The sequence below is a fragment of the Triturus cristatus genome, chromosome 3_1 (genome assembly GCF_964204655.1).
Source record: "Triturus cristatus chromosome 3_1, aTriCri1.1, whole genome shotgun sequence".
NCBI lineage: Eukaryota > Metazoa > Chordata > Amphibia > Caudata > Salamandridae > Triturus > Triturus cristatus.
The window spans coordinates 883671532-883743620 of record NC_140583.1 but is presented as its reverse complement, the minus strand read 5'-3'; positions in this window follow the sequence as shown (position 1 = coordinate 883743620).

Sequence of the window (72089 nt, the reverse complement as noted above, 5' to 3'; positions counted from 1 at the left end):
ACCAAAACAATGAAGTGAGGGCCCAAGTATCCAAGGGTGCCGGGACAAGAACCTCCAGACCCTAATCCTGTGCCAACCCATCACCTTAGAGGATATCCTCATTTTAGCCAGGTTGCATGACCTGTCCGAAACTAGGCCGACGGCCATGGACATCGCCTTGACACAACAGGCGGAGAAACAAGTCGTGGTGAAGACTGAAAGGGCAGATGCCGTTGGCTCCCAAAGTAGAAACACCTGGGGAGAAGAATGCAAGGAGCATGCTGCAGATACTGTGGCAAGGAAGAGCACCCACAGGCGGAATGCTCGGCGCAAGGGCAAACATGTTCCAACTGCGGTACTCCCAACCACTTTGCAGCGGCATGCAGAGGAGGCCCGCGAAACAGAGTACCCCGGGGGCGACGTCCACCATCGAGTGCAATGACCCCTCTCCTTTGAAGAATCTGAAAACCCAAAAATGACCCATATGCCAACTAGACCAAGACAATATCTTGAAGACTTGTCAACAGATGGTGAGTGCAACCTCATATCATTCGCCAGTGACTTCAAGCGGAGGAGGCTCCCGCAACCCACTTGCACTATCAAAATCGCTGGATCCCAGGTCACCACGCTGATCAAAACAGCCGCATCCGTCAACGTGATGGAGTGTTAGCAGTATAAAGGACTCAACACGAAGCCAGTACTGTCCCCGTCGCATGTAAGAATTCTCAAGTACAGCAGCCAAACACCACTGCCACTCAAGGGGAAGATGACAGTCCAAGTGCAAGCGGAAGGCCACGAGGTTACCACCACGTTTCACGTGGTCGACAGAGAAGCAGACATATTGGTGGGGAGCCACACAGATGAGGATCTCGGTCTGGTCACATGCCCCAATGCAGTCAAAGACCAACAGACAGAAGACCTCTTAGGACTCTTCCCACAGCTATTCGAGGAACTTGGATGCATAAAGAAAGCCCCAATCAAACTACATATCGACAAGGCCGTGAAGCCAGTGGTTTTGAGACATGGTGTCCCGGGCATCGACATGGTGTCTCAATGGGCCTGTCCACAAGCACTCACGCTTGATGAAATTAGGAGAGAAACCAGCAACGACGCGGTACTCATTCGAGTAATGCAGTCGCTCCAGAAAGGATCGAGGTAATTCTTTCTACACGGAGCACACGGGTGGAACACAAGAGACGGAGACCGGCTAGGGAAATCCTGGCAAGTGAGGGACAAGTTGAGCACATCAGCAGATGGAGTAATACTGAGAGGCTCTCGACTGGTTATTCCGGCAAGTCTGCAAGAATGAGCCACATCCCTGGCCCAGGAACGACATCAAGGGACCACATGGATGAAATCTCGCATGAGGGAAAAAGTGTGGTTCCCAGGACTTGAAGCTGCCGTTGATGCATTAGTAAGTAATTGCAGGCCCTGCCAGCTCATCAGCAACCAAGAGTGCCCCGCTCCAATGATAGCGGAAGACCTGTCCATGTCTCCGTGGTCACCCATAAGTCTGGATTTCGGGAGCTTCCAAGATGGCAGAGTAACCGAAGTAGTGATCAACACCTTCACCAAGTATCCTGCGGTTGAGGTAATTGCATCAACTTCTTTTGCTGACTGGCAACCAGTACTAGAAAAGACATTTGCATTGTTCAGCTTACCTCAAGAAATCAAGACTGATAATTCGCCCCCATTCCAGGGGACAGAGTTCAAGAGCATGCTAGTGCCACTGGGGGTACATCACCATCACATCACCCCCCAGTGGCCACAAGCCAACGGGGAAGCAGAGAGCTTCATGAGGACCCTTAATAAGGTCCTGCGAATTTCAGTTTCCGAGCAGTCCGATCCAGAAGTGGCATTGCACAAGTTCCTGCATGAATATCACAGTACTCCACACTGCACTACACAGAGATCCCCCTTGTCCCTGATGCTAGCCGGGCCTCGACGGGACACCATACCAGGACCCGATGGATTGGCTCCCGAACCACATGACCCTGCCAACACTCAAGCATGAAGAGCAACGACAAACGAGCGGGCAAACAAGAAAAGGAGAGCCAAGACCAGAATCATCATGCCGGGATGCACTCTGCTGGTAAGAAACCTCCGAAGCAGAGGGAAGTTCCGCACAGCATACAAGACCAGAACGTGGGCTGTGCTGAAGATCAACGGAACTGCTGTCACAGCCCGAAAAGGCAATGAAGTCATCACCCGCAACATATCTTGGTTCAAACAAGTACAAGGTTCAGACTCATACCAGATGCACTCCAGCCTAAACCACTTTTGCAGGTCTCATTACAGGCCGCAGGGGTCATGATGGTTGCTGGACAGCAGGAGTTAGATGGGTGCAGGGGCCCGGCTGTGGGCTCCAGAGTGCCGGGGCTAAACTGTAGATTGTATGGGGTGCAGGCGCCAAGCTGCAGGCTGTACGGGCTGCAGGGGCCAAGCTGCAGGCTCTACAGGGTGCAGGGGCCAAGCTGCAGGCTCTGGGGGGCAAGTGCAAAGCTGCTTGCTCTAGAGTGCATGGGCCAGGCTGCGGGCTCCAGGGGGCAGGGGTATTTCTGCGGGCTCCAGGGGGCAGGCTGCGGGCACCAAAGTGCAGTGGCCAGGCTGCGGGCACCAGACTGTAGGGGCCAGGCTGCGGACTCCAGAGTGCCAGGCTGGGTGCGTTGAACTGCAGAAGTTAGAAGCCTGCAGGGGTCACGCTGAAGGGATACAGACTGCAGGAATTTGATGGTGCAGGGGTAAGGCTAGGCGATCCAAGCTGCAGACCTTACTTTGTCTTTCCTTTGAACTCTCTCTCCTCCCCCTTTGCTCCACCCACTTTCTCCTTTATGCTCCCTTTATCCCTCCTCTCTGCTCTCCTAGTGTTTTCTCTTTGAGACCTAGCTGCTTGACTGATGCCTGGTGGAACTACCTGATAACTATAGAGGAGATGGGATGTGGACTTCCCCCACAGCAGTCACCTACCCAGCTGGACTTTGGGCAGACTCTCCTTCGTCTCTCCACCCATCCTATCTCCATCATTTCTCTCTCCTATACCTTTACCCCACCCCTTACCCTTCTAAGCTCCATTTATTTTGTCTTCCGACACTCTCTAAATCTTTTCTTGTAACTGATGTAATATTGTAATCTTGTGGATCCTCATGTAAAGCACTCTGATACCTCCAGGTCTAGCCACCTACCTCTTCCCTCCTTCATTCTTTTCTTGCCTCCCCTATTCCTTTCCTCTCTCCCCTGAATCTCTTTCCCCCGACCTGCTTTGTTTATCCTTTTGCCTATCCTCCGCTCAATCTCCCTCCTCATCGCCCTTTTACACTATCCCCATACCCTTCTTCACGCCTTGAACAAATGGATATAACTCATAATTGCCATACCTTCTGCAATAATGTGTAATTTGTAACCTATGCAACCTTACCAGCCAGACTCCCTATTATGGACCCCTCTAGTATGCCCTTGTCCAAAGCACTCCTACTCCCCTTGTTGGGGATGGATCCAGCATTTTTGCCCTGGAGTCTCAGAGACCCTTCTGAGAAAGTTCACAGTGACAAGGGAGTCTCACATAGTGGAGGTCTGGCATTGATCCCCTTACCACTGGAAACCGTCTCCTACCCTGCCGGAAGTCTGACACTGTGTTCATGCTGGGTTTTCTACCCCCGCCCCCTCCTAATCCCTCCTTCATTCTTCTAAGTGTGCCCATGACCAAAGCACTCCTCTCCCCTTGTTGGGGAAGGGATCCAGCATCTATGCCCTGGAGTCTCAACGACCCCGCTGAGAGAGTCCACCGTGACAAGGGAATCACACTAAATGGAAGACTGGGAATGATCCCTTTACTGCGGGGAGCCATCTCCCACCCAGCCGGACATCAGACACATTTACTTCCTCGTCTCCTCGCTGTGTCTTCTACCCCCCACCCCACCCCTTCCTTCCTTCATTCTTTGCTTGCCTCCCCAATCCTTTACTCTCTCCCCTGAATCTCTCACCCCCCTACCTGCTCTGTTTTTAATCTCCCTCCCTGTCGCCCTTTTACATTACCCCCTTCCCCTCTACATGCCTTGAACCATGTTCATGTAACTTGTAATTGACATACCTTCTGTAACAATGTCTAACTCGTAACCTATGTAACTCTCCTCATGTAAAGCAGTCTGATACCTCCGGGTCTAGCTATATAAAACTCAAGTAAATAAGAAAATAAGAATAAAAAATAAATAACTTAAAGGAGTTAGTAGATTACATGGGTCAGGCGGAAGTGCCTCAGGAAGAAGGGTCAAGGAAGTTCGTAGTCCGGCTCGGTTCTTTGGACTGCAAGGCTGATCTAAAGCAAAAGTCCAGGTGGGGGCAGGGCTGGGAGCATGCAGATTTTGAAGGGTTTGCGTGTATCCCCAAGGAGCATCAGACATATGGCTTCGGTTCCAGGGGTCGAACCATTTGATTCTGACTGCTGAGCATAGACTGGTGCAACTTCGTGATGGTAGAGGTCAGGGTATAGGAGCCAGGATTGGTGTACCAGAAAGTCAGGCAGTGCTTTGAACTACTCAGTGCTCCAGAAGGACAGACAGACAAGGGATTGGAATGGATGGCACAGGGTCCAGGGGTCATGTGGGTGCTTCGGAAGGCAGCCAGACACAATCTGACTGGTCCAGAAAGACACGCAGGGCCCAAGGGTCAGACAGTGTGTGTCTGAGGATCAGAGAGTGGGGATGTGGGCATAGGTTGGATGATTCGAACGTTGATGGTGGATGTAGGGGTCATTCTGAGAGCACCAGATTTGCTGAGAGGAAGCGGTACTCAGCCGTGTGCTCTAGATGTCCAGAGTGGACATCCAGGACTCGGGTCGCGGGGGTGAGGCTGCTAAGGTATTGTGTACAGTCCGGTCTCTTTACCCTCACTATCTGTCTAAGATTGTTACTGTTTTCGTTTTTTTGGTTCTCGCTCCTATCTCGCTCTATTATTTCTGTCCTCCTCTCTCTATTCTATCTTCTGTCTCTTTCCTCACCTCTATGTCTCTCTTCTCTCTACTTTTTTCTGTTCTCTCTTTCTCTCACTCAACATTTCCCCTATTCATCTCTCTATCAGTTTCCTCTCTTACTATGTTCTCTCGCCTTCTCTATCTCTCACAGATAGTTTTCGGGATTTTCCTCTTTCTTCAAGCCAACACCTGCATTAGCATGTGTTGGCATCTCTCTCCTCCAAACCTCCCACCCCCTTTGTCGCATTTCTCCAGTCCTGTCATACGCCCTGAAAACTTGTTTCGATTTCGTCCATCCATGACATGAAAATATTTATATACCACTCTATACAGTCGTATGACTTATTTTTCCATACTAAGCAACTAGCTACCAATGGGCAGGACCAACCTTTCATCTTCCAGTGCTGGTTTGCTGGTTCTAACTCTTCTGGTCAAAAGTACGTTAAGTATTTGTATAGTGCTTACTAACCCCATGTAGGGCACCGAGGAGCTTGTTCAGGTGGTTAGCTCGACACAGTGTGGTTGTGTTTAGAGGTGTTGCCTTTGCACGGAAAAGCAAAGCCCTGAGGAGGTGCCTGTCCCCAGGGCAGTGTGGGGGGGGGGGAGTAGCGCCATCTGCTCAGAAAGACTACCCCCCTCCCCCTCCAACCCCATTGAGGCCAACCCAGTAGAGATCCCACCAGTGGGTGGTTCTATGGACAGACAAAGTCCCACTGCTTGTGTCCTAACTGGGAACACTCAAAGCAGTGGGGTTGGAAGTTGGGTGCCTTGGGACACACCCACCAGAACTTCTCCCCGGAGGCTCTGATAAAGCTGCCACTATTGCTGCTAGACTCTGATAACTGCTTGGCAATTAGGTGAAGCTCTTGTTTACTCATCTCATGAGCCAGCAGGATTTTCTTCTCCTCCAGGGCTAGTTTCTTTACCTCCATGGCCCTGTTGGCCTCAGCCATTCTCTCCTCTGCAGTCCCCTGGGGGGGCTGCTCTGTTTATTTTCTGTTTGGCCAGCTGATGCCTGAGCATTCATTCAGCCTTCTTGTCCTCCATTTCCTCAAGGTGCATGTTATGGGTGAACACACTGCTCCCTGACTCAGGGGATGTCAATCCTGCAGGCAAGTTGTCCTCTACCTCAGGGTGCTGCAGCTCAGGACCTGTGGGCAGGCCCTCTTTGTCCTTCTCTAAGTATACCTTCTCATCCCCAGGGTCATCTTCTCCCTGCTCCATATTTTATAAAAAGGCCCTAGAGATGGGGATCCCGGAGTCCTGGGATGGAGGGGGGTCGCATGCTCCCTCCCCTTAATGAAAACAAGTCTATAGGCTATTGGATCCCGGGGACCTATAGAGGCTCGGCGGGGGGGCAGTTCACGTCCCTCCCCATATAAATTAATACAGCCCAGGTAAATGGGGTACCAAGACCCCACAGATGCTAGTGGAAGGGGCCTGTGCACCTTCTCTCACCATAAAGAAACCGCCTGGCGATAGTTCCTCCATGGCCCTTGGAGGCTTGGGGAGGTGGGCTGCGAGCCCGGATCCCTTTATTCTCTTTGAAGGAGCTCCCCATAATGCCCTGCGAGAGCTCTTGAACTTTTTTTTATTACTTAACTTGGTTAAGAGGCCAAACATTTTTTCTAACATTGTCGGTGGCTACTAGGTCTGGGCTGAGCTTTCGGAGTTTCACTTCGTGGAATTCCGAGGAGTTAATGAAAAACTGTTAGTTCCACGAGCGGCAGAGTTAGCATTTCTTTTAATCTGCTTCACAATACCCCGTAAACTGCAATTCATTTAATTAAAAGTGATTAAATGACGCATGAATTAAAACAAACATGTGCAAGTACTGCAACGCAGTATGCCCACTTTATACTGCGCCATGATACCACCCCCTGAGCTGCCAGTCGCCAACTTGGCTCCGAGTCCTATGGATGCACGGCGTTTGTTGCCACTCGCTTCTCCTTTTTGTCAGCATCCACACATGCATTGCATATGCCACAGCCTCGAATCCCCATGGAGTGCTGAGAGAGAAGACGTAGTACAATCTCTTGCATACAAAGCTAGACCACACAGATAAAGAAGTAGCCACATGTTGGGTGTAGCTCCATGATTGACTACCTAAGTAAGTGATTTTATGGATGTGTCCCCACTCCCCTCATATGCAGCGTTCTGTCAGTGCAGAGCAGCAGATGCCCCCATGTGTTCTCACTGTAGCCATTCACACAGCTGTATGTAGTTAGTTTGTACGGGCTGTTGATCTTACGTAGGAGGTTGGCAGGCCACATTTCTCCGCTGTGTGCCCAGTAACGGGGCTGCTCCCATTGCCAGCAGCTGCATCCTCTGGGGGCCCATTGTGTGCACAACTCAAGATACATCTAAAAAAGGTTTTGTTACATGCCTTCGATGAATCGTTAACATTTAGCACAACATGTTAGCAGCATTTCCGACTGCTGTCGTCCTGGGGTGCTGGCCACTTGGGTAACAGCCAATACATCTCAGCTGTTACCCCACATGCCATTACAACGCAAGCGTTACCACGCATTGGTTGTAACTACGTGCAAGTCTTTACTACACATTTCTTTACAACGTACGTGCTTTTACCACAAATGCTTTTTTCAACAAATTTTGTTGTAAAGGTATGTATGGTAAAAGCATATAGGCGATCCCCGTCCTCACAATGACATGCACCGCCCCTCAGGCTACCCCAGGAACCAGGAGAAGTGGGAGGAACCTGGAGGAGAGAGAGGTAAGGAGGATTAGGTCTTGGATTACTATTTTAGGGTAAAAGGCGGTCGGGTCGTGCAGGGGTAGTGTTTTAGAATTTAGGGTAGGGTCAGGAGGGTCATGCAGTGTAGTGTAGTGTTTTAGGGTAGGGAGAGGACTGGGGGTTGAGGTAGGGTCGTGCAGTGGTAGTGTTTTAGGGTTTAGGGTGGGGTCGGGGGTTGTGCAGGGTAGTGTTTTAGGGTAAGGAGAGGACTGAGGTCAAGGGAGGGTCATGCAGGGGTAGTGTTTTAGGGTTTAGGGTAGGGTCAGGTGTTGTGCAGGGTAGTGTTTTAGGGTAGGGAGAGGGCTGGGTGTTGAGGGAGGGGCGTGCACTGTAGTGCTTTCGGGTTTAGGGTAGGGTCATGGGGGTTGTGCAGGGTAGTGTTTTAGGGTAGGGAGAGGACCGGGGGTCGGGGAGGGTCATGCAGGGGTAGTGATTTTAGGGTTTAGTGTAGGGTTTGGGGGTGTAACTTACCTTAGACACTATTACCAAGTGTATGCCTTTAGCAATCAAGCCTTTGCATATGCGTGGTGAAGGAATGCATTCTAATGGAAGATCGTTGTAAGGGTACTAGTTTAGTAATACCCACATTGTAATGGCACACATGGTAATAATATGCATAGTACTGTCATATATTCCAGTCACTTAGCCTGCATGAGGTGGGGGTGGAGGGCCTGGGCAGGGCTCTGAGGAGAAGAGGGTGCAGTGCACCCCTGGCTCACATACATACATTGCAGCCTGTTGTGTGCCAGGGCTGCATCTGTTCTTAGGTGACATTTCTTTCACGCAGCGTGCGGTGCAGTGGGGGGGACGGTGAGGTGTGCGGTGCTGGTGGTGGTAATGCTGCAGTAATTGCTAGCTCATTTACGGACTATTTAGATGAGGCAGGTAGCTGGAAAAGGGATGGTAATGAGCTTCTTGTCGTACAAACCCCGCTCCACCAACGGTTGGCGGAGTTCATTCACTGAATTCCACGTTCTGAGTGGAGCGCGGAGTGGCAAAACTCTGTTAACTTCGCTGGTGGAGTGGAGTTCACCACACACCTCTATGTGGCATAAGCCCTCAGGCAACAAAAACAAACAAAAAATGATTCTCCTTGGTTACTGAATCCATTGCCTGGAAGAACATACCATATTTTCAAAAACGATACAAGCTAGACCTCTATGGACTTCAGCTGGAGTGCTTGACCCTCTTGTGGTTGTATATACGATTGCATTTTGTGGGCTAATAAATGTTAAACGAAAGACTCAAACATGTTGGTTTTATTTCAGCCCACAAAATGCAATAATAAAATCTGTGTTAAAAGAAATACTCACAGACATGTTAATTTTATTTGCTTAGTTAAAATTGTATTAAACATTTTTTATAATAATCACTTATTAAACATCGCATTGTGTGAATAACCGAAATATATGTTTAATTGAAAATATTAGTGATTTTTGGAGACAGATGATCAATGTACTGTATATACTGATATGCACACTCTTTGATACAGCCAATAGACCCACTTTTTAAATATTTTGTTTTTGTGATTCTTTGACAAAGTTAGTAAGACTGTTTGAATGAGGCCAGGACCTGCAAGACGATTTGCATGCTGTGCATGCCAGAAGCCATATGCGAGGTGGTGTTGCTTGACTGAAAGAGGTTGGACCCAGGGGTTGGCTGCAGGCAAGGCTCTACTGCGAACCCTGTGTCTTACACTGCTGAATATTGTTCATTTGTCTGATTAATACATTCAAGCTGTCTATAAGACCAAGGATGGCCACTACTTGATTTGTGCCCTGAGATGCCATTGGTGGATAATTAAGATGATTACAAACGTACCAGAAACTGAAATTCTCAATCTGTGATAATCGTGTCATTAACTAGTAGACAGATAGATGCAATAAACCTAGAGGATTAGTGTCAGAGGATTTCTTTTGTAAACACACAACACATGAATTGACATAACTGTGAAAATCTTTTTTTAGCCCTGGCAACCAGAGGTTAAGGGTAATAACCTCCTCGGTATATCATTGTCCTGGATGTCCAGACACAGGTTTTCAAGGAGCATGTGTAGAAATTGCTGTTGTAATTTTTTAGGTTTTAAATATTGTTTTCTCTCCTGGAGCATCTGAGATTTATTAGGGTCTTCTCTAAGCTATTTGTCTTGAACAATATATATTTGTGCTTCCTCAGCCCGACTGAGAAAGTTGCCTTGTGAGAAAATGTTGATAGCAATATACCAAATATAAGAGGAGCTGACTTGATTACTTCACCCTCTTCTTGAATTCTAGACAGAGTGCCTGCCATCTTATGTCCTTAACCTGGTTAATAATGGAAATTAAAATGGAATTGAGAGAAGGACAAACTTCCAATTGACATGACAACAGTTCTCAAAACACATGGATTTAGGGAATCCTAAATTCTTGTGATTTGCCCAGATGAGAATTTTTAGGGGTGGGCGGAGCTCACGAACGTTTACTCCATGGAGTTCTGCAGACTTATATAAAAACGTATGCAAATTCAGCACGTTGCTCTGCTCGCAATGATTTTTAGTGCCAGGAGCTTGTTCTGCACTGTGAAATCAATGTGAACAGCACCACATGGCATGCCACTGGGTGCAGCTTCTTTATGCCCCTCAAGTAGATACTCGAGCAGCAGTTTTCTCAATGCAAATAGTCATGACCTGCCACGACCTCCTGCATTGAGAAAATCTCACCAGGAGGCGTTCTACTGCCTGAAAATAAACTAGAGCTTGCAAACTCTCACTCGACAACATGTGCCAGAAAAAAAACTGGCGTGGAAGTTGTGCCAAAACGCCGTGATATTCGCATAGCGCAGAGTGGGCAAAACCTCAGTGAAATCTGCTGGCAGAGCAAAATTTCCCACCTACCCCTGATAATATGAGTGTGTCCTTCAAGAGTGTGTCATGGGTGAGGAATGGCATCTTTGATAGTTAGATGTTCCCTATCATAGATGGTATAATGCTGCACAGCTTCTGAAAGCATTTCTGAAATAATAGAAGACTAGATGCAGAACTTTAGTACTTGGGTGAAACCGGGACAAAAAATCTTCTACAGCAGAAGGTGAAGCATCTATTTTGACTATAAAGGGCATGTAACACCAAGATGTGAGGATTGAAGCAGATGTAAATGCAGATTTAATCGTCTGAAAAGCATATTCTATTTATTGTTTCCAATGAAAAACAACTCTTTTTTGGGTTGATCAAGTGATGAGCGCAGTTACCGCAGAATGGAATAAATTGCCTATAAAAATTTGCAAAGCCAATGAATCTCTGGACATACTTAATAGTCCTTAGTGTGGAGCACTGAACAACTCCTACAAACTTGTCCTTATCCAGGCTCATGACAAAAAAAGAGATGCCATAACCTAAAAAGGAGACGTTGGTTATTTCAAAAGTGCATTTCTCCAGTGTGGCATTCAAAGAATTATTTTAAAGATAATAGCACTGGCTTACAGAATCTCAATGTTTTTGTAGGGTAGTGTAATAAAGTAGAAAATCATCACAATAGGCCACCACAAACTCCTCTAAAAAGTCTTTGAAAATATAATTGATAAGTACTGGAAGACTGCAGGCACACTGTGTAGGCCAAAACAAGCATATTGATAATGGTTGTACTAAGTATTAAACGATGTCTTGTATTTATTACTGGGTCTGATTCTTACAAGTTTATATGTGCCTGATAGATCGTGCTTGATGAACAAAGAAACTGTTTGCATCTGATCAAGAAGAACAGGTATTATGGTTATATTTATTTACTGTAATTGCATTTAGAACCCTGTAACCAATTCATGAATGCAGTTCACCATTAGATTTCAGGGCAGACAAATTGGAGCCCTGGAGACATGAAAGACCAAATAAATCTCTTTGTCAAGATATAGCTTCTTCATGCTTTAATATTGCAGGGGGGGCATTATCCAGCTTTGTGGTTTCAGCTATATCAAGAATAAGTGCAAGATGACCTATGATGTCCAGCAATTTGTCCTGACATGTAGACCATGCCTTATCCATTCCCTTTCGAGGGTCTTTCATAAATTTAGAGAACAAATGTAAGCATGTTGGGATCTACTGTGGGGGTTGTAGTAATTTGAGAGGGTCGAGGAGGTCGAGGACATTCGGAGTGTAGTTTGGCTCTGGTTTGTTTGTCTAGAAGTAGCGGTCTCCAACCAGTAGCTCATGAGCTACTTCGGCTCTCCAGCTACCTCTGAGTAGCTCACCAGTGTGCAGCCCAGTTTAATAAATTCGAAAGCTTTTGCTTGGTTGAATCATTATGCATATAAAAAATGATATTAGTAGCTCTCAATACGTTTCATTGACGATAACTAGCTTTCACTACAGAAAAGGTTGGAGACCCCACTTTAGAGGCTAATGGAGCCTGGAGGCAAAATAGTCCCCCACGACATGGTCTGAAGCTTAGGGTTAAACATAGGAAGACCCTCTACATCCAAAAGAATTTTAGAATTGTAGGGATCCATAGAAGTGGAGATTACCTTTTTTTATTTTCTTGAAGGCTCAAAAAGGTGTCTGAATCCCCCGTGATATCTTTATCCTCATCCAAATCAGGGTCATTCATGTCATAATAAGTGTCATGTATTTCTGAAATTACTATTTTTGTTCTCAATATTTTTAGATTTGTTTTTGTATTTTGAGAAGACACTAGAATTACCCTCCTTAGAAAGAGGCCTTTGTCTCATGTGGGGAAACCACCCTGGTCCTTGCGCAACATATGGGACAGAATTCGCTGATGGAGGGTTCACCATGGCTGTGCACTTTCTACTTTTTCCTGCAGATTGGACCAATAGGGTTTTAGACCATAAATTGATGACGGGGATTGAATAAACCCATTGAGGTCATTTCTGAAAACCTCCCCATCATCATTACCATCAAACTGGATAAAATAAATAGGCCAAGCAATAAAATAAAATTAATGTTTGAAAATAAATGTATTGAAATGAGTAAATTCTGAGTAAACAAAAATGATTTTGGATGTTAAAGGGTTAAAGCGCTGCCTTCGACGGAAGGGAGAAATCCCCACCCCAGGGGAGGAGTTGCACTGAGAAGGGAGCTAAGACGGGACAAAGTGGGCAAGAAGCGAGGCTACGCCCCCGACAGTGTGTTCAAATTCTACTGTGACAAGAGAGCCAACAGGAGATAACACACGGGGCAGAGCAGAGAGGGAGCACTTCGGGGAGAGGGATGTCGGGTGGGAAAATATAAAGCTTGTGAGGCAAACGGGGATCCCCAAGACAAATAATTTGATGTCCTCTGTGCTAGGCCACAAGCAAATGATGGGCACAACTTAGGACACCAGAAAGTGAAATAAGATGCCTGAGCATGCACGTTGGCAACAAACGGCAAACGAGCAGAGCGCATATAACGAGTAAAATACAGTAAGTTAAACAAAGTCTAATATGCATGTATAATGAAAGACCATTAATTATTAACTGTGAGGAGCAAGAAAAGAGGACTGTTCGCAGTTAAAGTAGGTATTATTGGGGATACTGGACCCTGATTGGTTACATATCAAACTACTATTTGCTTCCCAGTGGCTTATTGTTGCTAAGCCTCATGGGAACTGTAGTTTTTTCAATGTTTCTTGACTCCTGCTTTTTAATTATTGCAAGATAAGAGAAACATAACAGGAACATTCAGGTTTTGCTATATAATTATGACTGACTGGCCCATAATGTGTGTTTGGACAAGAGCTCCAATATGTTCGATGATTCTCCTAAATCAGCGCCTTTAAACCCATATAGCACTTCCAATGTATAGTCTCCAAACTCTTTTGATATTGTATGCTAGAACGTAGCTGGCATTGAGTCTTTGAAGGGCAATTTATGATGTCTCAGATTTTAAAGGGGTTTCAAGAACATCGTTCTCCAAGAAATCTGAGCTGTTTCTTTTCCTATAAATGGTTATAGTGCATTTTTCCTGACTTCTCCAGGGGATTTTGATTGAACTAGAGAGACCTACTTACTCTAGTTGCCCTATTGCTGAAATTGGAAAATTAAAGACATACCCACAGACTCACCCAATTTAATCGCTATCCCATTATCTTTTTCAAAGTTCCTTACTTAGCTGGCAGTTCATTTTTGTAATTCTAATTTTTTGCAGCGGAATCCTGAGCACTTGTTCTCTTTAAGATCCTTCTTGGTTCACAGAGCTAGGTATCATAGATATATCCCCCTGGTGTTAATGGGAGACTGAAATTTACATCTCACTTCTAAATGTTGTCATTTATCCAACAGTTCTTCGCACAATGCATTGCCTTGTGGGGTACATTTTAAAGACTCTGAGCAGAGGGTACTGATGATCAGTATCTTGCATGATTTTAAGGTCTCTTTCATAAGTAATTTGAGGAAGGAACATGCTCCTGTTGCTGATATCTTTAAACTTTATGGAAAGAGTTTGTTCGTCAGTCATCAATTTCATTCTTGTCTTGGCCTCACTTTCCTTGCTAGTGAAAGACAGGAAGGTAATCTGGGATTCTCACAGTGACCATAATTCACTCACAGTCTCTCTTGTCTGGAGCGTTGCCCTTAACCCGATTGGCCAATTAATGAAAAGGGAGGTGATGGTCCATGATCAGGGGTGGAGAGTGAGATGGGTTAAAGTGCTTCTGGGCATTTTTTATGATAAATGATTTAAATGTTGTTTTTCTGACTCCATTGTTTGTCTGAATGATTGCTCAACGTCTGAGGGATTCTTGGGATCATTTAGGTCAATATGTGAGAATCTGAAGAGCTTGCTGACCATCTCGTTGAAACCTATTAATACGAGTTCTTGCAGGTGGTTCGAATATTCATATTCCAAAGTCCATTGGGACCTGATTGGTGGTCTGAAAAAACGTCCTATGCCAAGGTCAGAGGTAGCTGCCTGTTGAGCTGCTTACGAGCGGGTAATTAAAGAAAGGAAAAAAGCATGGAACCAGTTAGTGCACGCTAGCTGCCTTAGGAACAGTACTCTCTTCTGGGAGATTTTCAACTGTTAATTGTTTTCATCCTCTGACACTTCTATATATTATTTTCAACCATTCCTCCTGAAGGGATATATGACCTTCTCACTACTTGGTATCGATCTCTCTATTCCAAAGGACTCTAGATGAGTCTGATTTTTTTGTCACGTCAGAGGAGGTCAGACGTGTCATTGCGCCCCTGAAAATAAAGCCTCCGACCCTGATTGCGTACTTGCTGATCTGTATAAATCAGATATCACACTTTGGGCCCCACTACTTACATTAACAATCAGTGCTGCAGCTAGGCATGGTAGTCCTAAATCATGGCGACAGTCCCTTATTGTGCCTGTCTCTAAAAAAGAACATATAGATGATCCTAGTTGCTACAGGCTCATTTCTTTAATTGATTCTTTGGCTAAGATTATAACAAGTTGGCAACATAGGCCAGTGAAAATCACATAATCGCTTATCATCAGTATGGTTTTAGACCCAGACTGGGAACAATTGATTAATGTTTAAACCTCTCTTTCTTATTAACAAATACACAGAGTCCAAGCAGGGTTCTTTATTTATAGCATTCATGGATCTTCGCTTGACCTTTGACAGGGTGAATAGAGATCAATTGTGGAGCCTCATGATCCATTTAGGAGTTGGCCTGAACCTCTTTTAAGTATGGCTTAGGGGTGAATGCTCTGAGGCTTTAAATCTAAATTGAGGGGATCGACAAGGGTGTATCCTTGCACCCTTCCTGTGCACCCTGTACTTAAACCCTTTGAAAAACATTCTGGTCATGGGTGGACAGGAAAAGCCTCATGTGGGACGCTGTCAATTCCTTCATTACTCTGTGCAGATAACACTGTCCTTTCCAGAACAACATTATGATTGTAGCGACTATTAGACTCTTTTGATGCATTCATGAACTATCTGGACTATATCCAAGTGTTCAAAGTGAAGGCAGTATAATCATCAGGGTTGACTTCTCACCTTATCTATATTGCAGTGGTGGCTCCTCAAGGGAGTGCTGCAGGCGGTGGGGCGGGGGAGGGGCAGAGTGGGGCGTAGTAAACTCTGGAATACAGCCGGAGTTGAGTAAATAAATAAAAAAAACAAATGACATTGTGCGCGCCGCAACGCCAAATTGGCGATGCAGCGCGCAATTCAATTTGTTTTATTTATTTATCTATTTACTCAAATTAGGCTGTATTCTCCTCCACAGTTTCAGCTTTGGAATGGGCGAATTTGTCCAATTTTGTTTGGTGTGTTTGCTTGGGCCCTTTTCATGTCGACATTTTGCCAGAATCACTGTTATGAAATACCACTGTCGCCTTTGCTGTGCGTCCATCAATGCAAGACCGATGTTTGATTAAAGCCAGAGTGTGACTCGGGTGTTTCCACAGCGTAGGGATTGTCTTAATCTATGGGAGCTCATGGAATTCACTCAGAGCAATCATCCATTTCCCCCAAACCAGTACACTCAAATTGGCGATGCATCAGGGGGCTTTGGGCCCGAATTCTAACGTAGTGCGTCACTCCTATAGGGATCACTCCTGTTCCTCACGCAACCCCTTACGTCAAAAGCTGCCCTCTTACCAGTGGGCCGTTGCCTCCATATAGATCCTGCAACTCGCTTTGACTGGGCCTCTTGTCTCCCAGTGGAGCCTGTTCAAGATCTGTGCTCCTCACCTCCTTAATTGATCTGTCCTGTGCTGGGAATCTACCCGTTTTCCCTTTTGTGGGTCGTGGGGAGAAGGGGGGTGCACTTGCAACGGTATCTCCTTCAGCGCCCCTGCCAATTCTATGCCAACCGGACCCGTTCCGAAGCACCGCAGGCCTCAGTTCTTTCACTAGCCGCCCCAATGCTGCCCGCCTCCTGTGATCGCGGATGGCTCCCGCTGCGTGGTCGCTTTTTCGTGGTCAGGCTGGTGGGGGGCAAAGCGGGAAGGTCATCTCCCCTGTTCACTGGGCCCCACCTGTGCCGAGAATCTTCTCCTTTTTTGTGAAGCGTGAGGGGAGGGGGGTGCACTCGCCATGGTATTTCCTTCAGCCCCCCCCAACAATTTTGCCAACCGGGCCTTCCGAAGTGCCAGTGGCAGTACAGCAGGCCCCAGTTCTCTCATCAGCCACCTCCGATGACGCCTGCCTCTTGAGGTCGCGGGCGGCTTCCGAGCAGCGCTCGACCGTGTCTCAGCTGAGTGGTCACTGTCACGTGGTCAGGCTGGGGGGGGGGGGGCTGAGCGGGAAGGTTGTCTCCTGTCTCCACCGGGCCCCACCTCGGGTCGTACTTATTGGTCTGCCACTTTTCCCACCTTCGATTGCTCCAGAGCTCTTCACATGGGCTGATGCAGGTTGCTGCTCATGGCCCATTTCTCTGTCCGATGGGGCCGGGAGACCGCAATTTTCGGTCTGAGTCTTCCCAATGAGTCAGGGATCATGGGGAAGTTGGTATTTCTGAGAGAAAACTGTATCAGTGTGTCAGATTTTGGGGGTTAGATTGTCAACTCTCGGAGCTCGACTCTGGTGTGGCCATCTTGGTTGCCAGCTGGCCACGCCCCCCTTGATATTTCCTATTAACGATCTTTATAGCACCACAGCCAAAACAAAATTTAGGTATGGAACCATAATTAGCTTAATTGTCTAAGGAAAAGTGGTGTTTTACAGAATTTAAATTTCACTTGCACCTCCTACATATTACAGCATATAATCTTTCACATGCATTAAACTCCTGTTCTTTTCCTCTGCACTTTAAAGTAAGGCTACTGTGTATTTATGTCTATTTCTTTTCTGAATGTGAGGCCCATTTCATGAAAATTTCACCTAAAATGTGCAATCATGCATCGGTCTGATACACTCTTGCACAATTCTTAAGCAACTGCATGCACCAACTGTTTGCATGGTCAGTCTTTGGGCAGATGCAAATTTTATGCTTAACTTTTTCAATGTTTCCAGTCAGGCTAATTTGTAAAACCTCTAGCTCAACCCTGGGTAGCGATGGCTTTGAGCACTAATGCTTAAAAAAGGAACTAGAGTAAAGCATTTAGAAGCATCAAATAGCAGAATAAAAATGTCATGCAATACAAAATAGGTTACATTTCTTTGAATCTTTAGCCACCAGGATGATCAGAATCCACCAGAGAGTTCCAGAGATCTAGATTTTTAAAGAAAACGTAAATTTCAGTTTTTTTGTCCAAAGCTCAAACAAGCATTGCTAGCTATAAAGTTTGCAAACTTTTGAAAAGTTTGAAAGAGTTGTGTTTGCCTACTCGGGTCCAAGTTGGGTGACCAATTCTGGCAGGGAGAAGGTCAAGGGGGCCAATAAGAAGTACATGGACTCCGTTGACTGGAGCTACTTGTAAGCGGTGTAGGAGCAGATGGGTTTTGGTACTCCTTTCCGTAACCTGGTGAGACTACTCTACCACCGTCCCCGGACACAGGTCCTCGCCAATGGCGCTTTATCCCGCCCGTTCCCCATTGGACCGGGCATGAGGCAGGGATGCCCCCTCTCCCCGATCCTCTTTGCTCTGGCAATGGAGCCATTCGCTTGTCTTGTCCGCAGCGACCATTCTTTGACTGGCTGGAGGTGGCCCGGTCTAGCGGAGGACAAAAACGCGCTATACGCGGATGATGTGTTGCTGTTCCTGGTGGACCCAATCCGTTCGGGACCTTGTTGCCTTCGGGCACTGGCTATTTTTGAACGAGCTTCCAGCTTGCGGCTCAATCCGGCCAAGTCTGTCCTTGTCCCCTTACACGCGTCGCGCGAGTGCTTTGACTGGCAGTCGTCCATCCCTCTTCGGCGGTTGTCTTTCAAATACTTGGGGATTTGGGTTTCCCTCCTCCCTGACCTTGCATGGGAGCTTAATGTCACCCCGCTGGTTAAGCGGGTCCGCGACGATCTTCTTAAATGGCACACGCTGCCTCTAAACCCTCTAGGCAGGATTGCCCTGTACAAAATGATGATCTTGCCCTTCTTTTTGTACATGCTCCAGAACACCCACCTCCCCTTCGCCAGATCTTGGTTCCGGGATGTGGACGGTATGGCCACCAAATTCCTTTGGGGAGGACGGAGGTCCAGGCTGGCCCTGGCCCAGTGCCGAATCCCACCGTTTGACGGGGGCCTCGGAATGACGAACCTCTACCTCTACTACCTAGCGACTCATCTCCTCATGATTCATGAGTTGTTCAATGGCGGCTGGTCCGACCCGGTGTATCGCTTGGAACTTCATCTCTTGGGCTTCTCCTCTATCCAGGGGATGCTTTATGGGACCGCAATCCCCCGAGCTCTTCCTGAGGTCATGCACGGCATATTCCTGGCTTGGCATGCCTCATTGCGTCACACTCAATGGACAGGCAGGCTGACCCGCTATACTCCCTTGTGGTGTGGCATGAGACTTTGTGAAGTCGCTTCCCTGCCGGGGTTCCGGCAGTGGGATCTCATCAGGGTAACCTTGCTGGGTGACGTCTGGAGCGGTACCCACATTCGGTCCTTTCAGGACCTACAGGCCAGGCACCTCCATCCCTCTCAATTCTTTCGGTACTTGCAGCTGCGCCATGCCCTTTCTTCCCACATTCCAGACGGCACGCCCCTGCCTGAATATAGCCTGCCCGAGGCACAGGTACTGACTGGGGACTTGGGGAAGGGTGGAGTCTCTCGGATCTACTGTTCACTCACCAACAACACTCCTAATTCCCTTTCCCTACTCCGCAAGAGGTGGGAGGGCTGGCTTTGGGTTCTAGAGGATGAAGACTGGAGGGACGCCCTGCTGGCCCCAGGACGATCGCAGTATCAGCGAGGCTTCACCTGGTCCAAATCTATTTTCTACATGCCGCCTACCTTACACCTCTGCGTCTTCACCGTGCTGGGCTTCGGTCTGACGCCCACTGCCCCTGTTGTGCCCACCCCCACGCCGATTTCTACCATATGGTTTGGTCACGCTCTGCGATCCAGAGATATTGGGAATTGTTAACCGAAGACCTGACGGGGGTCCTGGGGTGGGAGGTGCCTCTCGATTCCATTCATGTTCTGCTGGGAGTCACGGACGGATTAGACAGCTCTAGGGCAGAGAAGCTCGTCCTTAACACAGCACTGGTGGTCGCCAAGAGGGACATTACTGCGCATTGCTTGGACACTGCTCCTCCCACTCTAGGGCGCTGGGGGGGTGGATTGGTGCGCTGCGCAGGAGCAGCCTCTATATGTAGCCTGGGGATGTCCTGAGAAATTTCGCCATATGTGGGACAAATGGGTTGGGGTACTCGATGATTGAGATGGTGTGGTCCTCTCTTCAGGCACACGTGGCTATGCTTTTAGTGATTTCCTTCTGTAACCTTGATGTCACCGAGATGTGATTTTCTCCCTATTCTGATGATGCATATGTAGCTCTGAATGGTGCTGTTTGTTATTACATACAAAACTCAATAAAATTGGTTGTCAAAAAAGAAGTACATGGACCTGGTCCACCAAAGCATTCTCAAGTCTGGGGTAACACTTTACATCAAAACAACCATTAACTTCAATGGAGTGGTCCTGATGCTGGAGATACAGGGTGCTGAGGATGCAGAACAATACTCTGAGTGCTGTGCGGTAGACGTGTGTCCTTATTATTCCTCTATCCACAGGTAAGGTAGTGCAACTTTGGCCACAGATGTCGATGTCCCTCGAAGTCCTCTTTGAGCCAGCAGAAGGCCAGCTGGGGCTGGGCAACCCATCTCCGTACACAGCGGGTCAAGTGGTTTCCTTTTTATGAATTCTGGTGTCCATCTTTAGCGATCAATCTGGGCTTAGATGATACTCCTCAGTCTAGAAGACTGGTGCAACTTTTTTGCCATTGAGGATCGTCTCATGGGTTGCCCATCAGCGATCAGCAATGATTTAAAAAATGTGGCTACTGACTTGCCAAACTGCACTATTTCAGGTGTTATGGCCCTTGTGCTGGAACAGAGGGTGACCCCTAGAGTCACAACTTCCGTCTGGGGCACAGAAATGACTTTTCATCAAGCCAGGTACCAAGGTGAAGCAGGTACAGTCCAGTGGACGGTGCAGCCTCTCTTGCCAGGTCCAGGGCCAGCAGGGCAGTCCTTCTCCTGACCTTTCTCCAGTTCCATTGTGATCTGAGGTTCAGGGTGCCAGTAATGCCATATTAATGCCAAGAAAGTGCCTTGGGGGATGATGGAGTCACTAGGCAATGGGCTATCAGGATGCATCTCACCCTTTAATGACATCCGGCTATGTGGGTCATCTAGCAATCGCAGGGTGCACTATTCTGCCTACTCCCAAGATGTCCAAACCTTTCAATGGATGTTAGGAGCTTGGTGGCCCACCCTAGAGGTGTGGCTCCCTGTGGGGCACATGCTCATGGGAAAACTGGTATAGCAATTGGTGTCCCCTCTATGTTCCTGTTGTCAGCCTGTCTACCTAAGCACTTCAATACCCCATCAGGGGTAACAAGCTCTATATAAATGGAAACCTTTTTCCCTCTTCCATCCCTCTGCTAGCCTTCTGAATCCAAATAACTGACTGACCTATCCACCACTCAAATTACTTTCATATTTCACTATACTAATTCAACACTAACCCTTTATGGGTTCCAGAGTAGCATGCTACTCGCCGAAAAAGCGCTTTGACGCCTTGTCAGGGGTAGTAAACTCTATATAAATGCAATTACATTACAATACAATACCTGAACGATCACCTTTTTCCCACGAAAGGCGGCTTCCCTTTTGAAGCTTGCCTTTTTGGCTAAGACCCTGTTTGGCTTCATGACAGGGGGAGGTGCCACCTCTCTGTGTGCAAGGACTCTACTGTTCCTGAATTGAGGGGTCATTCATACTACTCCCCTGCAGGACAAAAGACTGTCTGGTGTCCAGCAATTGTGCAAGGCCACCGGATAAACTGGGAAACAGGATGTCAACTTTCTAAAAGTTACCTTTCCTTAAAAGTGACATTAAATTGACTGGGCATTCAAGTCAGCTTTAATGCCATGATCAATTTGATATCTTGAAGTACCCATTTTGGTAGTCCTATTCAGAAGTTAGCCAGACTAAGAAGTCAGCTGGTAACTCTGTATTAGCCAATGTGGCTACTAACCTTTCCACAGCAAAAATGATAATTCACATGTTTTCCTGTTAGGACATATTAAAAGTATAGGTCCTACTTAATAATGTACAGCTCCCTACCTTAGGGCTCATTAGGCCTTTCTTGCGGGGAGACTTCTATATTGTTGGGCAAAGTGGGGACCGTGGGGTTTAAATGGCAAAGTCAAACTAGCAGTTATAGAACTGCTCTTTCAGGCTGCAGTGACAAGCTGGGAAATGTTTTTACACACAGGGTTGCACAATCAGTGCTGCAGCCCTGGGTGGAGACTCCAACTTGCAGACCCTGGGTACCCTTGGTACCACATACTAGGGAATGTATGTGAGTCAACTAAGCCATTTGGGGTAGCCCATTTAACATACATTTTTTGATAGGTTAAAACACTGACACTGATGTCTGGTTAGCAGGCCCCAGTACACTCTCAGTCAATAAACCAGCAGCTAATAATCCAATCGGGGGCCAAAGTGAGGAGAAACGTGCAAAAAGCCTCAACAATTATATTTGGCCAAATTGAAAATTAACTTGAGTCTTCACAGAACTAATTTGACTCAAGCATGCCATTGTTCGACAAAGGTTCAGCATTGAGGCAGGAAGCCCTCCTCAATTGTGATGTCCGATGGACTTACGAGCAAGGAAAAATAACAATATATCATTTGGTTGGCAAATACTGAGAGAACTCTTACTCATTCACTCAGCTAAATCACACACATTCAATCATGGGGGATACAGTACCAATTGAAAAACCTGTGGGCCAGTACACAGAAAAATATTGCAAATGTTATGTATCAATTTATTAAAAGCATATAAAACAATTGTAGCAAATTAAAAAAAAACAATTAACCCCTTCGCAGCCAGGCCTTTTCCCCCTCCTGTGCCAAGCCTATTTTTGGCTATTTGGGGTAGTGCGCGCTTAGGCCCCTGTAACTTTTTGACCACATTAGGTATCCACGCCAAATTTGCGTCCTTTTCTTCCAACATCATGGGGATTCTAAATGTCCTCAGGGTTTGTGGATTCCCCTGGAGGGGTCACAGAAATGAGCCAAAATACAGCAAAATTTTGTTTTTTTTCGGAAAAATTTGAAAAACGGGCTGCAAATGAAAGCATCTGGGTTTTTCCTTGCAAATGTTATCAAAAAAGGGTTTGTGGGGTTGAAATCACCATTTTCCCAGCTTCTCGGGGATACCAGACTTTTGTCAGAAACCCAACATTTTTTACACAGTTTTGGCATTTTTCTGGGACTTAGCCTATTTTTGCTATTTTTTGTGCATTTGACCTCCTTCCAGTTAATGGCAGAAATGGGTACAAAAGCAATAATGGATCCTGGAAAGCTATACATTTTCGAGAAGAAGACAAAATTCTGAATTCAGCAAGGGGTCATTTGTGTAGATCCATCAAGGTTTTTTTTATAGAAACAAACAGTTAAATATAGGATAAATTGAAAATTAGTTAAAAAAAACAGCCTTTTGTGTCAACATTTTCACCTGTAACTTCTTCTAATTATGACAGCTCTTTGAAAGCAATATACCGTTGCATCCGCTGGACATTACTGGTTGTGGGGATATATAGGACTTGTACGTTCACCAAGAACCCGACGAGCCCAGAGCCAAAAACTGAGCAGCAACTTGCAATGTTTTTTTATTATGTACCGGGTATATAGTAATTATTCTGTAAAAATGTGTACATGGAAAAATCGGTATGAAAGACACCCATGTATTTCTGAAATGGGAACAAAATATAGAGTTTAGAAACAGTAGATATTTGCACATTTCTGAAATTGGAAATACTCATACTAGCATGAGAATTATCAGTCATTTTTTAGAATGACTTATTTTTTACACAATGTCTTTCATTTGGAAGGCAGAAATGCATTGAAAGTCAATAGATAATAACAGTTCCTTTACAAATCTAAATTACCCTAAGTCTCCCGATAAAAATGGTACCTCACTTGTGTGGGTAGGCATAGTGCCCGCGACAGGAAACGGCGCAAAACGCAACGTGGTCACAACTCAATATCGTAGTGAAAATTTACCCTTTTTTGGCAAAGTACCTAGCTCTAGTTTTTTAACCCTAGCTCTGCGGGCACCTTGGGAAACCTAGTAAACCTATACATTTTTGAAAACTAGACACCCAGGGGAATCCAGGATGGGGTGACTTGACTGCTTCCCACCAGGGTCTGTTACCCAGAATCCCTTGCAAACCTAAACAATTGTCAAAAAAACACATTTTCCCCACATTTCTGTTGTGGAAAGTTCCGTAATCTGCGTGGATCCACAAATTTCCACCCACCCGCGTTCCCCAAAGTCTTACGAGAAAAACGGTACCTCACTTGTGTGGGTCGGCCTAGTGCCCGCGACAGGAAACGGCGCAAAACGCAACGTGGTCACACCTCAATTTCGCAGTGAAAAATGACCCTTTTTTGGCAAAATTACTAGCTGTAGTTTTTGAACCCTAGCTCTGCGGGCACCTTGGGAAACCTAGCAAACCTATACATTTTTGAAAACTAGACACTCAGGGGAATCCAGGATGGGGTGACTTGACTGCCTCCCACCAGGGTCTGTTACCCAGAATCCCTTGCAAACCTAAAAAATTGTCAAAAAAAGCCCATTTTCCCCACATTTCTGTGGTGGAAAGTTCCGGAATCTGCGTGGATCCACAAATTTCCACCCACCCCGTGTTCCCCAAAGTCTTACGAGAAAAACGGTACCTCACTTGTGTGGGTCGGCCTAGTGCCCGCGACAGGAAACGACGCAAAACGTAGTGAGGTAACATCAAAATTGCCTATCTCAAAACTACCTGGTTTTGCAAGGGGGGTCACCTGGGTTTTTGGCCCGGTGCTCGGTGGCCATCTAGGGAAACCTACCAAACCCATACATTTCTGAAAACTAGACACCGGGGGCTTCCAGGGAGGTATGACTTGCGTGGATCCCCCAACGTTTCCTTACCCAGAATCCCCTGCAAACCTCAATTTTAGCTGAAAAAATCACTTTTTTCACACATTTGTGTGTGGGAAAGTTGTGGCATCACCAGGCTCACTCAAATTTCCCACCTCCCAGCGTTCCCCTGGGTCTCCCGGTAAAAATGGTGCCTCACTTGTGTGGGAGGCCCAAGTTCCCGCGACAGGCAAGGGCCCAAAACGTAGTGAGTTGACTTCAAATTTTCCTATCTCAAAGTCAAAAAAAAAACAAAAACTTTATTTCGATTGAATTTACAATCATAAAAAGTACATTTAAAACATTACAACATTATAAAAATTCAGTTTGCTCATTGACTGCTAAGGAAGGCAGGCATTTTACATGTAAACACTAACACTCTAAATACAAGAATAATAACACAGTAGTCAGTAAAAATTCGGTTTGCTCATTGGCTGCTAAGGAAGGCAAGCATTTTACAAGTAAACACTAACACTCTATATACAAGAATAATAGCACAGTAGTCAGTAAAATCTTAGGAAACAGTTGCCAATAGTTGGGAATGAGTTTTCAAGCAGGCTTTGAGAAAGCAGGCTACGGTTTTGGCAACGTACGGGGTGTCTAGGTATTGAAGTGCCAAAAGGGCCGGTCTGCATCTTCTCAGTCCTAAGTGTCGGAGCAATGGAACCAGCCATCGTTTCCGCGGGGATTTATAGAAACATACCTCTCATAATTTGACAGAAAAAATGACAAATAAGGTTGAATGCCATAAGAAGATTGGACCATCGTTAAATGAACATTTGGCTTTTTGACAAGTTCGGAACACAAACGAAGATCGCTTAAGTGGTCAGCACATAGCTTTTTCAAAGATTTTCTGGATATGTCCAATAGAGATTCAGGGTCAGTGAAATATGCAGGGTGGTTCAAATCTGTCAAAAATTTTGAAACATATAACAGCCAAGGAATCTTTTTCCAATGGGACAAAGTGAGACAGTCAGATATTAGTGACCTAGTTAAATGACATTGCTCCTGAGTCCATATACGATGCCATAGTAGAATCGGCTGGTATCTAATGATGTCAGTCAGATACTCCCAACCGAGTTCCACATGGGTGCCGTAAGTAGGAGCACTACGGGGGAGGGCTAATATGTATTTCAAAAAGTAGTTTTCTATAATTTGTAGCTCGTCTGCGGACACATAGCCCCAGACTCCGGCGCCGTATGTAGCCACACTCATGCATTTAGCTTGGTAGATCTTCAAAAGCACAGTAGGAGCGGGCTTACCCAGTTTCCTAGAGAAAGAAGTCAGTGCAGATGTTGTGCGTTGAAACTGCAATTTTTTTGCTGGATATGGCAGATTTCCAGGACAGGTGGTTATCAATAAGGATACCTAGATAGGGGTAGGTAGTGGCAGTTTCTAATCTGGTCTTCTCAATAAAGAGAGATTTACATTTTTGGGCTCTCTTCCCGATATTCATAACGAAAGTCTTGGACTTATTGACTTTGAGACCAAGAGAAGACATAAATTCGCAGTATTTTTCTAGTTGGGTCTGAAGTTGATTAGGTGTCCTTGCTAGGATGACTGAACCGTCTGCATACAGTAATGCAGGGATAGGGCGGGAGCTTATGCAGGGGAGATCTTTGCTATCAGCTAGCATCGCTTGCTCCAGTCCATTAGTATAGATGTTAAATAGGAATGGAGCAAGGACGCATCCCTGCCTTACGCCTTTTTCGATGTTAAAGGATTCAGTAAGCTCCCCTTTGATACCGTATCTCACACAAGCTTTTGCGTCCGAGTATAGCTCTCGGAGAAAATTCAGCAGTGCAAGATCTATGCCCAGATTTTTCAGGATCGCCCATAGCTTGGAATGAATTACGCAATCAAATGCGGAACTCAAGTCCACATAGACTAGATGAAGCTTACTGCCTTTGGCCCCAGCGTATTTGCCTATGAGTAAAGTCAGGTTTAAGGCCTGTTCCACAGTGCCCAGGCCCTCCTGGAACCCGAACTGTAAGTCAGTTAAGATCTTATTCTCTGTGGCCCAGTCCCTTAATCGCTCCAGGATTAGTCTGCCGGCAACCTTGCCTAGGGAATCCAAAAGGGAGATGGGCCTGTAGCAGGCTGGGTTGTCCCGATCTCCCTTTTTGAAAATGGGCAGGAGCACAGAAGTAGACCAAGAATCAATAAGGCCGATCTGGGTAACTGCAGACATGACCTGTGTGACAATTGGAGGCCAAAGATCTATATTGCTCACAAATATGTCTAAGGGGACCCTGTCTGGACCAGGCGCCTTACCGGTCTTTGAGGCAGTCAGTGCTGTGATTACCTCCTCTAGATCGAAGTGGAGGTCAATAGGGAAGATGTTATTGCTAGTGGGAGCTTCCGCATCTGGTCTGGGAGCCTCGGTTGTCAAGGGGTTGTCCCCGAAGATCTGCGAGTAGTGTGCTACCCATTTATCAGCGGGTACTGCCACATCTAGATGCTGTATCGCGGTTTCATCAGCTAGGAAAGGGGCCTTAACTGTTCTCCAAAACATGGTGGAGTCCTTGGTTAGAGTGCTCTGGTGTAGTTGGGCCCAGAGATTATTTTTTATTTCCCGTTTACGGGATTGCTGTGCCATCTTATAGTTTTTCCTTAAGGAGGCGATTTGGGGCTGGTCCCTGGTCTGATTGTGTAGAGCATTTTTCAGTGCACGCTGCGCTTTACGGCAACGGGAGTCAAACCACCCTCTTGAGTCCTTATCATTGTCGTGAGTCCTATGGGGACGGGTAAGCTCTTGTCTGATGACTTCTAATATCTTGACAAAGCTGGAGAGGATCAGCTGGGGGGAAGATGACGTCTCCAGACAGTGGTGGATTAAAGGAAGGGTTTTTTGGATGATCTTACTGGTGATCTCTGTGGGGTTGGTCATCGTCCACTTAACAGTATAACCGTTAATTTTATTCATCTCCAGAGAGTGCTGCGCTAAGAGGCTTGTTTTTGGGCAGGCTGAGGATGGAGTATTTAATACTATGGTTATGCTATTTGAGTAGTGGTCGCTTGAGGGGTCGGTGCCAGTTGTAAATTGCTTCAGTCGGTTGTTTAGGGATTGAGAGCATAAAATAAAATCGATGATTGTGGTAGCACCTCTACCATGAAAAGTCGTCTTGAACTCTACAGCAGGACACACTAAAATGTTCGCGAATTCAAGTTCTAGTGCAAAAATACAGGTGTTTAGTGCGTGACCCACTGTACTGTGGGTGAAGTGGGCCAGGGGGACATCATGCTCGTCTAAAAGCCCACAAATACCTTTGCTATGATTGTTACACAAATACACATTGAAATCCCCACCCCACACAATATGACAATTTAACTCTTGATTCATAGCTTTTTGGTCTTGTAAATACAAAGTAATTTCCGACAGAGATTTTACACAGTCGCTAGGTGAAGAGTTATTATACATATTGATGAGATAATAACAGGAGTTATTGTCTGGAACTATTTTGAGGATTTGAGAAATTGACGAGACTAACGGAACTTCCGTGATCGTAAAGGGAATTAAGTTGGAAACATAGATGGCTAAGCCGCCCTTGGATCTACCATGAGTGGACGGTAAGGAAGGGAGGTGAAATGTTTTAAAATCCTGAATATGAATAGGGTCAATTGCCCAAGTTTCTTCTAGGCAGATTAACTTAAATTTGCTGGTTACTTCCACCCAAGACTGAAGATGGATTTTCGATCTTAAGCCAGCTACGTTCCAGAATAAAATTGGAAGGTCCTGGGTTGATGAAAAAGTAGAATTTGGAGGCTGAGGTTCAGCAGAGGAATGTGGGAGTTGGGACGGGGACTGAGTGGTTATAGCAGAAAGAGGAGGGTTGGGTTTAGGCTCACTGGGTTGAGGAGTAGTAGATTGTAGATTTGGGAGCGGGTCTGCGGGGGTAGCTGACATGGTGTGACACGCGACCTGGTGGGGAAAAAATGACTGCTGTTGGGTCAGGGTGTACTGGGGAGGGGAAGACTCAAGCTGGGTACCATACAGAGATGGCGAGAAGGAGCCAGCCGCCCGAATGCTCTTACAGGGGTCTTTTGGGTTAGGAAAGACGCTGTTGTAACTGCTGTCTGTCATGGGTAGAGATGGTAGTCAGTCCAGCATATCCAGGCAATCGTATCGATTGGATAGTAGTGGACCTCTCCAATTGCTAAAGTGGCCTGGTGGTGGGTTGCTAAAGCCATACCCCGACCACTGGTTTCGGTCTCTGATTCCGCCCCAGTTTCCTACCCTCGTCCAGGACCACGGAGGACCTGCGTTACGTCGTGTATTAGGGGGATAGAAATACGACAAATTATGGGTAGCTATCCCTTCAGTAGAGATTTGATCACCCCAGGAGCAAATATGCTCGACTGTATTTGGATCTTCAAAATTTACTATAATACAGTCGCCCTGTGTGTTTTTTGGTAGGTTGCCTAACCAAGGCACTCTACGCACTGTAGTAACTCTGTTGTCCATAAAGATTGGGAGCGGTCTATTGTTGGACAACCAGAATATTACTTTATTTTTTAGGGACCAAACCGGTTCATCTTGGTTTGGGGGGAGTTCCGGAACCCCGGTCATTATTACTACATATGGAGAGGCCTCAGGTGGGAGATGGATAGGGGGAATCCTTCTCTTACGATTATTAGGAATGGTGTTGAATCCAGTAGCATTATTGGATTGGACAGGAGCGGGAGTGGGGGCTGTAGAGGTGGGAAGGGAAGAAGGAGGGTTTGGTAGGGAAGGTGCTGTAGGTTTAGGATTGGTTACGGGGCGGGATGGTAAAGGGTTAGAGGATTTAGGAGGTGGTTGCGGCTTGTTTGTAGATGCTAGGGAATAATTTTGAGTAGGCTTCTCAGGGACTTTTTGTTTGTTAGAATTGGGGTTCTGCGCGGAGGTTTTAGGTTTTAACGCTTTGGCGTTTGGAGTGTTTGAAGTAGTGGGCCTGCCTTTCGCCAAATTGGAATCCTTCTTGTTTCCTGTACTTTGGGATACTGCAAGGGACAGTTGGGTAAGTTGAGACTGAACCATGTGTAGGGCCTTTTCTATGGGTTCCAAGTGAGATTTAAATAGATCACCAATTCTGGTGAGCAATAGGCTGTCGTTGCTACATGCATTGATTGTAAGATTACCATTTACCATATCTCCTCCGCTGTAATTGCTACTTGAGCTGGTGCAGCTGATGTTCAGATTAGCAGGAATAGAATCCACTATTTGAACATTTGACAGTGAAGGAGAATGATGGAGGGATGAAGGGTTAGGGTTTTGCGGGGGAAAATTAGAGGCAAGAGGAGTTACAGGGATGGTTGTAACAGGAGGAATGGTGGAATGGGGGAACTTAGTGGTTGTCTTCTTCTTTGATTTTTTAGGGATTGCTCCTTCTCGTATACCCCTAGCCATTGAGGAAGAGGGGGTGTTATCTAGTTGAGTAACAAAAATAGCAGGAGATTTTTCCAGGGAGAGATGGGAATCAGACAAGTCTAAAGATGCAGAAAGGTCCGCTGTACAGGGAACAGTGTGCGTTTCTGCATGCACTGTCACTGGAGGAGGTAGATCAACAGGACGTAAGGGGGTTTTTGCAGTGGCCAGTCGGCCCATCGAAGAGCGTCTGGCAATCCTCAAGTCCTGTGAGATCCTCCGATCCAGTAGGATAATGCCCTGCTCAATAGCATCGTTGGCTTTAGTTATAAATTGGTCAATTGGGCCAATGACCTCACCAGCGGATTGAGCCTGCTTTTTAACTGTGTTCCTAGTGGTTCTCGGGGACATTGTACCGTGAGAATTATTACGATAGTGAGGAACAATGAATATTCTCAAGCCAATAGTAAAAAGTTAATGTGAAATGACCTTGGCAGAATATTAAAGCACGAACTGCAAATGGGGTGGCCCAGTCCAGTCCTGCCCGGTCTTGCACGGGCTTAAACGGGCCCGCCCTTTGCCCGGGCTTCGCTCGTGCTTCTCCCCGCGCGCGTCCCGCGTTGCGTTTGGGGCTGGTCAGTTTATAGTGAGACAGTTAGGGGGCGTGGCCTCCGGGGGAAGAGGCACCAGCTGTTGGATGTAGGGGCTGCTGGTCCTCGCAGTCCCCCGGTGAAGCCAACAGGTAGCCCTGGAGTCTGGTGCACGCTGGGAGCGTGCAGGCTGTCCGCCGATTGCGGAGAAGCTCCCACCAGCGGCACGACCCTTCGTGATCAAGACAAGTGGCAATGCGCCCTCCGTGAGCAGCGTTCCGTGATCCTTCCTTGTGGCAGGTAGAGTGATTAAAAAAATGAGCGGCACCCGCGAAGCGGGTGTCGCGAAAAGTAAGTAGGCGACTGAGGGGGGCGTGGCCTCCGGGGGAAGAGGCACCAGCTGTTGGATGTAGGGGCTGCTGGTCCTCGCAGTCCCCCGGTGAAGCCAACAGGTAGCCCTGGAGTCTGGTGCACGCTGGGAGCGTGCAGGCTGTCCGCCGATTGCGGAGAAGCTCCCACCAGCGGCACGACCCTTCGTGATCAAGACAAGTGGCAATGCGCCCTCCGTGAGCAGCGTTCCGTGATCCTTCCTTGTGGCAGGTAGAGTGATTAAAAAAAAAAAAAAAAAAAATGAGCGGCGGGTATTTAAAGTTGGACTTTATGGAAAATAAAACAAACGCTGGGACCCAAAGCATGAAATGAAATAAAAAGTTAATCGCGCGGGTTGCGCCTCAAAAATAAAATCCTAGCGAGATCTGTGCTGGAAGTAAAGCCTGCGTAGCAGAAGGGAACCACAGCACCGTACAGCCACTTCGAGGGTGCTACATCTGCCCCTTCAACCTGTTCCACCTGGTTTTGCAAGGGGGGTCACCTGGGTTTTTGGCCCAGTGCTCTGCGGCCATCTAGGGAAACCTACCAAACCCATACATTTCTGAAAACTAGACACCCGGGGGCTTCCAGGGAGGTATGGCTTGCGTGGATCCCCCAATGTTTCCTTACCCAGAATCACCTGCAAACCTCAATTTTAGCTGAAAAAAGCACTTTTTTCACACGTTTTTGTGTGGGAAAGTTGTGGCATCACCGGGCTCACTCAAATTTCCCACCTCCCAGCATTCCCCTGGGTCTCCCGGTAAAAATGGTGCCTCACTTGTGTGGGAGGCCCAAGTACCCGCGACTGTAAAGCCACGGCAAGGCACCAACAGCTTTACAGGCCATTCACACACATTTCATACGTGATACACACAAGACCATTCGCACCACCAGGCACAAAAACAACACATTACAAAATTCACAAAAGGGACAAGGTACACCCTGCTTCAGAAAGGCAAATATTACTGCACAGCCATCTATTCCTCAAACGCACACACATACTGGTTGGATTTGGCACGAGGGTGAGTGATGGTTCAGTATATACAATTATTAGCAAGTGATTTCACAAAAATGAAATGCACTGTTAATAATTGAAAGGGCGAGAAACTGAACCATTGACTCACAGCTCGTGAGCTGTAAGCCATGACAAGGCACCAACCTCTTTACAGGCCATTCATACACCTTTCATACGTGTGAGACATACAAAACCATTCACACCACCAGCCGCGGGCCCATCACATAACAAAACTCACACCAGCACACAGTGCCATTCAAGGGCCCATCACTTTCACACGCCCACATTCCTGACACAGCAACTACACAAGCTGATGGATTGCGTGGAGTGGCACTCAGCTAGCAGTGTGTGTAGTGACCAGCAGCAAGTCACTACTCACACACCACCAGCCAAGCACCATTCCACGCACACCACCAACCAAGTGCCAGTCCACACACACCGGCAACACATTTAGGATTTTTTTTAGACAAAAATAAAAACACAAACAAATCGCAAATCGATACAAATCTACAAACGCAAAATCAGAAACTAAATACATTGCACTAACGCCAACCTTGAAACAGAATCAAATTTTTCAAAGAATACAGACCAGGCAGTTCACTTTACCACTCATGAATGCTCCCAAAAATTCTTTTGCGTGTGGTACGCTCTAAAACAAGCAGGGACACACAGCCCAGGTTTAGAAGGACTGTCGGGGCAGTACATACGAATCTCCTTCCGCGTACCTCTTCGCCAACAGACTCTGCATCTCCTAGTGGGAAAATCTTTTGCCGGTGTGGGAGGGATGAAATCAGGAAAGTGGCGATCTTTCAATCGAACCACATCCTCCACCACTCCAAATCTAGGAACACTTGCATGTTCCACAACAACAAGGCTAGCTATCACAGAGTGCTGAAACTGAAGAAATGTCAAGTTTGATGCAGGAGAACACTCCTTGAACACAATAAAAGCATTGAAATTTGCTAATTCGAAGAAATGGATGGCCAACTTCTTATACCAAACATAAGCCTTCCGAATAGCAGAGTAAGGTTCCAACCTCTGATCTACTCTGTCAACACCACCCATGTGCTTATTGTAGTCTAGAATGCATACAGGTTTGCGCACTTCAGCAACCTGACCCCAAACAGCCACAGGTGAAGTACTCTCATCATGGATGGTAGTCAGCATGTACACATCCCTCCTGTCCACAAATTTTACAGCTAGTAGTTCATCACTACGCAAGGAACTGCACTGCCCCCTCTGAAGTTTTTTGCAAACAAGCTCTTTCGGATAACCTTTATGGTTAGAGCGGATTGTGCCACATGCAAAAGTGTCGACTTTATACAATTCCTTAAATAATTGCACAGCAGCATAGAATTTATCAATGTACAAATGGTGGCCTCTGTTAAACAGTCTTCTAGCAAGATCCCACACAATTTTCTCTGAAACTCCAAAAGTGGACGGACAACCTGGAGGGTCAATAGTAGGATCTCTACCAGTGTAAACACGAAAATTAAAAACATATCCTGTCCTACTCTCAGACAACATATGCAGCTTAATTCCATAGTGTGCCCTCTTGCTAGGGATGTACTGCCTAAAAAACAAATGGCCCTTGAACAAGACCAAAGACTCATCAATAGATATTTCTTTCCCTGGAGTATAGATCTCAGAAAATCGATCTAAAAAGTGATCAAGAACGGGCCGAATCTTAAAAAGACGGTCACAGTCAGGGTGATCTTGTGGCAACGCCAAAGAATTATCAACAAAATGCAGCATACGTAGCAAAAGTAAATACCGATTACGAGTCATAACTGCAGGAAATATGGCAGTTGCCAACAAGGGGCTAGTAGACCAATATGAAGCCAAGGTTGGCTTCCTTACCACACCCATCAATAAAGTCAAACCCCAAAACTTCTTAATCTCTTCCAGATATGTGGGAGTCCACCGGGTAGCTCTAGACTGGGGCCTAAGTTTGTCGCTGTTGTCCCTCAAAAACTGTTCAGCATACAAATTCGTCTGCTCAACAATCTCACCCAAAAATACATCATCCATAAACAACTGAAAAAACTGTATAGGCAAAAAGTGTTCACAATCCACTGTACTCCCTGCATCACCGCTAAAGGCAGGCAACACCGGCTGCACCATGTTTGGATCAACCCAAAGTCCAGCACTTCCAGTAGGAAGCCTAGCAGCCTCAGACTGCAATCCAGATGCCTCTTGCACCTTCGGCACAGCAGTTTACTCCTCTAAGACAGGCACTTCATCCGCACTGAGAGTTGCTTCATCCACACCAAGAGTACCTTCATCTGCACTGAGAGTACCTTCATCATCTGATGATTCCATGTTGAGAGAAAACTCACTGCCAGAATCTTCCCCTCCCTCCTCTCCCTCAGACGCACTGTCAGTCTCCTAATCATGCTCAGAGGAAGATTCAAGAAGCATACCAACCACCTGTTGAGCAGTCATTCTACGGCTAGCCATATTGCTTACTAATAAAGGTAACTTGTCAAACAACAACAAACATTTTGTAAAATAAGTAATAAACAAAAAGCACCTTTATCAAAAACTCATATATACTCCAAAACAATACCACTCACTTGCCAGAGGCAGCTAAACTACTCACCACCACCTACTCTGTACAGACACAGTATGGATCAACAATATCCCACTAAAAAAGAAAGAGAAAAGCAATTACACATAAGACTATGCAAAACACATTGCAAAGAATTTCATGCTCAAACCACTAACTAAATATGCCGCAATTATGACATCACTTACAAAAAAATTCATTCAGACATTACAATATTACTAATTTGGAGTAAATACAAAAAAAAAAAAATTCTTACCAAAACAATGCAACTACATAAAACTGCAGAACAACCACTGTCGAAACTGGAATCAGGAATCAAAAGCTTTAGACTAGAATAAAAAGGAGAAAAAAACGTTATTGTCACATATGCATATAATGCTCTAGACCATCACGTACTGCGCAAAATTTATTACTTGAACCTCCCACTTTCAAGAAGGAAAGATCGATGGCCCAATCCCTTACAAGCAACGCGGCGAGAATCTGGAACTCAGCCTCAGCTCTGGACCACCCCCTCCCTCTTCCCAGTCCTTCAAAACTGACCTCAAAGTTCTCCTCCTGCAAAGACACTTCCAAACTTAATTCACACCCTCTCTATTGTCTGAAGGAAGTCTTTACATTATAGGAAATTCTGTTCTCCATGCCCGTAGAAGTGCCTTCCCAGTGTGTTCCTGTGTTTTGAGTGTCTGCCATTTATTGCACTTTTATACCTCTACTTGTACTTTGTACTCTTTTGTAACTTGCACACGTCACTTTTCCTCTTGTAACGTATTGTTTGCTACCTCTTGTATTTTGTTTGCTTTTGATACATGCACAATTACCACCATTGCCTCATGTAACATAACGTTTGCTCTTGTCTTCAGAGTGTCTGCCATTTATTGCAGTATTTTACCTCATGTGACATCCATCAGAGAGCTGCGTGAATAATTACCTGGTAATCCCCTCAGCACAATGCAAACACCCTCCCGAAATAGGTACCCAGTGAGGTCACACTGTTCGCATCGCCCTAACCTGCTCAAGGTTCATGTGACCTCAGTGACAGTCACAGCGGCTGGATCACTGTTGCTCTAGGGTGTGGTGCTTCGTAGGCCTTCAAGGTCAACCCACAATTGACACCACTAGGGTACACCTGCTTGTGCTAAGACATCAAGCCTTCTAAGGTCTAGTGGGGCCTTCTTCGGTCTAGCATGGGAATGTGCTCCCTCAGTACAGTGGTGTGGTGGACTGGTCATGAATGCGGAACCCGGTTCCCCAGTTCCAAATTCCACAGCTCTGGCCATAGTGCCACATCCCCACTGAACACCATACTTGCCCACTGAGAGAAACTCGCACTGCCTTCAGCTATAACCTAATTGTGCCTGCTATAAACACTTGGATGTGGCTCAATTCAAATTATGTACTTGATAAGAGTATTATGCTGCCTAAAAAAAAATTTAAAAAAACACTCATAGGGAATGCAAAGCATGTGAAATGTAAGCAGAAACAACATGGTTACCTAAACGATCTCTCACTAACTATACAGAAATCACCTGAAAAACTATGGACATGACTAGAGGGCCCTGAAGGGAACCGTTTCACTGTCCATTGCTTACATCCTTACAAAACGTAAGCAGTATGGTATAAAAAGACCACATCCATAAACACAGAGCCATGGTACACATTGGTGCCGATTACGATCCGGTAAAAACCGGGTACGAACCATCGGTCGGAGAGTTTTCTCCGTCCGACTCGTACCCGGTCGGAAAACTTTACAAACATGGAATTACGATTCGCACGGAAACACCATTTCCGTACGAATCGTAAAAAACACCGACCGACGAAAATATACGTACGAATGTGATCCGGGAATGCTGCGACGTGGCGTCGGGACGCTTTCAGGCAGCGTTTCACGACCCAGGAAGTACGATTCGGACCGACAGCAGTCCGGACGGCGATATTTTCACGGCACCCAAAAAGTGCCGGAAAAGCGAAGTACGGCGCGAAACGACCAGAGTAGGTGGGCCGGTACGCACCGTCCCCCCCCCAGCCCCCGTATGTACGCGCCGACCCCCCCCAACCCCGTACGTTCGAGTCGTACCCCCACGTGTATGTACACCCCTGTACGTGTCGTACTCCCCCGTGTATGTACACCCCTGTACGTTCGAGTCGTACCCCCACCCGTGTATGTACACCCCCGTACGTTCGAGTCGTACCCCCACCCGTGTATGTACACCCCTGTACGTGTCGTACTCCCCCGTGTATGTACACCCCCGTACGTTCGAGTCGTACCCCCACCCGTGTATGTACACCCCTGTACGTGTCGTACTCCCCCATGTATGTACACCCCTGTACGTGTCGTACTCCCCCGTGTATGTACACCCCTGTACGTTCGAGTCGTACCCCCACCCGTGTATGTACACCCCTGTATGTGTCGTACTCCCCCGTGTATGTACACCCCCGTACGTTCGAGTCGTACCCCCACCCGTGTATGTACACCCCTGTACGTGTCGTACTCCCCCGTGTATGTACACCCCTGTACGTGTCGTACTCCCCCGTGTATGTACACCCCTGTACGTTCGAGTCGTACTCCCCCGTGTATGTACACCCCCGTACGTTCGAGTCGTACCCCCACCCGTGTATGTACACCCCTGTACGTGTCATACTCCCCCGTGTATGTACACCCCTGCACGTTCGAGTCGTACCCCCACCCGTGTATGTACGGTGCATACCCCCACACGGGTGGGGGTACGACTCGAACATACAGGGGTGTACATACACGGGGGAGTACGACACGTACAGGGGTGTACATACATGGGGGAGTACGACACGTACAGGGGTGTACATACACGGGTGGGGGTACGACTCGAACGTACGGGGGTGTACATACACGGGGGAGTACGACACGTACAGGGGTGTACATACACGGGTGGGGGTACGACTCGAACGTACGGGGGTGTACATACACGGGTGGGGGTACGACTCGAACGTACGGGGGTGTACATACACGGGTGGGGGTACGACTCGAACGTACGGGGGTGTACATACACGGGGGAGTACGACACGTACAGGGGTGTACATACACGGCAGCGTTTCACGACCCAGGAAGTACGATTCGGACCGACAGCAGTCCGGACGGCGATATTTTCACGGCACCCAAAAAGTGCCGGAAAAGCGAAGTACGGCGCGAAACGACCAGAGTAGGTGGGCCGGTACGCACCGTCCCCCCCCAGCCCCCGTATGTACGCGCCGACCCCCCCCAACCCCGTACGTTCGAGTCGTACCCCCACGTGTATGTACACCCCTGTACGTGTCGTACTCCCCCGTGTATGTACACCCCTGTACGTTCGAGTCGTACCCCCACCCGTGTATGTACACCCCCGTACGTTCGAGTCGTACCCCCACCCGTGTATGTACACCCCTGTACGTGTCGTACTCCCCCGTGTATGTACACCCCCGTACGTTCGAGTCGTACCCCCACCCGTGTATGTACACCCCTGTACGTGTCGTACTCCCCCATGTATGTACACCCCTGTACGTGTCGTACTCCCCCGTGTATGTACACCCCTGTACGTTCGAGTCGTACCCCCACCCGTGTATGTACACCCCTGTATGTGTCGTACTCCCCCGTGTATGTACACCCCCGTACGTTCGAGTCGTACCCCCACCCGTGTATGTACACCCCTGTACGTGTCGTACTCCCCCGTGTATGTACACCCCTGTACGTGTCGTACTCCCCCATGTATGTACACCCCCGTACGTTCGAGTCGTACCCCCACCCGTGTATGTACACCCCTGTACGTGTCATACTCCCCCGTGTATGTACACCCCTGCACGTTCGAGTCGTACCCCCACCCGTGTATGTACGGTGCATACCCCCACACGGGTGGGGGTACGACTCGAACATACAGGGGTGTACATACACGGGGGAGTACGACACGTACAGGGGTGTACATACATGGGGGAGTACGACACGTACAGGGGTGTACATACACGGGTGGGGGTACGACTCGAACGTACGGGGGTGTACATACACGGGGGAGTACGACACGTACAGGGGTGTACATACACGGGTGGGGGTACGACTCGAACGTACGGGGGTGTACATACACGGGTGGGGGTACGACTCGAACGTACGGGGGTGTACATACACGGGTGGGGGTACGACTCGAACGTACGGGGGTGTACATACACGGGGGAGTACGACACGTACAGGGGTGTACATACACGGCAGCGTTTCACGACCCAGGAAGTACGATTCGGACCGACAGCAGTCCGGACGGCGATATTTTCACGGCACCCAAAAAGTGCCGGAAAAGCGAAGTACGGCGCGAAACGACCAGAGTAGGTGGGCCGGTACGCACCGTCCCCCCCCAGCCCCCGTATGTACGCGCCGACCCCCCCCAACCCCGTACGTTCGAGTCGTACCCCCACGTGTATGTACACCCCTGTACGTGTCGTACTCCCCCATGTATGTACACCCCTGTACGTTCGAGTCGTACCCCCACCCGTGTATGTACACCCCCGTACGTTCGAGTCGTACCCCCACCCGTGTATGTACACCCCTGTACGTGTCGTACTCCCCCGTGTATGTACACCCCCGTACGTTCGAGTCGTACCCCCACCCGTGTATGTACACCCCTGTACGTGTCGTACTCCCCCGTGTATGTACACCCCTGTACGTGTCGTACTCCCCCGTGTATGTACACCCCTGTACGTTCGAGTCGTACCCCCACCCGTGTATGTACACCCCTGTACGTGTCGTACTCCCCCGTGTATGTACACCCCCGTACGTTCGAGTCGTACCCCCACCCGTGTATGTACACCCCTGTACGTGTCGTACTCCCCCGTGTATGTACACCCCTGTACGTGTCGTACTCCCCCGTGTATGTACACCCCTGTACGTTCGAGTCGTACTCCCCCGTGTATGTACACCCCCGTACGTTCGAGTCGTACCCCCACCCGTGTATGTACACCCCTGTACGTGTCGTACTCCCCCGTGTATGTACACCCCCGTACGTTCGAGTCGTACCCCCACCCGTGTATGTACACCCCCGTACGTTCGAGTCGTACCCCCACCCGTGTATGTACACCCCTGTACGTGTCGTACTCCCCGTGTATGTACACCCCCGTACGTTCGAGTCGTACCCCCACCCGTGTATGTACACCCCTGTACGTGTCGTACTCCCCCATGTATGTACACCCCTGTACGTGTCGTACTCCCCCGTGTATGTACACCCCTGTATGTTCGAGTCGTACCCCCACCCGTGTGGGGGTATGCACCGTACATACACGGGTGGGGGTACGACTCGAACGTGCAGGGGTGTACATACACGGGGGAGTATGACACGTACAGGGGTGTACATACCCGGGTGGGGGTACGACTCGAACGTACGGGGGTGTACATACACGGGGGAGTACGACACATACAGGGGGTACATACACGGGTGGGGGTACGACTCGAACGTACAGGGGTATACATACACGGGTGGGGGTACGACACGTACACGGGTGTACATACAGGGGGGGTGTACATTCACGGGGAGTACGACTCGAACGTATGGGTGCTGGGGGGAGTGTTGGGCGCGTATGCGGGCACATGTCTCCATGGTTGCAATGGGAGTTCGGTGCGGACGGTGTTTTTTCCATACGGTTGTGAGATCGGACGCACGGGTAGGATCGTGATTCCTCGGTCGGACTTCACTTTTCACGTTTGTACGGTAAATCGTCCGAGGACGTGTCGGACACATTTTCCGACCCGAGGACGTGTGGGGAATGATTCCCAATGCGGTTCGTATGGACTTTTTACCATGCGAATCGTGATTGTCAGTTTGTACGGCCCTTGTACGATTCGTACGGTAAAAAGACCGGATACGAGTCGTACGGGGACATTTTTTACCGGATCGTAATCGGCACCATTGTGTTTTCCAATCCACCCATCAACCAGGTATTGCAGTACCTCCAGGAATGGTACACTCTCCCAACCTGAAAACAACAATGCTCTTCAAAGAAAGACGAGAAAATGAAAGTAGCACTTCACTGGCAAACTCTGTAAAGTGATGCTGGTGTATTTGGATGTAAAAAAAAACAATCTGGGCACTTTGCAACCCCTCTGTCTTGCTATTAGTTAGGTATTTAATTCTCATATAAGAAATTCTATTTCTCTACATGCTGCTGCACTTTGGATTTGAAAAATTAAAAAGAAGGGCATTTCTCTGCATTTTTGGATCCATTTCACAGGGAAGCAACTAGAAAGACGAGCGTTTTTCAAATTTGGATCCATTTCACAGGGAAGCAACAACAGGCACACACGAACGAAGCCGAGCCTCGTGGCATGCCTGGGCATACCAAAGTACCCCCACCCTAACTCAAACCCACCGATGCAAAAATCATGCTGCTGCACTTTGGATTTGAAAAATTAAAAAGAAGGGCATTTCTCTGTATTTTTGGATCCATTTCACAGGGAAGCAACTAGAAAGACGAGCGTTTTTCAAATTTGAATCCATTTCACAGGGAAGCAACAACAGGCACACACGAACGAAGCCGAGCCTCTGGCATGCTTGGGCCTTCCATAGTGCCCCCACCCTAACACAAACCCACCGATGCAAAAATCCCCCCTCCCCAGCCCCAAGACTCACCTTTGCTCTCCGACGCGCAGGAAGCAAATGGCTTCCTGCGCCTCGGAGAGCAAAGGGGAAACCTCCAATGACGTCATTGATGACGCGGGGGCAGGGGGAGGCAGGGGAAGGTCTTCCCCTGCCTTCCCAGTAAAAAAAATAAAGATCGACCACTCACGGGGGAGCGCCAGCGCTTATCCCGTGGGTGGGTGCCATGACGAGCTGGACTCGTCATGGGCACAGCGCAACTGTACTCCATGACGAGTCCAGCTCGTCATGGGCACAGAAGGGGTTAATCATACATGGTATATTTATGTTCAAAATAAAAAAAAACATACTGTAAATAAAAAAAGAACAAACTCAATAACAAAGACTATTAAACGAGAGTATTAAAAAGACACTATACTTTGTCATAAAGTGACCATACCCATATGAGGAAACGAAGGGGCTGGACCCTGCTGTACAGACAATATCTAATGTGGCAGCCCACTGTGCGGATTATGGTTCTATGGAGTTGATGCTTTTCAATGGTATTATCTTGATTTACTCCATCTTCATCAAGACTAAAGATATTACTCTCTGATGATATCTATAATTAAAAACATACAATTATTACACATAGACAATAACCCAAAACGGGCAATACAAACAGAACATTTCAATCACATGATTAATCTGTTTAAATATGAAAATGTACATCTAAAACTACAAGTCGATTACAAAGTTCATGACATCACTGCTTTAGCAATTATCTCCACCTCCCTCCATACGTATCACATAACACATTCATAAATTCACACTCTGTTCCACCCAATTGGCATAAATTCACACTCAGTTCCACTCAATTGGCTGAACACTATGAAACCATACATGAGTGGGCATTTTCTCAGCTTAAAAAGTAGCTTGACCAAAGTGCAGAAGTCACTTCTATCCTGAAACTCCTTGTCTGGAATATAAAATGCTTCTTCCAACATCAGAGAATGTTTTAAAAAAAAACTTAAATAAAGGCCAGAAATAGTGTCTCAAAACTAGCATATCTCATCTTATTATGGCTCTTATATCCTAATTTGGTGTTAGAGGCTCTAGTCACTTGTAAATAAGATCCTATCTCACCTTGTATAAAGATCAATACGAAATGCAGATTTGAACAACAGCTAGCCTCACTTTCCTTCTAAAACAAGGGGATATTGTAATGTTTATAATGCAACTCCCAAAAGGTCTATTCTTGCCAGAATTACACAAATATCAAAATACCTCCAGCACCAATAGGGGATAACCTCCAATGTTGGTATAATGCTGCCTACTTAAGCCTGAATGATATATCACAGGGTTACTATATGCCCTTCATTTGATAGGGTCTGCAGGAAATAATAAAAACAGAACTCAGTTAGTTAGGGAGCACCCTTCACCTAATAGAGCCTAAGCAAAGAATATATTACATATGTTCAGGACAGAACTCCAATATTAGTGGGGAAGGGGGGTAGTCTTATCTAGCCATACTCATCTAGACATGCTCCTATACACCCCCAGAAAATAAAACTTCCAGTTACTCTTAAATGGCCACACTATAGTGCAATAAGATACATTTTTTTTACTCAAAGAAGGATTTACTACGGACACTCTACCCATATATTAAGCAGAGAGATATAATATCAGATCTCTAACCACAATTATAACAATGGCACATTTTGTTAAGGTAAAACTTATTTTACTACTCTGGGCAACAATAATCTATTTCTCTATAAGTGCCGCAATCAATACCTTAAATCCTTAAGTATGACGGCGTCACTCCTCATCCTTCCACTGATGTTTCTCAATAAACACTGAGCCTGCGTGCAACCTGGCTTTTTATGCAGCCTAACTTCTTGAAACTAGGTCAAGAGGTGGGCCAACCAATAATCCAACCACACCCCTAAGGAGAAAATATATCTAACTCGAGGAAGATCACAAAAGTAGTTCGGCCATCTTGGAATGGTCAAAAGTACTATCTGCTCGGTTCAGGGAACTTTGTCTAAGCTTGCAGTTACAAGTGTCCTTCACAAAAAAGATATATAATGTAATAAGCTGCCTCTGTATTTTCATGCAAAACCTTTACTGCCTACATTGTTGAATTAGGAGGCAGGTCAACCATTAACCCGCTAACGCGAAGAAGACCGTGAAAGTTGTTCGGCCATCTTGGAATGGTCAAAACACTATTTGCTCGGTTCAGGTAACTTTATCTTAGCTTGCACTTAAAAGTATCCTTTGCAAAAAATATATATTCTAATCAGCGGCTTCTGTAATTTCATGCAAAACCTTTATTGCCTACAGTCTTGAATCAAGAGGCGGGTCAACCATTAAAACGACCACGCCCCAGAGAGAATATTTGCCTAGCACGAACCAGATCACAAAAGTAGTTTGGCCATCTTAGAATGGTTGAAAACAAGCAAGGAAACTGTAGGAAGGTGGAACCTGACTATATGGTTGCCCCCACTTTTTTCCTGGTGTTTAAATGGTTTTTGACTAGTCTGGCTGGGATCCTGCTATCCAGGGCCCCATCCTATCTGCTTACTCCCTTAAATGATTGGTGTGCATATTAGATGCACTAGTGATTGGATACTGTGGTACCTTATGAGCCCCTAGTATATGGTACCTAGGGCATTGGTACTTCACAGGCCTACCAGGGGCTGCAGCATGTATTATGCCACCCCTGGGAAGCATTCACAATCTGACACCACAGGCCTGCTACTGCAGCCTGTGTGAGGTAGTGTTAGCACTTCTCACTGAGGTATAGGTTCCTATATCTCACCATACACACACATATAAACCTATCAGTCACCCCTCTAGCAGGCCCTAACAATCCTGAGGGCAGGGTGCTTGGTTTACTATGTGAGGGGGTGCTTCTACCTGAGCAGGACCCCTCTGCAGCTAGCAGAGTCTATTCTCTACTGCTGTTTGTGGATGCGGTTAAACCATATACTCTTAAGTGCATTATAACCTCGCGGTAAATGCTAACTTTGGAATGGCTGCATCAAAACATGTCGTGTTTGGAGTCAAACAGCTTGGAATCCTACACCCACACCAGTAACTGGTGTGGGAGTAGGATCCCACCCTTCTAGAGGGGACGACATGTACCCACTGTAATACACGGTAGAAATCTTCTAGAGCCCTGGCATCACAAAATGGATGCCACCAGCACAGACACGGGGCTGCCCTCCTGCTGCTGACCGAAACTCGCAGTGGAGGAAGTCCAACAAAGGGTATCCTGTCACAGGGAGGTGTTACCACCTTCCAGACAGGATTTAGTGTATTGGAGCTGGGTGGGTGCACTCTTAGAGTGCCTTTGAGGTCCTGCACTGGGGCAGCAGTAGGCTCCTCTGTGCATATGCCAGCTCAAACCGGTTCAGGGGCTACCTGCCCCTGCTCTGGCACGAAAAAAGGGAAGTGGGTGTAACCACCCACTACCCTGACCCTCCTAGAGGAGTGGTCATAGAGCTAATCCCTCCCCTATCTTCACTATAGGATACCAAGCATTGCCAATGCAATTCAGATTACACCTGGACGACGCTCTACAAAGAAGAATCCTGGCCCTTCGACGTTCCACTATCTCTGGAACACTGAAGAATCTCCCTTGGAGTCAAGGAGTGACTCCCCTGCTTGACAGGCACCAAAACTCTTCGACAACGGTTGCAAACTTTACCGCTCCCGCCGGAGCCCGAAGTCCCTGCGTCCCCTGAAGCGGATTTCCTGACCTCTCGACGGCCATTTTGAGTCCCCAGTGAAGCTGTGGCATCTGGACCCCACGAGTGACGAGGAACAGCAATACCAGGGAACCGTGCACTGATTTCGAGTGCAAGCCCTAATCTACATCCAACGAAGTTGTGCTTTGGACCATTTGTTGTCCAAGTCCCTAGCAGGTCTAGTACCAAAAATCAGCGGCCTACCCCGTCCCGAGTGACCGTGGGCTGTTAAACTTTTCCTGCAAAGGCGTCTTCACGGTTGCTTGCCCATTGGCTAGTAACTCACCTGAAGACTTCCACATCGACTTCAAGGGCTTGCCTGGTTGCTCTGGGCCTGCCCTCACTTACCCTTGCTGGGTAAGTCCATCAGACCTTGCTGGTCTGCACCATTGACAATCTTCACTCCACACGAGACTTGCGGTTACCAAGGCTTGTTGGCTCCAATCCGGGTGCCGACACCGTCGACAGCTGCAGACGTTGTGGGACCCTCCGAATCCAGCTGCTGGTCATCGTCGATCCCTCCTGGACCTCGTGAGCGAAGAGACAAAACACCATCATCGACCTGAAGAGACGCGACAGCTGTGGTCATCTATCTTGCTGGCCACCGGTCACTGGCAAGTGACTTTGAACTTTGTCCCCTCAATGTCTAGGTCTTCTGCAACTCCAATCCATCTTCGGATTCCAGCGGACACCTCTCCAGTCGTCACAAGCAGCAAGTCTTCAGTGAACTCCAATGAAAACAGCATAGCGACCCGACACCAAAGGACACCTATGCACCCGGCTTCCCTGGGTGAGGTAACTCGTGCACTCCGGTGCCCAAGTGTGTGTTGGCCCTCGAAATACTTACCCTGTAAGTTGCTTGCTTGTTGACTTTTGCGAAGTGCCCTGAAACTGTAAATTACAAACCGCGACATTTACCATTGAAACGTATAGGAAACCCGCGTGTGTGTTTACGTCTCCTGTGGGCTGATTACTTACCTGCTAACACTGCAGAAGTGAAGCCCCAGCGATTCCCAAGGCCCTAGGTCTCTTCATTTTGCAAGTCGAGTTTGTTACACCATTTGTTTAGTATATGGTCTGGTACGCCCCTAGGGCTACAGCCATATTTGTGCTTAATTTATTGAGAACTGTTAATCTTTTGAATGTTTACCTGGCTCTAATCTCATAAAGAGATTAGTAGAGTATATTTAGAAATAAATACATATATATTTGATATATATACCTGTGTGGTGTCTTTTCATTTGGTAATTCAAGAGATTATAAGGTAAATCAAGCTGCTTTACATTCCTCAGAGACTTAGCCTGAAGGCTGCTCTCCACAGCTACCACTAGGATAGCTTTCTTTAAAGGTTGTCTTAAACCTATCTACCACAAGAGACGAATTGGACTGGTGCAAGGTGGCCACTATAACTAGTGACCAGCATATGCCAGGCCAACTTCTCACATTGGTGGGCAGCGTGTGGGATTCCAGCTTGCCATTGTTTTACCAGAAAATCTCTATTTGAATTACTAACTGAAAACCACTAAAGGTACTCAAGGTACATATAAAAGTCAAGCTAGTATCAATAAGTTCTACTGAACTTAGAGCTGTTTGTGAAGGGATAAGCACACCCTTGCTACAGCTCAAGCTAGGTCCAGTAGGCCTCAACTAGTGTAGGTAGTACAACACTGCACAACACTAGTATGTCTCACCAAGGTGGAGCCAGTGGGTCCACCCCATCTCAGTACAAAGATATAGCCTACACTGAACTGAAGGCCTTATGCTTTGAAAGACAACTGAGGGTGGGCAGGAGCCCCTCATCACAACACATGATAGATCTGTTAGTAGCAGATGACCTGAGACAAGCTCTAGGAGCAAGTGGGTCTGCATCAGGGAGTGGGTCAAACATAGTCTCTGGGTCTGATGATGAAAATCAAGATGACCTGGAGTCTGTGGTTGAAGGGCAAGACCCAGAAGGGTCTGAAAAGAACAGAGGAATTCTCCCTAAGAGAACTGACAAAGTGGGAGAAAGGCCTAGGTACCTTTCAAGGGACTCTGACCATTCATACCACTCTGGAAGAGAATCTGTTCACCAGAGGAACTCCAACTTTCCCAGGGGGGAGTCCTCTGAAAGAAGGTTCAAGATGCTCCAGTATGAGGAAGCTAGGCTTGCCCTCAGAACCAAGCAATTGGCCTTAGATAGGGAAGCCTTCGAGCTCCAAAGAGCTTCTAAGAAGGAGGGGTTAGATACCCCTGGTGGCAGCAACAGTGTCCCTAGAGGCAGAGATTACATTCCAGACCATAGGAACCTGTCCAAGGTTGTTCCTCCCTATCAGAGTGGGGATGATATCCACAAATGGATAATTGCTATGGAGAGGTCCTGTAAAGTTCAACAGGTCCCCCAGAAACAGTGGGCAGCAATCTTGTGGCTCTCCTTTTCAGATAAAGGTAGAGACAAGCTCCTCACTGTTAGAGAAGAGGATGCTAATGACTATGAATCCCTGAAGAGTGCATTAATAGATGGGTTTGGCTTAACCACTGAACAATACAGGTTTAAGTTCAGAGACACCCAGAAAGCACAGACTCAGGATTGGGTGGACTTTGTAGATTGTGCTACCAAGGCTCTGGAGGGTTGGATAGTTGGCAGTAGAGTCACTGACTGTAAAGGATTGTATAATTTGATTATGAGAGAGCAGATCCTTAATAATTGTCAAAACCAACTCTTACACCAGTACCTGGTGGACTCTGATCTGACCTCTCCCCAAGAATTGGAAAAGAAGGCAGACAATTGGGTCAGAACCAGGGTTAGGCCCAAGAACCAAGGTGGTGACCAGAAGAAAGATTCCACTAAGCCCAAAGAGAAAGGTGGGGATAATAAAATAGAAAAGTCCCCTGAAGGGCACCAAAAACCCAGTTCTGGGGGTGGGTCCCAAAATCCTTCCTCTTCCAATAAGAAACCATATTGCCATGTGTGTAAGCAACCTGGACACTGGAAAACGGACTCCAGCTGTCCAAAGAATGGCAATAAGGAAAATGTTCCTCCCACTGCAGCTCCAACACCCCCTGTTACTACCAGTAGTAATCCCCAGGTGGTGGGAGTGCACCCAAAAACTTAGTTGGGTTTTCTTGGGGAACTCAGGTGGACTCTGGCCTAACCAGGTCCCCTACACAAGCAACTCTAGTCTGTGATGGTGGCATGGGGTTTGCCAACTTTACCATGAGTCCCAATATCTTGGGCAGGTACAGACAAGAGCCCATGATCAATGGTCAGAAGGCTGTGGCCTACAGGGACACAAGGGCTAGTGTCACCATGGTGACAAAGAGACTAGTGCCCCTAGAACAGCTTTTACCTGAGTTTAGCTACCAGGTGACCAATATTGATGGAATTAGGACAGACCATCCCATGGCAGTGGTAAATCTCAGCTGGGGAGGGGTCACTGGCCCAAAGAGAGTGGCAGTGTCCCCAACCTTGCCTGTGGATTGTCTACTGGGGAATGATCTGGAAATCTCAGCCTGGGCTGAGGTAGACCACAATGCCCATTTAAGAATGTTAGGCATCCCTGAGAGAGTGCATGAGACCCTGAGGGCCTCACCTCCACCCCAGGAGAAATTAAGGGGAATGAAGCCTGAAACTATGGATCACTCCACACAAACAGAGAGCATAGGGGGTGAGGAACAGTCCTCCCCCCACCAGACTAAAGGTAAGGGTCGGCTTTCTAAGGGAACTGCCCCTGCCCCTTGTGAAGTAACTGCCCCAGAAGTGGTCAGGCCTGTCCTGGCCACAACTCTGATGGCAGGGGATCCTTCTAAGGTGGCACCCAGTCTGGAGCAGGTATCCTGCCCCTCTCTACCCTGCCTCAGTTAGCCCAGGGCTGCAGAGGTCAGGGAGGTCAGTGGACCCTTAATGGGCCCCTGTCCAGAGGAACCCCCTCATTAGCAGATTAGGGACACCCAGCAGAGTAGTTCTAGCCAGGTGAATATTCCTCTACAAACTGAGGGATCCCCCTTACCCCTAGGTACAGGTACCCCCCAGATGGACTTTGTTGGGCACAGGGAAACCTGGGGCATAGTTGCTCAAATCATTCCAATGCCCTCCAATACTCCAACCAGAGGGACCCAACCCCCAGCTGTAGGCAGCCAGAGGTTGACCCTTAGGGCCAGATATGACACAGTCATGGACAGAAAGGCTTCCATGGTGACCAGTGTGCTGAGGAAGTTGAGACCACCCCAAATAGGGCCTCACTTCCAGACTCAGACGCCCCACCAGCCTACTTCTGTACCAGAAAACAATACAGTTAATTTCCCTAGACTTTGGAGAAACTCCAAAACCCCTTGGGGTAGAATTTCCCAAGTGGACCATGAGACAGAGAGCAACCATGCTAGTGCAGGTTCTTCCTTATATGGCCACTCAGGAAATAAAGGCTTAACTGGGCAAGGTTAGCCTTATCTCCTTTCGTTTGGGGGGGGGGGTTATGTAGGAAGGTGGAATCTGACTATATGGTTGCCCCCACTTTTTTCCTGGTGTTTGAATGGTTTTTGACTAGTCTGGCTGGGATCCTGCTATCCAGGGCCCCAGCCTATCTGCTTACTCCCTTAAATGATTGGTGTGCATATTAGATGCACTAGTGATTGGATACTGTGGTACCTTATGAGCCCCTAGTATATGGTACCTAGGGCATTGGTACTTCACAGGCCTACCAGGGGCTGCAGCATGTATTATGCCACCCCTGGGAAGCATTCACAATCTGACACCACAGGCCTGCTACTGCAGCCTGTGTGAGGTAGTGTTAGCACTTCTCACTGAGGTATAGGTTCCTATATCTCACCATACACACACATATAAACCTATCAGTCACCCCTCTAGCAGGCCCTAACAATCCTGAGGGCAGGGTGCTTGGTTTACTATGTGAGGGGGTGCTTCTACCTGAGCAGGACCCCACTGCAGCTAGCAGAGTCTATTCTCTACTGCTGTTTGTGGATGCGGTTAAACCATATACTCTTAAGTGCATTATAACCTCGCGGTAAATGCTAACTTTGGAATGGCTGCATCAAAACATGTCGTGTTTGGTGTCAAACAACTTGGAATCCTACACCCACACCAGTAACTGGTGTGGGAGTAGGATCCCACCCTTCTAGAGGGGACGACATGTACCCACTGTAATACACGGTAGAAATCTTCTAGAGCCCTGGCATCACAAAATGGATGCCACCAGCACAGACACGGGGCTGCCCTCCTGCTGCTGACCGAAACTCGCAGTGGAGGAAGTCCAACAAAGGGTATCCTGTCACAGGGAGGTGTTACCACCTCCCAGACAGGATTTAGTGTATTGGAGCTGGGTGGGTGCACTCTTAGAGTGCCTTTGAGGTCCTGCACTGGGGCAGCAGTAGGCTCCTCTGTGCATATGCCAGCTCAAACCGGTTCAGGGGCTACCTGCCCCTGCTCTGGCGCGAAACTGGACAAAGGGAAGTGGGTGTAACCACCCACTACCCTGACCCTCCTAGAGGAGTGGTCATAGAGCTAGTCCCTCCCCTATCTTCACTATAAGATACCAAGCATTGCCAATGCAATTCAGATTACACCTGGACGACGCTCTACAAAGAAGAATCCTGGCCCTTCGACGTTCCACTATCTCTGGAACACTGAAGAATCTCCCTTGGAGTCAAGGAGTGACTCCCCTGCTTGACAGGCACCAAAACTCTTCGACAACGGTTGCAAACTTTACCGCTCCCGCCGGAGCCCGAAGTCCCTGCGTCCCCTGAAGCGGATTTCCTGACCTCTCGACGGCCATTTTGAGTCCCCAGTGAAGCTGTGGCATCTGGACCCCACGAGTGACGAGGAACAGCAATACCAGGGAACCGTGCACTGATTTCGAGTGCAAGCCTTAATCTACATCCAACGAAGTTGTGCTTTGGACCATTTGTTGTCCAAGTCCCTAGCAGGTCTAGTACCAAAAATCAGCGGCCTACCCCGTCCCGAGTGACCGTGGGCTGTTAAACTTTTCCTGCAAAGGCGTCTTCGCGGTTGCTTGCCCATTGGCTAGTAACTCACCTGAAGACTTCCACATCGACTTCAAGGGCTTGCCTGGTTGCTCTGGGCCTGCCCTCACTTACCCTTGCTGGGTAAGTCCATCAGACCTTGCTGGTCTGCACCATTGACAATCTTCACTCCACACGAGACTTGCGGTTACCAAGGCTTGTTGGCTCCAATCCGGGTGCCGACACCGTCGACAGCTGCAGACGTTGTGGGACCCTCCGAATCCAGCTGCTGGTCATCGTCGATCCCTCCTGGATCTCGTGAGCGAAGAGACAAAACACCATCATCGACCTGAAGAGACGCGACAGCTGTGGTCATCTATCTTGCTGGCCACCGGTCACTGGCAAGTGACTTTGAACTCTGTCCCCTCAATTTCTAGGTCTTCTGCAACTCCAATCCATCTCCGGATTCCAGCGGACACCTCTCCAGTCGTCACAAGCAGCAAGTCTTCAGTGAACTCCATTGAAAACAGCATAGCGACCCGACACCAAAGGACACCTATGCACCCGGCTTCCCTGCGTGAGGTAACTCGTGCACTCCGGTGCCCAAGTGTGTGTTGGCCCTCGAAATACTTACCCTGTAAGTTGCTTGCTTGTTGACTTTTGCGAAGTGCCCTGAAACTGTAAATTACAAACCGCGACATTTACCATTGAAACGTATAGGAAACCCGCGTCTGTGTTTAGACACTGCATGTGTCTCCTGTGGGCTGATTACTTACCTGCTAACACTGCAGAAGTGAAGCCCCAGCGATTCCCAAGGCCCTAGGTCTCTTCATTTTGCAAGTCGAGTTTGTTACACCATTTGTTTAGTATATGGTCTGGTACGCCCCTAGGGCTACAGCCATATTTGTGCTTAATTTATTGAGAACTGTTAATCTTTTGAATGTTTACCTGGCTCTAATCTCATAAAGAGATTAGTAGAGTATATTTAGAAATAAATACATATATATTTGATATATATACCTGTGTGGTGTCTTTTCATTTGGTAATTCAAGAGATTATAAGGTAAATCAAGCTGCTTTACATTCCTCAGAGACTTAGCCTGAAGGCTGCTCTCCACAGCTACCACTAGGATAGCTTTCTTTAAAGGTTTTCTTAAACCTATCTACCACAAGAGTCGAATTGGACTGGTGCAAGGTGGCCACTATAACTAGTGACCAGCATATGCCAGGCCAACTTCTCACATTGGTGGGCAGCGTGTGGGATTCCAGCTTGCCATTGTTTTACCAGAAAATCTCTATTTGAATTACTAACTGAAAACCACTAAAGGTACTCAAGGTACATATAAAAGTCAAGCTAGTATCAATAAGTTCTACTGAACTTAGAGCTGTTTGTGAAGGGGTAAGCACACCCTTGCTACAGCTCAAGCTAGGTCCAGGAGGCCTCAACTAGTGTAGGTAGTACAACACTGCACAACACTAGTATGTCTCACCAAGGTGGAGCCAGTGGGTCCACCCCATCTCAGTACAAAGATATAGCCTACACTGAACTGAAGGCCTTATGCTTTGAAAGACAACTGAGGGTGGGCAGGAGTCCCTCATCACAACACATGATAGATCTGTTAGTAGCAGATGACCTGAGACAAGCTCTAGGAGCAAGTGGGTCTGCATCAGGGAGTGGGTCAAACATAGTCTCTGGGTCTGATGATGAAAATCAAGATGACCTGGAGTCTGTGGTTGAAGGGCAAGACCCAGAAGGGTCTGAAAAGAACAGAGGAATTCTCCATAAGAGAACTGACAAAGTGGGAGAAAGGCCTAGGTCCCTTTCAAGGGACTCTGACCATTCATACCACTCTGGAAGAGAATCTGTTCACCAGAGGAACTCCAACTTTCCCAGGGAGTCCTCCTCTGAAAGAAGGTTCAAGATGCTCCAGTATGAGGAAGCTAGGCTTGCCCTCAGAACCAAGCAATTGGCCTTAGATAGGGAAGCCTTCGAGCTCCAAAGAGCTTCTAGGAAGGAGGGGTTAGATACCCCTGGTGGCAGCAACAGTGTCCCTAGAGGCAGAGATTACATTCCAGACCATAGGAACCTGTCCAAGGTTGTTCCTCCCTATCAGAGTGGGGATGATATCCACAAATGGATAATTGCTATGGAGAGGTCCTGTAAAGTTCAACAGGTCCCCCAGAAACAGTGGGCAGCAATCTTGTGGCTCTCCTTTTCAGATAAAGGTAGAGACAAGCTCCTCACTGTTAGAGAAGAGGATGCTAATGACTATGAATCCCTGAAGAGTGCATTAATAGATGGGTTTGGCTTAACCACTGAACAATACAGGTTTAAGTTCAGAGACACCCAGAAAGCACAGACTCAGGATTGGGTGGACTTTGTAGATTGTGCTACCAAGGCTCTGGAGGGTTGGATAGTTGGCAGTAGAGTCACTGACTGTAAAGGATTGTATAATTTGATTATGAGAGAGCAGATCCTTAATAATTGTCAAAACCAACTCTTACACCAGTACCTGGTGGACTCTGATCTGACCTCTCCCCAAGAATTGGGAAAGAAGGCAGACAATTGGGTCAGAACCAGGGTTAGGCCCAAGAACCAAGGTGGTGACCAGAAGAAAGATTCCACTAAGCCCAAAGAGAAAGGTGGGGATAATAAAATAAAAAAAGTCCCCTGAAGGGCCCCAAAAACCCAGTTCTGGGGGTGGGTCCCAAAATCCTTCCTCTTCCAATAAGAAACCATATTGCCATGTGTGTAAGCAACCTGGACACTGGAAAACTGACTCCAGCTGTCCAAAGAATGGCAATAAGGAAAATGTTCCTCCCACTGCAGCTCCAACACCCCCTGTTACTACCAGTAGTAATCCCCAGGTGGTGGGAGTGCACCCAAAAACTTAGTTGGGTTTTCTTGGGGAACTCAGGTGGACTCTGGCCTAACCAGGTCCCCTACACAAGCAACTCTATTCTTTGATGGTGGCATGGGGTTTGCCAACTTTACCATGAGTCCCAATATCTTGGGCAGGTACAGACAAGAGCCCATGATCAATGGTCAGAAGGCTGTGGCCTACAGGGACACAGGGGCTAGTGTCACCATGGTGACAAAGAGACTCGTGCCCCTAGAACAGCTTTTACCTGGGTTTAGCTACCAGGTGACCAATATTGATAGAATTAGGACAGACCATCCCATGGCAGTGGTAAATCTCAGCTGGGGAGGGGTCACTGGCCCAAAGAGAGTGGCAGTGTCCCCAACCTTGCCTGTGGATTGTCTACTGGGGAATGATCTGGAAATCTCAGCCTGGGCTGAGGTAGACCACAATGCCCATTTCAGAATGTTAGGCATCCCTGAGAGAGTGCATGAGACCCTGAGGGCCTCACCTCCACCCCAGGAGAAATTAAGGGGAATGAAGCCTGAAACTATGGATCACTCCACACAAACAGAGAGCATAGGGGGTGAGGAACAGTCCTCCCCCCACCAGACTAAAGGTAAGGGTCGGCTTTCTAAGGGAACTGCCCCTGCCCCTTGTGAAGTAACTGCCCCAGAAGTGGTCAGGCCTGTCCTGGCCACAACTCTGATGGCAGGGGATCCTTCTAAGGTGGCACCCAGTCTGGAGCAGGTATCCTGCCCCTCTCTACCCTGCCTCAGTCAGCCCAGGGCTGCAGAGGTCAGGGAGGTCAGTGGACCCTTAATGGGCCCCTGTCCAGAGGAACCCCCTCATTAGCAGATTAGGGACACCCAGCAGAGTAGTTCTAGCCAGGTGAATATTCCTCTACAAACTGAGGGATCCCCCTTACCCCTAGGTACAGGTACCCCCCAGATGGACTTTGTTGGGCACAGGGAAACCTGGGGCATAGTTGCCCAAAACATTCCAATGCCCTCCAATACTCCAACCAGAGGGACCCAACCCCCAGCTGTAGGCAGCCAGAGGTTGACCCTTAGGGCCAGATATGACACAGTCATGGACAGAAAGGCTTCCATGGTGACCAGTGTGCTGAGGAAGTTGAGACCACCCCAAATAGGGCCTCACTTCCAGACTCAGACGCCCCACCAGCCTACTTCTGTACCAGAAAACAATACAGGTAATTTCCCTAGACTTTGGAGAAACTCCAAAACCCCTTGGGGTAGGATTTCCCAAGTGGACCATGAGACAGGGAGCAACCATGCTAGTGCAGGTTCTTCCTTATATGGCCACTCAGGAAATAAAGGCTTAACTGGGCAAGGTTAGCCTTATCTCCTTTCGTTTGGGGGGGGAGTTATGTAGGAAGGTGGAATCTGACTATATGGTTGCCCCCACTTTTTTCCTGGTGTTTGAATGGTTTTTGACTAGTCTGGCTGGGATCCTGCTATCCAGGGCCCCAGCCTATCTGCTTTCTCCCTTAAATGATTGGTGTGCATATTAGATGCACTAGTGATTGGATACTGTGGTACCTTATGAGCCCCTAGTATATGGTACCTTAGGTACCTAGGGCATTGGTACTTCACAGGCCTACCAGGGGCTGCAGCATGTATTATGCCACCCCTGGGAAGCATTCACAATCTGACACCACAGGCCTGCTACTGCAGCCTGTGTGAGGTAGTGTTAGCACTCCTCACTGAGGTATAGGTTCCTATATCTCACCATACACACACATATAAACCTATCAGTCACCCCTCTAGCAGTCCCTAACAATCCTGAGGGCAGGGTGCTTGGTTTACTATGTGAGGGGGTGCTTCTGCCTGAGCAGGACCCCTCTGCAGCTAGCAGAGTCTATTCTCTACTGCTGTTTGTGGATGGGGTTAAACCATATACTCTTAAGTGCATTATAACCTCGCGGTAAATGCTAACTTTGGAATGGCTGCATCAAAACATGTCGTGTTTGGTGTCAAACAACTTGGAATCCTACACCCACACCAGTAACTGGTGTGGGAGTAGGATCCCACCCTTCTAGAGGGGACGACATGTACCCACTGTACTACACGGTAGAAATCTTCTAGAGCCCTGGCATCACAAAATGGATGCCACCAGCACAGACACCGGGCTGCCCTCCTGCTGCTGACCGAAACTCGCAGTGGAGGAAGTCCAACAAAGGGTATCCTGTCACAGGGAGGTGTTACCACCTCCCAGACAGGATTTAGTGTATTCGAGCTGGGTGGGTGCACTCTTGGAGTGCCTTTGAAGTCCTGCACTGGGGGAGCAGTAGGCTCCTCTGTGCATATGCCAGCTCAAACCGGTTCAGGGGCTATCTGCCCCTGCTCTGGCCCGAAACTGGACAAAGGGAAGTGGGTGTAACCACCCACTACCCTGACCCTCCTAGAGGAGTGGTCATAGAGCTAGTCCCTCCCCTATCTTCACTATAAGATACCAAGCATTGCCAATGCAATTCAGATTACACCTGGACGACGCTCTACAAAGAAGAATCCTGGCCCTTCAACGTTCCACTATCTCTGGAAGACTGAAGAATCTCCCTTGGAGTCAAGGAGTGACTCCCCTGCTTGACAAGCACCAAAACTCTTCCACAACGTTTGCAAACTTTACCGCTCCCGCCGGAGCCCGAAGTCCCTGCATCCCCTGAAGCAGATTTCCTGACCTCTCGACGGCCATTTTGAGTCCCCAGCGAAGCTGTGGCAGCTGGACCCCACGAGTGACGAGGAACAGCAATACCAGGGAACAGTGCACTGATTTCAAGTGCAAGCCCTAATCTACGTCCAACGAAGTTGTGCTTTGGACCATTTGTTGTCCAAGACCCTAGCAGGTCTAGTACCAAAAATCAGTGGCCTACCCCGTCCCGAGTGACCGTGGGCTGTTAAACTTTTCCTGCAAAGGCGTCTTCGCGGTTGCTTGCCCATTGGCTAGTAACTCACCTGAAGACTTCCACATCGACTTCAAGGGCTTGCCTGGTTGCTCTGGGCCTTCCCTCACTTACCCTTGCTGGGTAAGTCCATCAGACCTTGCTGGTCTGCACCATTGACAATCTTCACTCCACACGAGACTTGCGGTTACCAAGGCTTGTTGGCTCCAATCCGGGTGCCGACACCGTCGACAGCTGCAGACGTTGTGGGACCCTCCGAATCCAGCTGCTGGTCATCGTCGATCCCTCCTGGACCTCGTGAGCGAAGAGACAAAACACCATCATCGACCTGAAGAGACGCGACAGCTGTGGTCATCTATCTTGCTGGCCACCGGTCACTGGCAAGTGACTTTGAACTCTGTCCCCTCAATTTCTAGGTCTTCTGCAACTCCAATCCATCTTCGGATTCCAGCGGACACCTCTCCAGTCGTCACAAGCAGCAAGTCTTCAGTGAACTCCATTGAAAACAGCATAGCGACCCGACACCTATGCACCCGGCTTCCCTGGGTGAGGTAACTCGTGCACTCCGGTGCCCAAGTGTGTGTTGGCCCTCGAAATACTTACCCTGTAAGTTGCTTGCTTGTTGACTTTTGCGAAGTGCCCTGAAACTGTAAATTACAAACCGCGACATTTACCATTGAAACGTATAGGAAACCCGCGTGTGTGTTTAGACACTGCATGCGTCTCCTGTGGGCTGATTACTTACCTGCTAACACTAGAGAAGTGAAGCCCCAGCGATTCCCAAGGCCCTAGGCCTCTTCATTTTGCAAGTCGAGTTTGTTACACCATTTTTTTAGTATATGGTCTGGTACGCCCCTAGGGCTACAGCCATATTTGTGCTTAATTTATTGAGAACTGTTGATCTTTTGAATGTTTACCTGGCTCTAATCTCATAAAGGATGTACTGAATTATTTAGAAAGGTATGTACAAGACATTACAAGGAACACAAGAGAGGAAACTCAAAGTTGTTCTTTCAAAGCGCCAATAGGCGTCATATATTTGGCAGATCAAAAGAATTGCAGTAATAAGAGCACAACAGGGTATAAATACTCTGGCAACCCTAGTGAAAAAAGTGTACAAAGTGCTCGTGCTAGTGAAACAACGGCGCTAGTGACAACGTGAAAAACCACAACAGACGGCGCAAAAAGGCAATATATACAATACAGGGTCCATATAACAATTTACTCGATAGTATAATTAGTATTTTTCTTAGTTTCAATGAGCCAGGTTTGTGTGCGCCAAGAACATTTAGGCTGGTGGGTAATGGTCGACGGCGTTTCGATCCTGTCAGTTAAGGATCATCATCAGGACCTGGGTCGCCTAAATTGGAAGTGCTCTTGTGCATGGGGAGAAGGCTGGGTGTTCAGCAATGGGTGAATGCTAGAATAAAGGGCAAGGGGAGAAATACCTCCCTCGGAGTTCGAAGTTAGGGATTAAGGAACTTTGCAGCAGCAGAACAGGAATCAATCCAGAGCGGCAGAAATTACCGCGGGGTCAAGAGGAGCCAACTACGTGTGCAACCCCTAGGTCGATTAGTGACGACCTAGGGGTTGCACACTGTTCTGCTGCTGATCGCCAATTGACTGCGCGACCAGAGCTCTGACTGCTGCTCCATCTAGCTTTGGGCTGCATACCGGTCCTCCCCCTGCATCGGTTGCCCTTCTTGCTAAATTCCTTAATCCATTGCTGAACACCCAGCCTTCTCCCCATCGAAACGCCGTCGACCATTACCCACCAGCCTAAAAGTTCTTGGCGCACACAAACCTGGTTCATTGAAACTAAGAAAAATACCAATTATACTATCGAGTAAATTGTTATATGGACCCTGTATTGTATATATTGCCTTTTTGCGCCGTCTGTTGTGGTTTTTCACGTTGTCACTAGCGCCGTTGTTTCACGAGCACGAGCACTTTGTACACTTTTTTCACTATGGTTGCCAGAGTATTTATACCCTGTTGTGCTCTTATTACTGCAATTCTTTTGATTTGCCAAATATATGACGCCTATTGGCGCTTTGAAAGAACAACTTTGAGTTTCCTCTCTTGTGTTCCTTGTAATGTCTTGTACATACCTTTCTAAATAATTCAGTACATCCTGCTGAGATATTGTCGCATTTACAAGTATTTACCCAATCTCAGTTGGGTCTATGGGTATAACTCCTGTGATTATTCTACTCTAATCTCATAAAGAGATTAGTAGAGTATATTTAGAAATAAATACATATATATTTGATATATATACCTGTGTGGTGTCTTTTCATTTGGTAATTCAAGAGATTATAAGGTAAAACAAGCTGCTTTATATTCCTCAGAGACTTAGCCTGAAGGCTGCTCTCCACAGCTACCACTAGGATAGCTTTCTTTAAAGGTTGTCTTAAACCTATCTACCACAAGAGTCGAATTGGACTGGTGCAAGGTGGCCACTATAACTAGTGACCAGCATATGCCAGGCCAACTTCTCACAGAAACAGAGAAGATTAGCTCCAACAGATGCCATGGATTGAAATCTTCCACAATTCACAGGTTTTGGGAAAGCCAGTCTGATGCTTTTTACAGGGTCATATCTCGACCCATAAGTGGGAAAACAGGGACTTCAAGGTGAAGATTGATCTTCAAGAAGCCGTCTGTGGTGTTCATGGGATGTTAAGGAACAGGATGTGGTGGAGAATATAGTAAAAGAGGAGAGATAAGTGGAACAGAATAACAGAATGTGGCGTAGCGACCAGGGCAGCTGACTCTAGAGCACAGGGCTCACGGTTCGATCGCCGGCGTCAGATCAGCTCAGCACCATGTGACTTTGGGCAGTAGCTCACTTAAATTCCCCGATGGGCCCCAGCGCCTTGAGATCCTTACGGGTGATTATTCTGCTCTTTACAAAAATACCGGGTTAAGAGCAGAGGAGGAGAAAGGTCAGGCAAAGGGGAGACAATAGTAGAGGAGTGGAGTTAGATTTCGAGAGAGGAAGGAGGACCAAAACAGAAGAGCAGAAGGAGGGTGAGACCTGCAGATAAGAGAATTTTGAAAGCAGAGGGGGAGAGGCAGCAGGTGGAAGGAAGTCAGTATAAAAGAAACCCAGTGGTGGGGACAATAACAAAAAAGAAACCACCACAATACAAAAGGCTGCTGATAGCTGCCAGACCAATTGGCTATTAGGCATCAAGCCCTGAAACCGTGAATGCCAAGCCCCTCTCTTTGGTTTAAGGTATTAGGAATGTGTAGGAGAGGTGGTGTTAAGAGGACAACACTAAGCACAAAACCTGGTATTTCCTGAGGAGAGCACTAAGGTTGTTTTTTTCTTAAAGGGTACCCATGAGGAACCTGTGTAAGGGGGGTCATACTCACAAAATCTTGTTATTTGCAAAATGCGTTAATAAAAATATAATGTGCAGAATTTAATAGTAATTATAACACTATTAGTGGGACACAATTTAACACCAGTGATTGAGATGCCTGTATCTATACCTGCAACTACAACGTCTGCACACACAATAGATTAGACAATATTAAAAGATTTATTTGTAGACTATTGGAAAGAAGAGTTTCCGTCTAACGTAATGTAAAGACTAGTTCAGGAATACACACAAGCTTTAGATGCTAAGGATTGTTAGGTATGTACACACTTACCTTCTTCACTTGCAGATGAAGTGAGATATCACCACATCCCACTATCATATGCAATTACATGCAGCATTCCGCTTAGCTTATTTTGTACAAAGGAATGCTTTGAATGTTATTTTTCCAATTGGGACATAATTCTTTCAAAAGTAAAAATAAACAGAATGTTTTTAAGAATGTTTGGAAGAAAGAAGAAAAAGAGTATAAAAAGAAAATTGCATATCCAAAATTGAAACTAGATGAACAACAAAAGGGGAACTGATGTGTTTACAAAAGAAGAAATCAGTTTAGAAAAAGGCACATTGGGATCAGTAGTTGAGAACACACATTTTAAGCTTTGGGAGGACCTGTTCAAATTCTTACACGAGGATAAGCAGTCATTCCAGGGGTTTATTTTGTTTGCGGAGAAGACACTTATTTCCACTTACCTGCTGCTTGGGAAGGTATTTGTTAAGCAGCCTTATTGTTTCTCAAAATGTACTGTGTAAATAGCATACATGCTTTGACCATGACACCATTTCAAGGACATACACAAAATGTTTATGATTGAACACAATTAGTGGGAGTCATTTTTGGAGGAATCATGCCACCCATAGAAGTAGTTCTGAATGAGGAGACAATTAGAACATGTAGTAGAAAAAAATTCAACTGGTACATCTGGTGTTTTTCTAGCTGTTAACACGGAATAAGTGGCTATTAGATCAATGGTTTTACAAAATTAATTAGCTTTAGACATTTTCCTGTCCGAGAAAGGCGGAGTCTGCAAGATGCTGAAGGCTCAACATTGCTGCTCGTATATACCAGACAAGAGTAGAAAGATAGAAGAATTAGCAAAGAACATTTCTGAACTGAAACCTGAACTAGAACCATTTAAGACTATTAGTATGTTAGAACATTTAGGTAAAAGAGCTTTTGCTGTTGGTAACTGGTTTGCAACAATAGGAGGAGGACTTTTTGGAGTCATTCTGAAACCTGTGCTAATCATAGGTGTTTGTTTGATAACTTTATACAAAATATTTAAATGCTGTTCAAACAGAAGAAGTAATAGAGAAAGAAAGTGAGAAATTGGGAGGGAGTTGGAAATGGAAAAGAAGAAGAATAGCGAATACAAGAAATTGAAAGAATTCCGAAAACATTACATTGACTCAATAGAGAGTATGAGTGTACTCTAAGGATTTATTTGTGAATAAATTATGGTGGTTTTTCAACCATCAAAGGGGGAATCTGCTGCCGTGAATGTTGCTATCTAAAAAAATGCTTTCTTAAAAATATAATGTTAGAGTTTATATGTACAAATGAAGTGTGTTAAATGCAAAATATGTAGTAGGCAACCATACTTAAAAACTATAGGCCTGTAACATAGAAATGAAGCATGGTTCCTTAACTTGACATAACCAAGGATGCCAAGAATGAATAAGAAGATATATTAATACTGAAGTACTTGCTTTTCACATTTAAAAAACATCAATTTTCCAAGATGAGTTTTTCTCTTTGCTGCAGACTTTGCAATTTCGGAAGCTACTATTTATTAGCTAGTGAATAGGCATTCGTTCTTATTCGATGACTGATAGAAAGGCTCTTACCGCGAAGGATGCAAACGACAGGGAAGACGTTTTTGGAAAACAAAAAAGGATGTGCCACAACTTTCAAGGACACAGTGTTAAAAGACAATTGTACTCTGGTGAGAAGATGGAGAGTAAACCTGTTCCGAGGAGCGTGCTGAAATCTTATTGGTAAATGTGAAGAAAAAGAATATTAATGTTGCAACATAGCAAATGTGGATTATATTGGTGTATGTTCTTAGGCTAGTAAGGCAGATTGATTGAGATTTTGCACTTATCTTTTTCCTTAGACTGAGCGCAGTAGGTATGTGTCTTTTTTCCCAGACTCTCTGAAAGGAGACACTTTACTGAGTTTTCTTATTCACCTCTTTATGAGAAGTCTTAGCTTAGTTCTTGGTGTGCTGTTATTTGAGCTGAGAATACTTTCTAGTGTTTTATGCTAAAGCTTCATGCTTTACTTAATTCTTTCATCTGGACCCTTCATGGGTATCTGAAGTTACACCTTTTTTTCCTCTCACATTTAATCTTGATCTATTTAAAATAGGGACGTTTCTTTATGGAACACACTTGTTTAATTTTTATTGTATCGATGCCTTATCGATTACTATATTGGTTAACTTATTATCAAATACTGATTGATTATATTAACTTTAGTGACGAGACTTGAAAAATAATATCATAATAAAATAATAAATAACTAATGATTTGAACATAAAATCTTTTAACTCACACTAACTCTCTTTATTGACTGAACTGAAAGAAATGATAATTGATAACATTTTATATTGGCTTCAGCTGCTTACATCTCCATCAACATCAAAGGTCCATCAACCTGTAATGAGGTTCATGATTGATGAGTAAGCAATAGTGAAACCCCATGCTCCAGCACAGCTCATAGTGTGCATTAAGAGTGGACCTTCAGTGGGTTTCTTTTCACTGTACAAATACACATAGCATAACATGACATATCTGCTAAGTAACCTCTATATGTATCTGGTCTTATTGGCGTCTGGCACCTAGATCATTATTTACTATCCAACCCTCATACTTGCCTTCCTTTCATTTCTATGGGTGAAATTCACCCCCCCCCCCCAACCATACTGGTGTTGATATGATCCATATTAAGGAAAAGAAGAAGCCTTACACACTCTCCTTCTTAAATCAGGTCCCTTATACACTTACAAATGATCTATATTGTATGCATTTTGACAATAAAAAGGGACATAATATTTTTCTTAGCCATTAAATTGCCACATGAGTCTTGTGTACACTTTCACATCCTTTATATACTTATCCTAATCAATAACATATTGTATACATAACTTCTTGTGTTCCTGTATTCATATGTAAGCATTAGCTATGAAAATGTTTGGGCCAAACAAGGTAACTAAAAACAGTTAAAATGTCACGGCCAGAATTCTTGACATTTAAAAAGCAGAGAGCTGAAGGGGCGTGGCTTTGGCACCGGCACAAGATAGTAGCTCTCCCCTAAGCTCTGGCACGGCCACGGAGCTTTTCCGCTTGTGTGGCCTCTTCTTTACCGCTCCTACCTACTGCGGATTCAGTTCTCGGCCCTTCAGTGTCAGCAATGAGTTTCCATGCCGTCCTGCACCATGAAGGCGCGTTGTGTGACCCGTGTGCTGAGGCAGTGATTTTCCTCATCTGGACGTGAATGGCTGCCATTTTGGGTCACGCCGCTTGCATTGAAGTTTTTCTTATCTTTTTGTTTTTATTAATGCTTCCTCTTCTTAACGAGTGGCATATAGGGCTGGAACAGTGGTTGTTGGGTGCAAATCTCAGACCCGGTTACGGCAGCAGTGACTTTGTTCCTTCTGGCTGTTGGTATTTCCTCTGTGAAGGAATATCTCACCCTACTTATATGCTCACAAATGACTTTGTTTATTTTTAGCCTGGGTCTGTTTCTCTAATGCAACTATTGCTGGAAAACCCCTGTAACCCTATTCTATGATGCCTATTAATTGTTATCCTCTGTTGCAACATCTGGACAACCAGGTTCTGTGACCTCCTTCCTCTTCATTTCTTCATATACTCTTCATTACTGATCTATCTGAACTGATACTCTACTCTCTGGTGTATGGGTTGGAATCGTTCTTTTCAAATCCTTATGCAGCGTTCAACTCCTTATAGCAAGATGGCCTGTGATTTGCGTGCATCCTCCAAGCTGTCTTCTTTGGGTACAAAGCCAAAAAGAGCGAAGGACGACCCCCCCTTCTCTTATGTTATCTTCTCAGAATCCTGTTCTAGACTCAAACTTAGGTTTACTAAGTATTTTGGCTTCTGCATTAAGCAGTGAGATTGGCCCATAAGATGAGCATTCCTGTGAGGGTTTACCAGGTTTTGAAAAAGCTCCGATTGTCGCTGTGCGCTGATCTCTAGGAAGTGTTCCCACCTCAAGACTGGCTTCATACATTTTGAGCAAGTGTGGCGCAAGTTTGCATGCTGCTTTTTTATAGGGTTTGATGGGAATGCCATTGGGACCTAGAGCTTTCCCAGATTGGAGCCCATTTATTGCTAGTGTTAGTTCATCGGGTGTCAAGTCTGCCTCCAAGGCCTGAACTTCGTGAGATATAAGTCTGGGCAACTGTATGTCTTTAAGAAATGCCAAATTCTCCTATAGCATGGTCATGGCTTTAGGAGTATATATTTTCTCATAATGAAGTGCAAATGCATTTACTATCTTTTGCGGGTCTGTATTTACCCCCCCCCGGTGTCTGAAGTCAGTTGTGCCACCCAGCGACCAGCTCGCTCCCTTTTATCTAACCAAGCTAGAAGCTTGCCAGCCTTATCGCTAACTTCATAAATAGTGTGCTGTATTTTGGTGACTCTGGTTTTAGCCTCCTCCCACATGTAGTCCCTGTATTCCTGCTTTCCTAAGCTCAGTTTATGGGTTGTGGTATCGTTGGGGTCACAGGAGTGTTCGGATTCAGCTTGGCTCACTGCCTCCTCAAGAGTCTGCACATGCTGTACTTTATCGCATTTATGAAATGTGATTAAGGATATTGCTTGGCGGCGTAAGACTGCCTTATATGCCTCCCACAGGGTTGTTGGGGAGGTCACTGAATGTTCATTTTGCATGAAGTATTGCCTCGTGGTGTTATGTAGGCCCTTCCAAATAGTGTGGTCCTTCAGAAAGCCGGGGTATATGGGATATATGCGACGCCTCCCCATGAAGTGAGACGTGTTTTTTATCATAACAGGGGAGTGATCGGAGATACCTCTGGGGAGGTGCAAGATCTTTGACACTCTCTCCAAACCTGACAATAGAGTAGGGATATAATCTATCTTGGAAAGGCTATTGTGTGCATCCGAGAGGAAAGTGTATTGTCGATCCTGAGGGAAACGCGAGCGCCAAACGTCCATAAGACCAAAGGGGTCAAGGAATTCAGCCAGACGATGGTAGGTCCTGCATTGTTCCCTAGGAGGTTGTCTGTCAAGCGTAGCGTTGAGCGTGGCATTAAAGTCACCCCCTACGACCAATTCCCCCTGCGGGAGTTTGAGCAGGAATGCACCAATGGCCGGGAGGGCTAGACTATGTAGAGCAGGCGGGATATATACAAAAACTAAGTTGTATGCTCGCCCCTCCCATTGACATGAGAAAGCTGCGAATCATCCCTGATCGTCCATCCAGGACCCGTTTAGTATGAGTGGCAAGTTTTTGCGAACAACAATCCACACACCCCGTGAACCTGAGGTGAACTCAGAGTGTGCCGCCATTTTAAATCCCCACCTATCCAAGGCCTTACAGGCCGAACCCATTAAGTGTGACTCTTGGATGAGGGCTACTGCTGGAGCTTGCCGTTAAAGTATTGCAGTACCAGCCCCCTCTTTATCTTGTCACATAGGCCGTTTACATTACATGATCTGATTGAGAAAGGGGGGCTCAACATGTTAGAGGTCTCGGGCTGTAATTACAAGAGGTCGGTCAAGTTGTCCCCTCTTGTTAGTGGGTGTAGAATTGACGCTGGTGCACGGAGAGCAATGCGATGTGGTTAGCGTGCACAAACTGTGTATATACTTAATCAGCATTTGGTGTACCTGTGTGAACAAAGTGAATATAAACTTAAACTGGTCCCCTTCCCCCACCCCCCTCCCTGCCTCCCTGCAAGACGGACATACAACTACCCGCCACCCCAACTTTGCAGAGTGCTCATTCCCCATAACTTGTACTTGTGTGAGGGGGGAGAGTAGTCCGGCAATCACCCCGAGCCATCCCCTATTTCAATACCATAGCTGTAAGATTAGTTCCGTCTAAGCTTAGAAAGCAATGTGTCAGTGCTAAGACTCCTGGAGGGGCAGAAATCCAAGGTGCACCTGGCCAAGAATGGTAATCCAGTAAAGCTGTTTCAATGGTGCTGTCTCTTCATTTGTTCTCCCTGGTGGCCTTTATCCATGTTGCTGGCCAGGAGCATGGGTGCCCAGAGTGTCCTCATTTTTCGGTCTCTGCCTGTGTTAAGTCCTCCGTGGAGCCTGTGTCTCTCGAGCCCTACGACGTCGCCTCCAGAAGTCATTGTTGTTGATTCCTGCCTGTTCTCCATGGCCCTGGGGCCTGTCGCCATCCCTCCAGTCATTCGTGGGCCTCCTCAGGCATCTCGAAAAACCATGTTTTACCATCCGCTACTACACGCAACTTTGCCGGGAAGAGCATTGAGTAGTTGAGTTTCCGGCGTCTGAGTTCTTTCTCCACCTCCAGAAAACTCCGTCATTGTTTAGTGACAGCTGCCGTGTAGTCCGGGAAGAATGAAATTACAGAGTTCTCTAGGCGCAACGGAGGAGCCACTGGCGCCGTTTGCAGTATTGCGTCGCGATCACGAAAATTAAAGATGCGGGCTAAGATTGGTCTGGGGGGGGGGGCCCAGGCTTCGGTCTGCCTCCCGGTACCTGATGGGATGTTTCCACCGAGAAGAAGCTGGAGAGTCCACGAGGCTGGAGCTGGGTCTTGATGAGGTCTTCGACAAATAGATCCATTGCAGGGCCCCCTTTACCTTCCGGTACGCCTATTATTTGGACATTATTGCGTCTGGAGCGGCCTTCCTGATTATCAAGTTTAGCCGCTATTAGCTTGTTTTCTGTTTCGAGTTGACGCACTTGTCGTTGTAGGACAGCAGTGTCAGTGGAAAGAGTTGTTGTGATAGTTTCGACCTCTGTCACTCTTGCGGCCATTTTCTGGTAGTCGGCCAGCAGGAGCGAGATGTCTGTGGAGATCGACCCCACTGTAGTTTGGACCTTATTTAAGGGCAGACATTATATCCTGCAGCATGACCTCTGCCTGGCCCTCAGGCGCTGGGTTCTTCTCTTGCGTGGTTTTCCGTTCTGCCAAGTCCGGCTGATCTTTAGCGTAGGCATATTTGTCCAGTTTCAATTGCTGCGCAGTGCACTGGCCCCGGCCACCCATTTTGGCCAGTCCGTAGGGACGTCCCAGGGAGTAAGTCGGGTGCGTGGCAGTAGTCGCCGCTGCCTGCCTTTGTGGCTATAAGCTACGTGCTGCTTTTCGTGTTTCCTGCCATGAATCCCCAGTTGCAATAAACAATGGCACCCCCGCAGAGTCCGGACCCAAGTAAGTTCATGTTATCAGCAAAGCCCACGAGGTCTTCCACAGATCAGCTATGACAGACACCAGTCACGCGCCTCTGATGCTAATATTGTTTTCCTTACTGTTACCTCTAGTTTGGTTGGCCATCTGTTATTTAGTTACTCCGGCGGTCGATGCGCAGAGGTGCCGCTTCAAAGTCTTCAAATCTCGCTGGGGCCTGGAGTAGAACGTCTTAATTGTATCAGGCCCAGCGCGATGTCACCGGTGCTGCTATTATGGAGCCAGGCGCACTCCCATTGGTGATTTGTGGGAGGCCGAGGCCCTCTGCGGTCAGCAGAAGCAAAGGCGGCCCCCCACCAGTCAGCGCTCACTTCCCTGCTGCACCTCCGTTCTGGGATCCTGCTGTGTCAGTGCTGCTTTTTCCGCCAGGTCGAGACCAGGCGGGGCGCGAGCACTGCGCTGTGCCGCACAGCCGGTCCCCCTCACCACACACGGATCTTTAGGGTCAGTTTAGTCCAGCGCCCCACATTAAATCGCCTTGTCAGCCAGTCCCGCTCAGTGAATGTTGTCACGTTCAGCGCGCGGGCACCCCGCCGCTGCTCCGTGATCATTGCTGTCCTGCCTCCTGCTCCGCTGGGTCCCAGCGACACTCAAGGTCCCAACTTCAATCATTAGTGTAGGCCGCTTCCCGTAGACACAACGCAGGGTCTTCGTGCTCCACTGCTCAGACCCCACAGAGGGATCAAAAGGTGCCCCATTACTTCCGACGCCTGGATCATGGATTTTCGTTGCTTTTCATAGACGGATTATATGTCGGATCGTTGGGGATGTCACGCTGATTCTGTAGCCTCTATAGGCAGCAGCCATGTCCTTTGGCTGCTAGCCACGCCCCTCACCAATATCATTGTTGCTGGTGATTTTAATGAATGAATGATTGTATGTGTTCACTGATAGAAAGTCTAAGTGTAAGTTTAAACCTGATAAGTCTCATACAGCTTTTTAATCCGCCATTTCCTCTAGTCCATTCTTTGATGTGTGGAAAACTTGTAATCCTGATGTATGTGAATTAATATTTTTCTCCAATGTACATCATACTGTCTCGTATTGATTATGTTTTGTTTTCCAAATCGTTACTCCCCTCTATTCAATCATCAGAAATTGGTTCTACTTTTATTTCTGATCATGCTCCTGTTTTGTTGTCTTTTGATATGTCCCGCAACACCTCTAAACAGGGCCCTTGGCGTTTAAACAATTCTTTACTATTAGACCAGACCTTTGTCTCGGAAATGACTGCTTTTATTAGTGAATTTTTTCAAGTCAATCAATCTGTAGATACCTCTGTTCATAATAATTGGTATGCTTTTAAGGCTTCCTTCAGGGCCTTCACTATTGCCTATTCTGCCAGGAAAAAAAAGTATTGAATGCTAAGTAACTTTCAGCTCTTCAACATATAAAGGTTCTGGAACATACCCACTTCACCTCCAAATCCTCCTCAAGCTCACAGGAACTAATTAAAGCCAAGTCTGGCCTGAATAAGATTGCTAGAGTTGAGGCTTGTAATACCCTTCTTAAAATTAAGTCTAACTACCATGGAGGACAAAATAAGGCTGGTAGAATGTTGGCCAATGATTTAAAAATTAAATCGGAATGTAAAACTATTGGTCCTATTCGATGTGAACATAACAACAAGATGATGTCCTCTGACTCTAACATCATAAATACCTTTCAGTCCTATAATGAATGATTATATACAGAGGATATAACACATTCTGAATGTGACATCAAAACTTTTTTTCAGGGAGTCCTCCCTCCATTTCTGATACCCTCCAACCCCTTGAAAAAGATATTTCTCTCCAAGAAAGTTCTGATGCTATTAAATCTTTAAAAAAGGCTAAAGCTCCTTGTTCTGACGGTTTTTCCTTAGAACTTCTCTCATTCTTTTCCACTATTTTTGTCCTAAATTACTAAAAAGTTTACAGCCAATGGTTCTTTTTTGTGAGCCCTTATTGTCATCATCCCCAAGCCATATAAGGACCCTACCCCTTGTAAAAACTACAGGCCCATTTTGTTAATTAATTACGATTGTAACATTTTTGCTAAGATTTTGGCATCTCATTTGGAGTAGATCATCCCCCTTCTTATTAAACCTGACCAGGCTGGTTTTATTAAGGGCAGACTTGCATCTGATAATTCCAGAATGTTTTTCAGCGTTCTTGCCCTTGAGAAGAAGTATTCTTCTCCCCTAGCAGCCCTGTCACTCGATGCGGAAAAGTCTTTTGATCACATAAATTGGCAATTTCTGTTTTCCACTATAAGTTGGTTTGCTTTTGGCCATAAATGTATTTCCTTTATCAAACTGCTATGTGTTGAACCACGTGCTTGCGTGTTTGTCAATGGTCATTTCTCTCCCTACTTTAAACTACATAGAGGCACTAGACAGGGTTATCCTCTCTCTCCATTGCTGTGTCTGCTTTGCTTGGAGCTTTTTCTTGAATGTATCAGATGTAATCTCGCTATAGCTGCTTTATATTCCAATGTCTCTGGTTACAAACTAAATTTCTCTAAAACTGAGACTTTACCACTGAACTCCCATTGTTATCGTGATATGTTTAACAACGCTGACTTTACATGGTGTCCCCATAAGATTAAATACCTGGGGGTTTGGTTCTCTCCCACCATACCTGATACACTAAATCATAATTTTACTGCTTTAAAACTCAGACTCCAAAAGCTATTATCATCCTGGTATCCTTTATTTTTATTCTGGTGGGGTAGATTGGACACTATTAAAATGATTTTATGCTCTCTATATTACCCTTTAAAATTCCTAATTATAATTTTTCAAAATCACTTCTATCTGTAATAAATTTCTTTAGAATAACAAACGTGTTCTCATTGCTTTATCTAAGATAATTCGACCAAAGATGGAAGGTGGCGTACGTTTTCTAGACTTTGTTATATCATACTGCTTTTTGAATTTGACAATTTTATGCTATATCTCAAGAATACCTTGACTCTCCTACAACAACATGGATTGTTTTTTAGCAATCTTTATTACATGGATTTTATTTTCAGGGTGTTGTTTTCATGTCTAATTCTACATGCATATCTAAAAACCCAATTTTAAAGTACTCCCAACATCTGTTACACACACTATTTACCCAGGGATCTGAGTTTTGTCAATTCTTTATTGCATCTTCTATTTGGTACAAAATGTTTATCAAATTTTGCCAGAAATCATTTTAATTCAAACATTGGAAGGAAAAGGGTATTTTTTATGTGTATCATTTGATCTCTCGAAATTCCATTCTACCCTTTTCACAGTGGCAGGACAATATGGCCTTCCAGATTCCTTCCTTCAACAGTATAACAAATTATTTCCTGTACTTTAATCCTTTTTACTAAACAATAACTTCACATCTGATGTTACTCTATTTACCCGAATGACACCGTTATACAATATTGCTAATGATTCCACCTCCAGAGCTTCCTTCATATATAAGTCTCTGTCTTCCCCTATCTCTACAAGGAATGAATCCTCTATCAAGCTTTTATGGGAGAAAGATCTATCTCAGTCATTATCCATCCATCAATGGGATCAATTGTGGCGTAAACTGTTTGGTACCTCTAAAGCTGCCAATATTACCCAATCTTTATTCTTTGTATACAATAGAGATGTTATTACTCCCTCTTTCCTTCATAAAATTTATCCCTCTATCTCTCCCTTCTGTTGGTCAAGTCTCAAGTCTGATGGTACTTTGACAAATCTACTTTATTATTGTCCTAAAGTGAATCCTTTTTGGAAAGCGATATGGTCAAACTGTTTGTTGATTTTTTCCATGCAATATTCCATTCTCTATCCAAATTTATTTGGGAGGTACTTTATCTGCTGGTTTTAATATTTTGTCTATAAAACCTTTTTCATTTGACCTTTTTATTACTTTTGCTTTCTAGGTTATCCTAAATTGTTGGAAATATAACTCTAAACCATGTTTTTTGATTTGGTGGAACCTTTTTTGTGATGAACACAGAATATCTTTTGTCTCATCTTCGTTATCTCAAAAAATTACATCTGATTTACTTTGGATACCTTTCACCGCTTTTCTATCGTCACACTCGTCACTTTCCTACAACTTTTTCTTTTCTTCCTATTCCTTCTCCTTCTCTTACCCCCTCTTTTTCTCCTTGCTAGTCTCTTCTTTCCTCCCTCTTCCTTTTGTAACAAAAACTTACAAAACATAAATAAATTGTTATTATTGGTTCATTTGATTTTTCTTAGCACTAGAGTTGTATTTCGCTTTTCTGTGCTTTCTGAGATTCCTTGTTTATTATCTCTGTACAATGTTTTAACTTGTTATATTTTGCTTCATTACTGTTATATTTTGCTGTACTACTGTACTAGTGATTGACTATCTTTTACTTTTCAATAAAAAGTATTTAACAAAAAAAGCAGAGAGCTCTTTAAAGTAGTAAATAAAAAATTAGTCACATTTTCAACATCAGGACAAGAAAATATGTTTTTTTACTTCAACCATGTCATTCTGGACCATTTCAACAGGTTCTATGAGTCTGTGTAATCCTGTGTGTTATTTGTGTACGTGTTTTCTCTGTACATGAGTGGCAGTACAAAAGATGATTGTTAAATAGGGCAACTAGACAGAAATCTCTCCCCTCTTTTCTTGTCAAGTCACTCAAAAACTTTGAAAAGAAAGGT